The sequence below is a fragment of the Pseudochaenichthys georgianus genome, chromosome 14, assembly GCF_902827115.2.
Source record: "Pseudochaenichthys georgianus chromosome 14, fPseGeo1.2, whole genome shotgun sequence".
Classification (NCBI taxonomy): Eukaryota; Metazoa; Chordata; class Actinopteri; order Perciformes; family Channichthyidae; genus Pseudochaenichthys; species Pseudochaenichthys georgianus.
This window is the reverse complement of record NC_047516.1, coordinates 36,752,112-36,822,569: the sequence shown is the minus strand read 5'-3', so window position 1 is coordinate 36,822,569 and position 70,458 is coordinate 36,752,112. Positions and strand designations below refer to the sequence as shown.

The window sequence follows — 70,458 nt, the reverse complement described above, 5'->3', positions numbered from 1 at the left end:
ATACTCCATAAAATACTGCAGATCCTTTATTTTACCTCTTTCTAATCTACACACATACAAGTATTTAACTGAAGTTACACAGCAGTGTTGTTGATACAGAGTTGGAGTTTATTCACACGTCACATACTACAGTGGGTAATGTTTAAGAAACATTGAACAGTGCTGCCACATATGACACAGGAAAAAAAGAAAAGACTCTGAACCCTTTCTTTGCCATTATATAAAAAAGTGTTGCTACAAAAGTATAAATGAGGCTTACTAATAAGACAACTCAGATCTGAAGCTACACAGGAATCTGCTGCCAAAGTGCAATAAAAAAGACAAAATTAATAGAATCAAACCCTTTTTTTGTTGCATTTTAGTCGAGTATAAAAATAAATGCCTTTTTAAAATAGGATGCAAGCAACACTAGTTTCTTAAACTGAATTGATAATAGACTATAATCAATTTAAGTTTGCATTCTTATACCATTTTGTACAATAATTATAATGAATAAGTTCAAACAAATTAAAACTTACAGCTGATTAATAATGGTATCTAACTTGAGTTTTTATTATATCAAAAACCTGTTGAAATGCTTCCGTTATTTTTACTGTCCCCAAAAGCGCGTCGGCAGCCTCCAGGAAAGCTTCTTTCACAACTTCGCCGTCTTTGAAAGACTTCATGTGTTTCGCAAGAACGTGACTGACACGATAAGATGCTATGGTAGCAGCCTTGCTCTTGTTGTTGGGCCTGGTGAAAATGGACTGCTGTGCATTTAGCTGTCCTCTCAGGCCCCTCCCCTTTTGGAGCGTAGGTATGGAGTTAGATTTGGGTCAATATTCTAGCGCGTAAAACAAGCTACTCACGAGCGGAAAATGTGCTTTTACACGCGCATAAAATGACCCTCGCGCGCAGATTAAACCCCCGCGAGCGGCTCTGCGCCCGCGAGTGGCTCTGCGCTCGCTCGTGTGAGAGACAGCCTTCTTGCTCGCTCGCGGGAGTGTCAGCCTCGCGGAGTCTGTCTACGCGCGCGTGAAAAGTTTCTGGGATTTTGGAGCGGAGCCACTGGATTTTGATTGACAGCTGCAAGAAAACCCGAAGTTGCCAGGTTTGATAAATGCCTGCACTACCAAGAGCCGAGGAGTGACGGCAGCAAAATCAGTTGGACGAGATTGAATGGTAAAATTGTCCATAAAAAACTATTATATTCGTAAAGTGTACAGCTAATATATATATATATATATATATATATATATATATATATAACAATTTATTTTATATAAAACAATATATTTTTGAGTGGGCTGTATCTGTCGAAAATTGCTAGCTACTGTCTGCTGTACACTCTTAGAAGGGATGTGTCAAATATGACACAACATGTGTTGAATTTCAACACACCTACAGAGTGTGCTCAGGGACAACACGTGTTGTGTTTATTTATGTGTAAATCATTTTTACACACAAAATGTGTTACATGCCCCTAACACACAATGTGCACATTTTACACATTGTGTGTCATAAATGTGTAACCAAGATGAACACACTCATTTGTTATTTCTGCACATTTTGTGTTATATTTCTTTAACCAGAATTAACATTTGATTGTGTTATATCTGCACATTGTGTGTCAATGACGATTACTGGAAGTACCAGGTGGTGGATATGGTTTTTATTCAAAAAAATTGAATGCAAGAATAAATTCATTGGACATTTATTTACAAGGATTTCATTAGCACAATATGTCATTAAGAAAATAATTGTTAACATTTAAAAACATTAATATTTTTCTAATTCATCAAATGTTGACAGAATAGATCATTCATAAAATCACACCTAAAAAAACCTTATACCTTGGTTAAAACAAACTTAATCTTCAGCAAACTATTGTTGTAAATGACTTTCAGCTGAGGGAATATAGTGATGAGACTCTTCACAAGGACCACCTTTTCAGTGTTGGATGGATAATTAAGGATTAAAATGAATGACAAGTGAGCTATTTATTTTTTATTTTTCAAAAAGAATACAAAAAGTTCTAGCATACAAATATTACAAATGCGTGATAATAAAGCAATTGGTTATAAAGAATGTCCTTTTGTATCAAGCAAATAATTGTTTACAACCAATATATCACTTAAATGCAACACTTATATATACACATATGGACCACTTTACCATTCAATCTCGTCCAACTGATTTTGCTGCCGTCTCTCCTCGGCTCTTGGTAGTTCAGGCATTTATCAAACCTGGCAACCCCGGGTTTCCTTGCAGCTGTCAATCAAAGTCCAGTGGCTCCGCCCCAAAGTGCCAGAAACTTTTCACGCGCGCGTAGACAGACTCCGCGAGGCTGACACTCCCGCGAGCGAGCAAGAAGGCTGTTTCTCTCGCGAGCGAGCGCAGAGCCACTCGCGGGCGCAGAGCCGCTCGCGGGGGTTTAATCTGCGTGCGAGGGTCATTTTATGCGCGTGTAAAAGCACATTTTCAGCTCGTGAGTAGCTTGTTTTACGCGCTAGAATATTGACCCAAATCTGACTCCATAGTAGGGCAGAGGGAATTCCGTCTCGTAGCGTTTGTGCACTGTTTTGAAATGCCGCTCCTAAATTACCCTTCTTCGATAAAGCCACGCTCGCATTGCAGATGAGACAGATGGACTTTGAATTGGAATAGATACAAAAATGATCATCCTCCCACTCGGAGTGAAAATTATATATTTTGGGCTTTTTTGCTTCTGCCATAATTGCGGTCTTATTTGTGTGCAGACTGTCACTCCTGTTGACACGGAGAAAGTCAGCGAAATAGTGCCCACTGTCCACCAGCCACGCCCCCACACATGGGGTCACGCCGGCCAATCACAAAGCTTTGGTGCGTTCAAGTGCATTATTCTGGCACGGGAAGATTATGTTATAGGACATTAACGATAAAACAGAATATTGTTGTTCTATTTTTAGACACATCTCGCGATCGACTGGGAATCTCGCTGCGATCGACCGGTCGATCGCGATCGACTGGTTGGGCACCCCTGATGTAACTACATACACATATCGATATGTTGTATACATATTGCAAATCAAAACCTTTATTGACCACTAATTACCAAAAATTGCATTTCTATCCTGTTATTAATGTATTTAAATCGTGATTCAAATGGCCCGCCACGAACTTCCGGGAACTTTCTGAGTCTCTCTGAACCACGTGACGATCAAGCATTTTGGACTTCCGCTGTCGCAACTCTTCTCTCTGAGTCTATTTGTAACGCTGTGACAACTTGAGCTAGCGCAGGCAAAGCTGAGCGCGCACAGGCTGGAGAGGTCGAGCGAGCGAGGAAGAGAGAGCGCGTGCAGCGGTCTGCTTGCGCACGGAGCAGGAATTTTATGAGAGAAAATATATTTCTCTGTGCTCAAAAATGTTCAAGTGCTCGCTCAATAGCATTTTCTATGCTCAACATGTTTCGTTGCGTGTTCAGGATAGAGGCACAAATATAACGCCATACTTCTCCACGGTCACAACCGAAGGAGAAGGAGTTGCGGTGTCGTGGCTGTTAACCAAAGGCCGGTCAGGGGCAGTGTGATGGGCAGATGTTGTTGGACGACAGCGCGTTTATGCATCAGGGCTCCTGTGTAAGATATAACGAGGGGTTACGTATTGTAACCCTAGTTGTATAAGCACAGGCGGAGCCCTCTACTCGGGGCCCTGTCTGTCCTATGCCAATCGCTGAAGAGGGTGTAGGACAGTGACCACCAACTGGCGGCCCGCGGGCCACATCCGGCCCGCCAGACATTCTCATCCGGCCCGCACGACGGGGGTGACTGTGGCGTTAGCTGAGTGGTTACTGCGTTTTTTTTTACAACGTCGTGAGTAAGGTGCAGTACCGGAGTCCAACAGAGAGGCAGCAGCTGCGGGACAGTAGACTGCGTACTGCGAAACCTTCCCTGCCTTCAAGAAGAAGTGACACTTCGTTGTGAAGAGTCTGCTTTGTGCACTCCGCGCAGCAGTAGCCCCGCTGTGACGGAGTCCAACAGAGAGGCAGGAGCTGCGGGACAGTAGCCTAGAAGCAGGGTTGGGTTGTAACCTAGACTGGTTGTAACGGAATACATGTAACGGCGTTACGCAGAATATAAAAATCAAGTAGGCTAACTGTATTCAGCTGGCGTTACATTTAAAAAACGAGTAATCTGATTACAGTTACTTTCATAAACCTGAAGTGAATACATTTTGGAATACTTATTGGAGTTATTGGTGGAAAAGTTTCCTCACAAAATGTAATATTCATTACCGGCAGAACTGTGTGCACACTGCACGGCGCTGCAGCATGTCTGTGAGCGAGAGAGAGATGCAGCGTGTCTGTGAGGCCCCGCCCCCGCACGCAGTGAGAGAGAGATCTCTTTTAAAATATATTGAAAGTTAGAAACGGAGATGGTTGGATAAAATGTGCAAGATAACGTTTATGTAGCATTTCTTTATTGTCGAAATGATGACATTTCATAACGATCAAATCAAAGTGAATGGCCTGCTGCTGCTGAATGCATGGGGCAAGTGACTGGAACAAGTTTTAAAAGTTATTACATCGTTTCAGATAATAAATTAAAGGTCTGCAGTACCTGAGTGTGCTCCACTAGCATTGTGGACTATATAAAAATCACTGGCCCGCGATTGTGTCTATTGGATACATTTTGGCCCTTGGACAAATGTAGTTGGTGATCCCTGGTGTAGGATGACAGTCTTCTTCTTCTTCTTCTCTTGCTTTTGGCGGATTGCAAACAACTTAAAAGGTGCATACCGCCACCTACTGTACATGAGTATGAATCAGGATGACAGTCAGGAGGCGAGGCCGCCTTTTATACGGTGAGCTTGCGCGCGCATTCAGGTAGGCCCGCCCCGGGGGCCGGCTACGTTTATAGATATCTCAGTAGGTGAATGCTTGCATAGTATGGTTGAGAGGCATACTTGCCAACCTTGAGACCTCAGTTCAAAACCACCGCGGGGGGGGCTCCATCAAGGTGGTAGCCTTGATGGAGCATATGTGTGGGCTGGACCTGGACAGGAAAGGAGTGAGCAGAGGGTAGAGTTGTAAATGTGACTATCTGCCTCACCCTCTCAGACTTTCAGTTGCGCACGCTACTAAAGAGACGCGCTACCATGGAAACCAAACAATGGTGTAGCTGTATTAAAGTCTGAGTGGAAACAGTCCTGAGTAAATCTGATTTTGTCAGAAATCGGGAGAAATGCGGGAGAAATATGACCCTGGGAGGAAACCGGGAGAGGGCAGTGAAATCGGGAGGCTCCCGCGAAAATCGGGAGGGTTGGCAAGTATGTTGAGAGGTAGTACCCATATAGTCCAGTAGAGGGCTCCGCCTGTGCTTATATGACTAGGGTTACAATACATAACCCCTCGTTAGATAGCTGGCTTGTGTTAGCTAACTATAAAGTAGGCTACATCATAATAACATACTCTGCAGACAAGAGTCATAAATGACACGCAAACACATGAATGTGCAAGTATGTTGTTAAAATATATCAATTTGATGACATCAAATATTTTCTTAGGTAAAGACTTAGACCAATTGGACCGATAAGACCGATCCCACTTCATCTCCCTCCACAAACTGCCACACCCTCAGTCACCCAAGGCGTTCCCCAGGGATCAGAACTCGGCCCCATCCTCTTCATCATCTACATCCTCCCCTCGGTCCCTCAGAACCACCTCAGCCGGTCCCCCGAGTCCAAACTACGCAGCTTCGGGGACAGAGTCTTTTCTGTGGCTGCTCCCAGGCACTGGAATTCCCTCCCCCAATATCTCCACTATTCCAGTCCCTTCTCAAAACTCATCTCTTCTCCTCTGTCTACTCATAGCCCCCCTCATAGCCCCCCCATCAATCCATGCCCATTGATCATGTTTGTTAGTCTTACTTCCCCCACCCTAACCCTCCCTTATATTTTAAAGCGACTTTGAGTCCTTGAAAAGCCCTATGTAAATATAATGTTTTATTATTATTATTATTATTATAATACTGACAGATATCAGATCTTGCTGTCTAAAATAATCTTCCTGAGAGGTGTCACTTCTGATGTAGTCTGTGTGGTCTACAGTGAATTTATTCCTGACAGCCACAGTTGATAAAGTTCCATAGGATTCCATAAAAAATGCATAATGGGTCATGTTTGACCCACTTATGGAAGCTTTGGGGTAGTAATACAAAAACTTAAATTTCTTAAAATGTAAGTTAAACATTTGAATAGCATGATATCAAAAACATGTTTTTTTGAGGAATAGCTGGAATGTGGAATATATAATTCAAGAAAACCACCTCACTGGGTAATTTTTTACCCATTTATGCATTTAATGGTTAAGATAAAGCTGGCACTGCATTGTTACTGAGTAAAGATATCTGATCACGACTGAAAATAGACATCCAGATCATTTATGTTGTGCTTTTTAACTAATGTTTAATTATATATTGTCATAATGGTTGTCAATTTACTGTAATGAGTTTTGTTGCACCACTGAAATTATATTGTCCTGACTCCTGTTCGTCTTTTAACCAATAGGGGGCGACACGTTGCCTCCTAACTAAGGACACGTCACTGCACTACAGCGGCAAGGTAGGAAACCAAATTTGAATGACAGTCAAATATCCAATCAGAATTATGTGTGGTTTCTGTGGACCGATGCTCGACCAATAAACGCGCAGCAACGCGTGGTTGGGGCGGGATTATTTCTCGATTAAGGTTGTGTGTGAATAGTGTATGAGAAACAGGAACGGAGCGGGTGAGTCTTACTGAAGATTACATATTACATTTGGGAGCTTTAACAGGAAAACTAAATGTGTATTGTAAACTGTTGTCCTGCTGTCATTTGTGAAGGTGTCGCTGATATTTTCAAAATAAGTCTGTCAGGAGGCGCGGGGCAGAGGTGTTCATTATACAGACGCTAGCAGGTTAGCCTCGCTAGCCACACTTTTAACTGGCTGAAATGGAAGCAGCATCAGCACTAGCCGGCCTGATGCTGACTTGCTGTAAGATGCAGTCCATGCTATAAAGATGCTTGCATTGTTTCTAAATGTACATATTGTGCGTGTTAATAGGTAACGTAGTGCACAAACACTAGCTAATGTTGATTTCCTTGCTCTGTGATGTTAGGAGTGCCGGTTGAGTCTCAGTACTTTTAGGGCTAGCTCTAATTAGCATTAATAAGAGCTCTTTTTAGCTTGCTGGTTTGTGTTTTTGCTTTGAAAAAACCTACAAAATGTGCAGAATACAGGCATAAATCCCTGCAGAGGTTTTCCAGAGTGAGTGCTTCCTGGTTCCTGATGCCACATCTGAGAACGTGGCCTTATCTGGTTGGTCTGGACATGGAAGTTCACTCTTTACAGTTTCAAGACTTTGATTACTGTATATGATGATCTGGCTTATTTAAAACCTGACATTACAAATAAGTTATTTGCAGGATCTATTTCTGAAATAGAAATGTATATTAGGCAATGTTTTTTTCCTTACATCGTATCAATAGATGGTTAGATTTTTTACATTGCTCCCAATTTGGGAAATTGTCACAGCAGCATGTAAAAGAGGGATTCATATGTAAATATGTAAAGTGCATAAACGGTCAATATAAACATATTAACAGTAGAAATAGAACGTGCACAAAAACAGTAAATGTATACACATATCAACAGTGAAATATGTGTCTTTAGTGTATCTCTATGGCACACTACAAATATACAAAATAGGTTAGTATACAAAATAGACCAACCTACTACAAATTGTAAACGGAACATTATATATGATATGTCTTCAAAGTGATTGAAGTTAAATGAAATGTAAATGAAGTACAGTGTGAGAACACTATATACAAATCAATTAATTAGGTTTATGCAAAGGAAATAAAAAGTCGGTGTAAAAACGTAATCAACTATGATGCTGGGAGTTCTCTGCTAGCCAGAGGTAAATTGTTGTACGGAGTTCTAGCTGTTGGCAGTACGATGTTCTTCCTTGAGACAGTGGACCTGAATCAGAAGAACGTGTACCTCAGTCTTACAGTGTCTGTCTTCCTCCCGTTAGGTTGTATGGTGAGCTGTTCCTAAACTCGCCAAAATGACCAAGCTGGGCTTCCTCCGTTTGTCCTATGAGAAGCAGGACACGCTGCTGAAGCTGCTCATCCTGTCTATGGCTGGCATCCTCTGTACGTTCTCTACTTCCCTTACACCATGCCATGCTCTCCCTCAAAACAAACTGAACACATTAATCAATGTGCTTTCCCTTCTCTTCAGCATTCTCCACCAGACTCTTTTCCGTCTTGAGGTTTGAGAGTGTCATCCATGAGTTCGATCCGTAAGTGTGGTGCTTATTTCCAAGCATTGTGAAGAACAAAGTGTGTTTAACGTGTCCTTAACTCTGCCTTTATCTCACCTGCAGGTACTTTAACTACCGCACCACCCGCTTCCTGACAGAAGAAGGGTTTTATAAGTTTCACAACTGGTTTGACGACCGGGCATGGTATCCTCTAGGGAGGATCATTGGTGGCACCATTTATCCAGGTAGGAATCAGAAGAATATATAAGAGAGCAAAGTAGATGAATGTTTGCTTATAATCTTTACTCTGGGTGGTTTGATATCAAAAGCCGTTAAAGTGTTGTTTCAGTTAAAGAACGGAGGTTAATCAGTGTGCCTTTGATTAGCACTAATGCTAAGCTAACCTGGAACACCTTGTCTCCTCTCTCCAGGACTTATGATCACCTCTGCCGTCCTTTACCATGTCCTACATTTTTTCCACATCACCATTGACATCCGTAATGTCTGTGTCTTCCTGGCTCCCTTGTTCTCCTCCTTCACCGTCGTCGTCACCTACCACTTCACCAAGGAGTTAAAGGTAGAAAACACATGTTAGTTAAGAATATAAACTCTAAGTGCTGTTCTTTCTATTAAGGGGAACTCCGGTGAATTAGCTTTGAATTAAAAATAAAGCAGTCAAAATCCAGGTAGAAGATAAACGCACATCTTTTAAAAGATCCGCACCGCCAGATGGTAACACAGGCCTTCTTTTGATTAGTTTGTGTCTTAAGCCGACATTTAAATATAACCATGACTTTATCAGGGTCATTTTTTAATGTCGCAAAATAAATTGTTAAACATATTTCCCGGATTAGAACAGAGTGTTGCTTTACACTTTATTTACTAGTACTCTTCTTAACATGATTACAAAGAAGTTTATATAAATAAAAACCAGCTATGATGAGTATAGGTTAATGATGCTTTTATAGTTATGATGGTGTACACGATGTTCCCACTAAAGCCCTCCTCCCCTGCAGGACGCCGGTGCGGGGCTCCTGGCTGCTGCCATGATTGCCGTGGTGCCCGGTTACATCTCTCGATCTGTAGCTGGCTCCTATGATAACGAAGGTATGCATGCACTTGATATGCAAAACACTGTATTTGAATAAAACCTCCCTAAAAGATTGTTAATGAAATCCCTCGGTGCTGTCCTTCCTACTCAGGGATTGCCATCTTCTGCATGCTGTTGACCTATTACATGTGGATCAAGGCTGTGAAGACGGGCTCAGTGTACTGGTCGTCCGTGTGCGCGCTGGCCTACTTCTACATGGTGAGGATAGACCAAAGTGCATGATACATATTGTATATTTCTGAGTTCATAGAGGTCCTGATAAGGCATTTGTGTACATATATAGGTCTCCTCTTGGGGTGGCTACGTGTTCCTCATCAACCTGATCCCCCTCCATGTCCTGGTTCTGATGATCACGGGCCGATTCTCTCACCGAATCTACGTGGCTTACTGCACAGTGTACTGCCTCGGCACCATCCTCTCCATGCAGATCTCTTTTGTCGGTTTCCAGGTGAGTGAAGATGAAGCGCTGCACAGTATGCCGAAACTAGAAAAGTATCACATTACTCCTTGTCTAAAAAGTGGCACTATACCCTATATTATAATGACTGCTGCATAGCATTTTTGTTTCTTCTTCAGACACGTGCATATACAAGTGCACGACAACAGTAATAATTGTAACAAAACCATGTCTAAGAAATGTTTATGTTGGCAAGACAGATAACATTCTTTGAACTTCCTTTTAATTAATACCAACGTTTTGTATATATTGATAGTATTGGGCTATGCTAATGTTATGTTAAGACGGTTGATGGTACAGTAACTCAGATTTGAGTGTGCTTGTCCAAAAGAGTCTAACTATGGTTTGCCAGTAGGACGCTAGAAGTCTGCAACTGTGGATCAAAACAAGTTTTTAGCCGCGTTACCATGGAGTCCTGCCATTTAGTTATTAAATGCAGTGTTGTAGCACACAGCCTGTTTTTGAATCATCAAGTAGTTATTGGAGTTTTATTTTTGATCCACCTTTGTTTAAGATTTTGAAATCTTATAGAACACGAGTTAGAAGTAAGACACCCTTTCAGACTGAGTGGCATAGGAACTTAGCACATTGGACAAACGGCTGTTATACCGAGCATTTTGTTGATAAAGCAGACTTGCCGGGATATAGAACTAAAGTACCGCAATTTTGAGTTGTGTCTATACTTATGAAGGTAAAACAGTATTAACACATCACCAACTCTTATTTGCCCCAGTCCTGTCAAAAGCAGCAGCAGCAGCGGCGGCACATTACAGCTTCTCTCTTTTTCAAGAGTCAAGGATTCAAAGCTTTATTGTCATTCGTACATGGCCACAGTGTAGTTAAGTCGATGACAGTCTTAGGTCACAGGCTCCTCCAACAGAGCCACACAATAACAGATATCTTTTCACATTGAAAGCTAGCCTAGACTTAAACACTGGATCACTACTTACCAGAGGGAACTTGATTCCACAAAATAACTGACAATACTGCTAGTACTCGTATTCTCTTCAAGAATTTAAACTTATTTAAGCAGCATTGTGACATGTGAAGGTGGGGAAAATGTGGCCTTTAGAGTTCCTCTGTTGGGATATTAAAGGTATGAACACAATAGGGTACAACGATACACTTCTGTTGTTTTATGGCTTATTTCCACATCCTCATTGAGAAGTGTAGGCAGGTACAGCATCAGTCAAAGTATTCATTTTAGTAACAACACCAGTACTGTCTCATGTTTCTTGAGTTACTCTGATCAACCCTTAAAATACAATGTCATGTGTTGGGGAAAAAGGTTCTGTGTCCACAGTCTGACTTCCTGTCTGTGTCATTATCCAGCCGGTGCAGTCTTCAGAGCACATGGCAGCCTTCGGTGTGTTTGGCTTGTGCCAGATCCACGCCTTTGTGGACTACCTGCGCAGCAAACTGAATGCCCAGCAGTTTGAGGTGCTGTTCAAGAGCGTCATCTCCCTGGTGGGCTTCCTCATGCTGTCTGTGGGGACCGTTCTCATGCTGACCGGTAAGAGGGCTCACCAGCAGAACCTATTAGATTAATACTCCCTTCACCTTCTCCTTTCCTCTTGTGAGAAACCAATGTAGTTTTTGTTTGGATCACGACTGACCAAAAGTATCTTCCTTCAGGTAAGATCTCTCCATGGACGGGTCGTTTCTACTCCCTGCTGGATCCCTCCTATGCCAAGAACAACATTCCCATCATCGCCTCTGTCTCTGAGCATCAGCCCACCACCTGGTCCTCGTACTACTTTGACCTCCAGCTGCTGGTCTTTATGTTCCCAGGCAAGTATTTTATTTATTTTATTTAACCAGATAAAAAGCATTGAGATAAAATCTCATTTACAATGCTGACCTGGCCAAGAAGGCAGCAACGTTGCACGTTCTTACGTTCTTCAAAAAGACGAAAAGCAGTCACTACATTGTGCACATTTGGGACAGTAAGAAAGGTACTACTTATTACTGCAAGAGCAGCTGGTGGTAAGGACCTCAGACAACTTCAATTTAAAACAGGCTATAGGGAAAAGTGCTGTCAGTTTGAGGCTTGATTGAAGGTCATTCCAAGACCAAGGACCATAGTAAAAAAGACTCCTTTTTCCAGCCTCAGTCCGCACAGCAGATACCTGGACCCGTATCCAGGCACTGGGTCTGAGGTTGTGAGAGTCACAAACTGGAGCAAATCTGGCACATATGTACAGTGGAAGCTTACCTAAAATGGCTTTATACATTAATAAAAACCAATGCTGCATCCTACTAGGGTTGCCGGCAGCAATACTATTACTATTATTAGCATATATATATTTATATATATATTTTGGTTGAAACTAAGCCAGAAAAAAAAAAAAAAACATAAATAATAATAAAAAAAATTTAAATAATAAAAAAAAAATATAGAAATAAAATCGATTTTTAAAAAATAATATTCGATTATGGAGACTGTAACGAATATTCGAATAATCGAATAATCGCTGGCATCCCTACATCCTACGCATACTAAGTGAGGACTATCCAGTTAGGCTGTACAGTGTGCAATGATGAGTCCTATAGGGTGCATTTGATATATATCGCAGTGCAGCATGGTAGAGTGGGTCAAGTTTGGCCAAAACAGTGGGACAGGCAAATCTATAGATTGTATCACCGTAGTCAAGCTGGGACAGGAATAAGCCAGAGACCAACCTTTTACTGGAAGAAGTAGAAAAACAACGTTTAAGTCTGTAAAGGAAGCCAAGAGTGAATTTCAATTTCTTAGTTAGAACTTCAAGGTGTTTAAAGTTCAGATTACTGTCCAACCAAAAGCCCAGATATTTGTAAATTCACACGCAGATTAACACAAATCTAGTACTGTATGATGTACATGCTTCATGCACAGGAAGCACACAGATACGTGTATTCTTTCAGGGTTCTCACTGACTGCTCCCTTGCCTTTCCTTACAGTTGGTCTTTACTACTGTTTCAACAACCTGTCAGACGACAGGATCTTCATCATCATGTATGGAGTCACCAGCATGTACTTCTCAGCTGTCATGGTACGTCTTTAATGGTCACATGTACTTCTCAGACAACTCTGCAGAGAGCCGTCGATCTGTTTACTTAGGTTTGTGAGATCTACAGTGTCACCAGAAGATGGCATCGTTGCTTGATCAAACGTAGCTGAATGGAAATGCATGTATTCAGTAAAGGTTTTTGATGTTGTTTTTATCTCTATACTTTAGTAGTGCATCGATGATGTACCTTTGCATTCCCGACGTCGGTAGTTAGCAACGCAATTGCTTCCTCAACTAAAACAATGGGGTTTTTAATTGGATTTTAAAATATTGCGGAAATGAAGATCTGTTGCAAACGGATGTTTATGTTGCTCGCATGTATTGTCCAGCGGGATCATCTCCACATATACCAAACGCCACTGATGTGATCATTGAAGCATAAATGCAATCGACAAATAGTAAATAAACTAGCTACATGGCGGTCACATGAGCTGTTGTCATCACTGCTAAGCTAAAGGTTGCTAATGACGTTTAGTAGTCTAATTTGGGACGCATAAAAGCTACAAACATTCACCAGTGGGGAATTAATTGACGTATTTCATAAAACAAAACGTGAATCTCATAAGCTTGTGTGAACGACAGACCTTATTTCAGGCACCTAACCTAAAACTCAATCAAAATAACATTTGAGACACGACTTTGAGTCCGTTTTTAAGTGCTAAAAAATGTACTTATTTCCGGATGTAGGACTCATTCCTGCACCACTCTACGTGGGTTAATGTCCTGCTGGATTGTCTCCCCTCAGGTGCGTCTGATGTTGGTTCTGGCTCCAGTCATGTGCATCCTGTCCGGCATCGGTGTGTCCCAGGTGCTCACCACTTACATGAAGAATCTGGATGTCAGCCGGCCAGACAAGAAGAACAAGAAGCAGCAGGACCCCACCTACCCCATCAAAAACGAGGTAGGAGGCCCGAGTCCTCACGTCTTCAGATTCAAACTCATCGTGTCCAGTGCCAGTGAGAGGCATGACATTAAAACAAGAATAATGAAAACAGTGTTGAGATGTCACTGTTCAGGCAGAAAGAAACTCCTGCCAGGTTTTAAGTATTTAAATGGGGTTGTGGATTCCACAAATATAAAATGGTTCCCTTTTCTTATTGTCATTTCAGTTCCCAGCGAGGAAAATACTGTAGCTAGCGAAATGTCTTTATTCTTATTATTCTTTCAAAGCTTAGTCTCTACTTGCATCTGCAGAAACACCAGGTTTCTGAATTCCAATGTTGCGTTATATGAATGTTATAAGTGAAGCTTTAAACTATTCCGAATGGCCTTATTCCATAGAAGAGTCTCATTGAGTGCATAGATCTCTTTTAAGGCATCCTGGCCAAGGCAGGACGCCTCACACACGGCATTCAAGGAGTATTTTCTTGAGTAATCCTGGTCTTTGCCCGGAGTCGAGTCGTGTGTTTTAGGCTCTTTAATGCAATGGAACTATCTTGATGCAGATGTGTTCTCTGACTGGTCAAACGTAATCGCATTCAGAAAGCAATGTTTATTCAGAATAAAAGCACACTAATGGAGAACAAGGTCAACACCTGCTGACTTCCTGTTGCATATACTCCCAGGTTGCCAGTGGGATGATTCTGGTCATGGCCTTCTTCCTCATCACATACACCTTCCACTCCACCTGGGTGACCAGCGAGGCGTACTCCTCCCCCTCCATCGTGCTGTCGGCTCGTGGAGGCGACGGCAGCCGGATCATCTTCGACGACTTCAGAGAGGCCTACTACTGGCTGCGCCACAACACCCCTGAGGTCAGGAGAAACGCTTTCAGAATGACAGACGCATCGTTACAAGTTAGCAGCATCATGGCTGTTGGATGAAAGGCTCCCCACACAGCAAGCTGTTTTGTTTTGTGTTTCCAGGATGCCAAAGTCATGTCATGGTGGGATTATGGTTACCAGATAACGGCCATGGCAAATCGAACCATTCTAGTGGACAACAACACGTGGAACAACACACACATCTCCAGAGTGGGACAGGTGAGCTGAGGAACCTCCAGGGTGACCACGTTTCAGAAGGAGCTGCTGTGGTAACTGTGTTCTCTTCTGCAGGCCATGGCCTCCACAGAGGAGCGAGCCTATGAGATCATGAGGGAGCTGGACGTCAGCTATGTGCTCGTCATCTTTGGAGGACTGACGGGCTATTCTTCAGATGGTACGTCCCAAATAACAGTAACCACGCACATATACAGACTATAGATGGAGGCTTCACAGAGTTGGCTCTAAAAGTCTGTTTTAGTCGTAAGCCTTGCTTTTTATCAATGAAAAAAGTTTCAAGAACTCTCTCAAACACACTCCGACACATCCTTTGCTTGTAAATGTTACATCTAATTTATTTAAAACATTCACTGACTGTAGTTAATGCCTTACCGCAGCTTTATTGTGTGCCATCTTACACGGCAGCATGCATCTTCTAAATGTTTGCTGTGAAACGACTGATTTTCCTCAAATGGTCTCTGCACAAACAAGTCCCGCTGCACCTGCCACTCAGTTTGGAACCACTAGCTTTTTATGTTACAAATCATATAGCTGAAACTTTAATCCACAGAGATTTACAATATGTGAATAGAAGGGGAAATAGAAACTCAAAACAGCTTAAGCTAATCCATAAAGATACCAGAGGTAATGGCTTTCTTTCATGTCTTGTCTTGTCTTGCCAGGACATTATCCTCCCTAGGCTGGTGCTTTTGTTTTGAAGTGTGAATTGTTGTACTCTCATAGACGTGATGACTCTCAGCTACTCGCTCAGTCAGTGTAACACAGAGGATACTGCCAGTTAGCACAGCAACAACTTCCACAACACTGACTCTGCTAAAGTATTCCTCTCCCGGATTCTGCCTTACCTGGAAATATCTTTGCTCTTGTACTTACATTGCTAGTTTCCTAAAAGTGAACTAGTTTTTTTTCTGCTTGCTGAATAAGTTTGTCACGGAAACGGAAGGCAAATAAATAAGAGCTTATATTCAAGAGGTTTTTTACCATCATTTCTGTTATGTGTCCACCTGTTTGCCTCAGACATCAATAAGTTCCTGTGGATGGTTCGTATCGGGGGAAGCACAGACACGGGCAAGCACATCAAGGAGCACGACTACTACACCCCCACCGGAGAGTTCCGGGTGGACCGCGAGGGCTCCCCCGTCCTGCTCAACTGCCTCATGTACAAGATGTGCTACTACCGCTTCGGACAGGTCTACACAGAAGCCAGTGAGTATTGCTGCTGTCATGTGTGACCCGATGTTACCCTCTGCCAGGGGCAGAATGTGAATGTAGGCTTTTTTCTTTTAAATAACCGTTAAGTTTAGGACGATAAATGATGCAGCTCCTTCATTTATAAGATGATGTTTTAATTATAATTCAAAAGAACAGTTGGTGAAAACGATATTGCTATCTGCTATTTTTTAAATCGTTATAATAAGAAATGTTTACGGGAAATACATATATGAAAAAAGTAGATACAATAAGTGATAATGTCGCCATTTGTACTGTAATTGTGATGATGCTCCTGCTGTTCTCTGCAGAGCGCCCCCCTGGTTACGACAGAGTGAGGAACGCTGAGATCGGGAACAAAGACTTTGAGCTGGATGTGTTGGAGGAGGCCTACACAACAGAGCACTGGCTGGTTAGGATATACAAGGTACGATAACAACGTGTCCTCATGCTGTCATTCAAATATCATCATCATCATCATCATCAGCTCTGTCTATAAAGACTTTGCTTTGCTAAGATCAGATCTACTGAAACATGTGTTTGGGGCAATGAAGGAAGTAAGTGTTGAGCAGACATGACAGTGCTGAACAGAAGGGTATTTTGTTTCACCAACATAAACTTCAATATATTTAAGCTGCCACAATATATTGAATTGACCAGTCAGTAGACAAAAGACTAATCAAAACGTTTTCTGAAGTTGTTTTAAAGTTTAAGCAATGATGCCAAACAGTTCATGGTTTTGTGAGAATTTGCTACTTAAATCCTAGTGAAAGCCATTTCTCTGGACACAGATTAAGACAAAGCAAGAGCTGTGGTGATGGCCCTTTTTTATTCAGAAAGCAATTGCATTTTTTAAGAAATTGTTTTACATGTCATCTATTCCAACAAATAATCTATTATTGGAAAATAATTGTTGGAGCTCTACATTGTGAACATTTAAACTGAGATGTTAGTTATGCTTGTTCTTTATTTTATGAAGGTACTAGTAGATCTTTCTAACGCAAAGTCTTGTGTTCCATATTTCAGGTCAAAGATCTGGACAACCGAGGTCTTTCAAGGACATAAAACCTTGAGACGCAGAAAAGCCTTTTAGCACTGAACACCTTCCCCTGTGGTCTGCAGATGAGCGGAGAGAACGAATACTTTTTATACTTATTGTTTGGGGAAAGAAAACTGCATCAGAGATTTTTGATTTTTTTGTGGATGATTTTCTTTTCTTTTGTTATAATGAAATGTCTCATCTGGGATCAGAGGGATCTGGTGTCAAAACGTCCAGGAAGTGTACTTTGCAATGAAGTGTTCAAAAGAAAGCAGTGTTCATTTAAGAACGCTTGAAATGGGTTTTTACAATGTGGTCAATTAAAGTGGGGTTAAACGTGATGGCTGGTGTTCATTTGTTCTCCCACACTTCTGCACAAAGTACAGACTGATTGATTTTGGAAATCTGTTTTAACTACCGGTAGTAAGAACACTTTATAAATCCAGGTTAACCTGACGACAACTGTGCTGAAAGGATAAATGACATTATAGAAGTTACTAGTTAAAAACTACTCAGCATTATTTTATTACTGATTTACGTGCATGTCCTTTAACTCACTTTCCTGAATTACTCAAATACTGTAGTTCGAAGCTCACTGCACTCAAATGAGATTAACAGTCACGTCCCGTCCACACAGCGGTGTGCGTTGAAAGCTTCACCATTCACTTTGAATGGGGTGACGTCACTTTTCGCCGAACTGCATTGTGGGAAGCGGAGCTTTGCTGGCGTGGCTCGCTGCAAAAGTTGAGCAATGTTCAACTTTTGAAGCCTCTGCAGAAGCGTCACCCAATCTTTAGTGATGGCAGTTTGACACTGAAGCTTCGAACGGAGCTTCAACCCTGGACTTCCTATTCCATAGAAGCAGTGCTTCGAAGCTTGCTTCAAATCACGTGACATGTGACGTCCGAACCAGCAACTGCTTCATTTCCTGAATGAATCAACTCACTGGTTCACGGTCCATTCACGCGATTCAATGCACTGCCTTGTCTCGATTCTGACAGGTGACAGGTTGAAACCGTTTCAAATTTCAGCGCTTCAACACTTTATAACCGCTCTAAACAATGCGCAATGTGTGGGTTGTTGTTGGCATTGCATTTGAATTGGATCATTATAGAGCAAGCCAGGAAGAAAGATAGGTCGTTATGGCTCGTGAAACACTTAGAAATGTGGAGAAGCTGTGAACAAAAAGAAAATGAGTAATATAAAATTAAAAACACTTCACTGGTCTAAGGAATAGATAGCCCAGTGGGTAGAGCCGGCGGCCAGCTGGTTCAAAGCCCGGAATAGTTAAACTTTTAATCATTGCTTTTCAACTTTAATACTTTAATAACTGATAAAAGGCCCTCTCAGCCCAAAAAAAGGTCCAGCACTCTCTAGTCTCTTCTCAATAACCCAATACACACAATTATCAATCTTTAATTGCAAATAGAACATGATATTCGGTGTGTGTGTGTGTATCGAATATTTTTCAAGGCAAAGATACGTTAAACCCACTGCAGCCTTGCACTTCGCCAGGAGAGGTCGCTGTAACTGAAGCTTCGAGAAATGAACCTATTTCCGACACAATTGTCCAAGTGGTTCGAAGCTTCATTCAAAGCTTCATTTTGCCATCACTACCAATCTTATCATATTCCAGTACAAGCTTTAGCCAATCAAACCGCTGCTTGTGTGTCAGGGGCGGGAGATTCATGTGATTGGTTGTTGGTCGAGTTTCAGACACGCCCGCCGGCAAGCTTCAACGCACGCCGCTGTGTGGACGGGCCGTTAATAAGATGTCCCTTTGATCAGTGACACTGAATGATAGATTCATTCGAGACTTTGACGATGCTTTTATAGAGTAAACAATACAGCTGAACTTTAAGATAAAGCATTCTTTTATTGCACTGCGTTTGGCAATCTGTCACATTTATTTAAAAAAGATGAGCAAAGTGTTAGAGGATAGTAAATACATTCAGAATACAATAAAAAGAACAATGTTTTCCTCAATACAATAAAATAGCATAAAAACGTTTGTTTTAGTGATCGATACAGAATATGAGTGTAAAGTGTCCATTAGCAGCGCTCCTCACAGTCTGGGCTGGTCTGGCAGGTCTTCCAGCAGAGCGTGGTTCTTCCTGTAGATGTAGGCGTTGGAATCGCCGTCCAGCATCACCAGCTCCGCCAGCGAGGACACGCAGGGATCAGGATCCATCAGCATCGCCGGCAGCCGGGACGATTTGCGCTCGATGCGGCAGGAGCGGCGCACTGGTGTCAGGAACTTCAGATCTTTGATGTTGTTCTTTTTCTTGGATCTGCTTGTGCTGGCCTCCTCTTGGATTGTCTTCTTGACACTGAACATTGGGATTTGAAGAATACATTTGTTTCACAAGTGTAATAAGGGAAAACAAATTACTTGGACTCAAGGTTAACAAAAAAGTAGTTGATTGAAAGGATCGGGCAAAAGAGATGGCTAGTATTGCAAATGAAACTTGATAGACTCACCTTTGCAGATATGGTGTGGTCTTCACACTGTACTTTATCATTGAAGCCCCCTCCCTCTGCGGTGTATTCTCTGTCACACGTACATCATCATCATCATCATCATCATCACTTTCTACTTCTTCCTCCGTCTCCACGCCATCACTTTCTTCTACTTGGTGCTTCACTTGCTCAACCTTTGGCTGCTTGCCAGCATCCTCAAGTGTTCCCTTGCTCAGCTCCTCCTCTGGTTGGCTGTCCTCCATTTCAGAACCAGAGGACACATCTGTCACCAGTGAGGGCTCTAAACACAGAAATAACAAATGTTTTTTAAGGAAGTGGATAAATGATTTCTATTTTTAAAACGGACCATATCCCACTAACAGACTGTTGGTAAGCTTACCATGGCATTTAGAGGCAGTCTCCATGGCATCCAAAGCATCACACAGGTTCAGGACGATCTGTCAAACATGAATCAAAGAAGTTAACATTGATGACAGTGAAACATATTATCAGTAACAACCACGCTGCCGGTTTTCTTACATCATCCACACTGCCCTGTGGGTCACCAGGCAGACCTGCATCAGAGTCCTCCAGCAGGTCCAGAGTGGTGTTCATGACGAGTGGAGTTCTGTCGTGTGTTGGCGCTGCTCCCGGTGTGTCCGCACAGTGAGCCGCGGCAGCAGAGTCCGGCTTGTGTTCCAGTCTGGGTTCAGGTTTGCTGTGTGCAGCTGGCTGAGACTTTGGTTTGAGATCAGCTGCAGGTTTTGCAGAGACGTTGGTTTTAGAGAGTTCTGCTGTCGCCCTGGCTGGTCTCTTGAAAGTCTTCCCCTTGGAGGCCATCCACTCGGCAAGTTTAGCTCTGCAGAGGGAACACAAAAACATTTGAGCATGCACAGTAGCACTAAGGCAAGCATAACATGCGTATGTGGGAAATATGTTACCTTCTTTCCTCTGCAGTCTCCATGTTGAATCTGTACTGACTGAGGGCACTTGAGACAGGAGGTTTGTTGACCTTCTTGTCTGTCACTGAAATCTTTGAGTTCTGAGTGCTGGTCCCCTTTGTGGGAGCCACTTTAGTGTTTCTGGAGCTGGTGCTGGCTAGTGTTGCTGGGGCGGTCCTGGCAGGGGGACGAGCAGAGCGGAATCCTGCGGGGGGGCGGCTGAAGAGGGCAGGCTTGGAGACCTGAGCATGTCTATCCAACGCTGACTTGGAATTGGTCGGCACAGGTTTCTGCATGCTATACCCAGGCAGGTCAGCAACAGATTTGGATCTGCATTTCGTGACATTTCCGACCCTCTGGCCTTGTGTTTTGGGTGCTGATGGTTTAGTATCCAGCTCGCTAATGCTGGTAGTTGACTTCCAAATGGATCCAATTTTAGACTGGACGATTTTGCCTTTGTACATGCCGGGAGCAGACTTTGATGATGGCACAGCAGCTGGTGGCTTTGGAGCTTCTGCAACTATTTTCTTGTGTCTCACAGCCTGCTGGCTGAGGTAGGCCCGGCTGTGTGTTTGTCGTGGTTTGACATCAGCAGCAGCTTTACCAGTTTTCTGCAGAGGCTTTACTTTCTGCGGGGCCTCACCAGATGTTGACTTTGTGTCCACCTTGGCTTTATGAGGACCATGTTCTTCCAAGGTGTCATCTCTTTTGTTGCTTGTCAGTTGGAAGGGAGTAACAGACGGTTTGTCGTTTCTGATGAAGGACTTGGATCCATAGGCAGGCTGAGCATTCTCTTTGTTTCCCTAATACAATTAAAAGCAAAGGAACATTAAGTAGGCTGATTTAATGTAATATTTATATTCATTAGCATTACAAAAACAGCTTACCTTGTTATTGGTGTGGTTTCGTGTAGAAACGGCAACGTTTTCCATCGTGAAGCCTCGATGTGGTCAATTCAATGGCGATTTCTGAAGGACGAACAAAGCAGTTAACGTTACCTGCACAAGCAGCAAGGTAACACCATCTAACGTGTTTCCCCTCAAAACTCTAAACAGTCAAAGCTTTAGGACACATTTCACAGCATACATTACCTTATCCGTTTTTGGAAAATAATATATACCGCTTATCTAGATTTGAAAACATTAGCTACTAGTTGGGCGTTTCGCTAAACTGAACTAACGTTAGTTAGTTTACATTATGCACTGCACTTTCTGGAATACACGACGTTAATGTCAACGGTAGTTCGCTCGTTATAACGTTGTCTATAACATTACCTATATTTAAGTACAGTTAGAAAGAACCGTTGACTTACCCTGTTCCGGCTTGTTGTTGTATTTGTTAATATACGAGGAGAAAGCCTATCCAAAACAGCACACCGAAAGATTCCCTACAGTGTAACTTCAAAACAGGCTCGGGCACAAGCACAACTGGCTCAATCTGGCTGCCTAAAAATATTGGATTTGATTTGGTGTTGCTGCGATGCAATTGGCCATACAAGTATCGCGAGACGAGGGGATTAACCAATAGGATGTCTCAAAACTAAGAACGAGAATTGAAGAATACTACATTGTTTCATCCCACTTCAAGTTTCCAACCCGTCGGTAACGGTTTGAATGTTTGAAACTTTGAACGGTTTGAACACAAATACAATTCCTCTCATACCGGTCCATGCAGATAGCTAGTTTCAGGGACACGCCCAATGCCCTAACAGTTTGGTGAAAAACAAAGAGCTATGGCCTCCAGTAGGTATTGTTCATCATTAGAGAAATAATGTAAACAAAAGCAATTATTTTCAGTAAACATTACACATTTACGTTCAGCGGTGATGCGGTATGCATACACTGTTACAGGTAAAAGTCCTACCTACTATCAAGATGTTATTCAAGTGAAAGTACAAAAGTATTAGCATCAAAATATACTTAAAATACCAAAGGTAAAATAGTCATTGTGCAGATTGGTCCATTTCAAAATAATATATGTGATATGTTTTATAATTATTGATCGTTATCAAAGCTGGTAAACGTGCAGCTGGTTTTAATGACTTTGTATACGGCAGGGCTTGTGAATTTACTCCAGGTGGAACTAAAGTGAAGTCTGATTTAAGAATTGATTATATTTCACATCATTAATACAAATCTGCAAAGTAACTAAATATTAAATAAATGTAGTGGAGTAAAAGTACACAATTTACTCAAGTAGGCCTGCTGTACTGAAGTACAGTACTTGAGTAAATCTACTAAATTACTTTACACCACTGTTTACGTTGCTATGATTTATTCACAAGTCATGTACTTTTTTTTTTAAATAGCTGCACCTTCACTGTTTTAAGGAGATGAGGTATATAGAAGATAGGGAATAACCACAATTAAATTATATCATTATTTTCTGCAGTCTCCTAGAAAAATGCTCATGATTGTGTGGTAATGATGATGACAGTAATATCATATTAATAATAACTTTGATAATCAAAAACATGAGTGTGTTATTAGTTACTAATTGAACTGTACTTCACAAATATAAATACTTTTGAAATATGGATGTGGATGTGAAAGCATGTATGAACCATAATTTATAAACAGTGGTGTGTAAACAAGAACATGTCATGGCATGTCTCAAATTTTGAAAGACTGCTGGCCGGGGATTATGGGAAAAAAGTGCGACCCTACGCAGGCTGCAGTCGAATTGTCCAAAAATCAGCTCCTAAATTCTAACCGGTCTATTCCTTTACCTCAGAGTGAAACGTCACGGGGTTACATTTAAGTGATAGTGGATAGGAGAATTCAAAAGGATTTAGGAGAAGAGACTGCGGTACTTTAGAGAATCCGACTGCACTTTCACTATCCGACGTGTTTATGATGCGCCAGCGGACGTCATTTTGTGCGTCTGCTGGGGAAACTATGGAAACTACAGTTTTCTATTCAGCGGACTACAACATGGATGTTTAAAAAGAACCACGGACTACTGTAAACTCATCTAGAGACTCCGTGCTCTGATGCTGTTGTTTTGCTTTATGAACGTGGACAACAGAGAAACATATTCTTCATGACCAAAGTTGGAATTGAAATAAAAAAGGAAAGTGAAACTTATGCTCGTATGATTGTATGAAAAGATCTTAAAATAAATACAAATGTATTTATTATAAACGTTAGTCCTTAACATCTATCACTGTGTATATCACCATTCAAACATCTTTTAAAAGTTTAACAAACCCCACACAGCTCAGTGAAATGTTGACTTTATTTGATAATTTCAGTAAAAACTAACGTTCATATTTCTCTTTTTGATTATAATACTGATGAACGTTCAAAACAAAGCACTTTGGCAAGTTAGCACATACGTTTTAAAATGCTTAATAAGCACCGTAACTTTCATGATATAATTTCTCGGTCATAATCGGTTGTTTCCGTGAACGGCCGACTGTTGTGTGACGGCAAATGCTGCGGCTGCAAGGCATTGTGGGGCAGCATTTTCTCCTCTCCTTTCGTCAAGGGAGGTCCAGTGGTTCCTAAACTAAAGGAGATTATAAAGGAAGTTTGAAACCTCCTTTCCTAGAGCAGTGGTTCGCGGACCCCTAGACGTACTTTGGTGTACTGCAGGGGGTACGTGAGATTTATTTAATGTTAATGAAAAAAACAACATAAGTAATGCATTTAAATAATAGTTATAGCTAATAGCTAATAGTAGATTCACTACTTTATTCAAAGGTTTACAGTAATTCGGGATAATAAAATGGGAACAATAAACGGGGCGCTCTCTTTTCCTCTCCCTCTCCTGAAAGCCCGTCAGTCTCGTGCAGCTCGCTGAACCTGTAATAAGTGACGCGACAGTAAAGAATAAATATATTTCTTATAACTAGTTTAGCTAGTGCCAGAGTAGATAAACTAGCTAATGCTACGTTCACACCGGACGCGATGCGACGTTTGGGGGCGGCGCAATTACATGTAAAGTTAATGCAGAGACACGATCAGATGCGAATTCGCTCCGACAGCGCGCATGCGGTGGACGCGGCGCGAATCATGTGATTGAGGCGATTGAAGGAGGCCGAGTCAAACGCGAGAGTTCAATTTTTTCAACTCGGGCGTCAAATTCACGTGATGCATTCTTGCAGAAGCCAATCAGCGGTGAGGATCTCAGCCTGCCGTCACTGACGTTCAACCAGAAAACATCAGCCATTAGCTGTTAGCAGTTAGCACACAGAGATCACAGCTCCTCATATCTGTTCAGAAACTGTACAAAAGTTAAACAAGAACAAACCACAGACTGTCTGTGTCATGGCGAATACAGCCGCTGGTTTATTTATGTCTGTAGGCCGTTGTTATGAGTGTGGAGTGAGCATATACAACGTTAGCTTAGCCTGGTCGACCCAATCTCCATTCAGAAAACAAGCATTTTAAAAGGTTTTTCACCTGCCGTCTTGTCTGCAGACTTGTCAAGCATTAATTCATGGTTTTTACTAACCGGTATCAGTATGTGGTTACGTCGGCATAATTTAGAAACGTGTATTACAATTTAATCACGGTAAAATATGTTCATTTTGTTGTAGCTCCCGAGCCAGCACGTCTTGTTTGAATTATGTGAGTAAACACAGCTGGCAGCCACGGTGAAACTCGAGCGACTAGAGCGATGCGATAGGAGCGTTTAGAGCGAAGCGAATATTCGCATCACGTTCGGTGTGAACGTAGTTATGCTACGTTCACACCGGACGCGATGCGAATATTGACTGAAAGGGCAAAAGGCTAGACCTACTTTGGTTGAACTATGTGGCTGCGTCCCTGCTTTTGAAAAATAGGTGTGCGATTTGACATGCCAGATTGACTGAAAACTCTAAATATTGGTCATGTTAGTAGGATTGGGTAGGCGTGGTGTTACTTGTTGATACGTGGGTTGGGGGGGGGGCATGAGTGCTCAGTGCCCAGGGGCCCCTGGAGGTACTAATCTGGCCTTGATGATCATACCTGTGTTTAGTCTAGAAAAAGGTAAATGTGTGCATTTTATTATAAAGTTGTGTATATTTACAGACTGTTGCAAAAACTAAGAAGCTTATAAACATCAAGTTTAAAACTAAAAGAGCTTTACAAAAACACAATTAAAGATGTTTGGAGTTTTATTTTTTGTCCTAGAGATGCTGATTTGAAACCGTTGTGACATACAGTTACGGCATTTCCTGTTTCTGCCGGAGAGAGGGGAGTTTGTTCCAAAGCTTGCCGCTGTGTTGCATTTACACTCTCCATCTGACAGGAGGGAGTCTCGTTTAGCTGCGAGTATCACCCCGCCACCGAGTTCATTCCGTCACGGAGTGGGAGTGGGTAGGGTGTGCTTTGGAATTGGACCTACATCACGCTTCACAAAAAAATGTTTCACTTGCAAGAATGTGCCTTCAAAATAAAATCAAAATTCCAACCAAAATCAAAAAGAATACACTAGTTGATTTAGAATTGACAAGCCTAGTTCTCGTACGCATTTTTCTCATAGGGCTTATGACAATAACTTGTGATACATTAGAACATTTTGTAAAAAGCAAAGTGCATTTGTTTTATTTTGAAAGAAAAAGACGGAAATGAATTTACTATAGGCCTACAACAAAGCTTGAAAGCTAATTTAGCGTTAGCGACGTAGTTCGCTTATCTGAAAAGGATTTCATAGTGAAAAAACTAGTATATGATACAAAAACAGAATGCAGGTTCAATGCGCTGTGCCGGGCTGTCCTGGGGGCCAATCCGACCCCCAGCCCCTCTTCAGGTTCCCTTGTGACCCAGAAAGGTAACTATTGCTAATGTTGCTAAAGCAAACGGGGAGCTCTCAAGCTACCCACAACAACGTGTTACTTTGTACGTCAAAAAGAGAACGGCATTATACAACGAGGGTAACTTTGCCGAGTGTCGAGGCATATTTCAGCAATATGTCCTGCCTGTGTTTCGCTCTGTAGCGCATTCTTTATTAAACCCATACAATATCAAGTTACCTCAACTTGCAAAACCAATTCAGAAGGTTGACAGTTGCACGTGGCGTTGCTTTTTGCAAACATGAGACACCTGACATCATGATTCCTTTTGGAGGATGTGAACATGTTATGCAAACGCCGATTTACAAAATACAACACATACCAAAATATACAATACTACAGTTGTGGTAAATGATATCTGTAGACGACATACTTAGTTTATTTTTCCTGTAAGGGCACGTCTACAACCTTTTGTTATAGCAGAAGAGGCCCAGGTGGGATTGATAACAGAGTGTTCCATCAGGAGATCTTCTTCATGGTCGTTTTATTATGCATCATACATTATCATTCATTAATACAGTACACAGGAGGTTTGGCTCATGTTAGCCTCCCATATTAATCTACAAAATAAATAAATGTCACTAGTTATAGAATTGTTATATCCATGATATGCTTTTGTTGTTTAGCTTTATAATCTTAGTCATTGTTACTTGTTTTTAGTAAAATAAAGCATGCCTTGGCTGATTGATGTATAACTGAAACCAAAATTGTATGGACAATTAATAGTATCTTTGGATGTATGTATCCCCTCCGTTCAGGTCCAAGAAGTGGGTTGAAAAGTGTCAGAGGCAAGATCTCAGCGACAAATCAACAGAGCAGTTGTTTGAGTGCTACAGACTGTGTGGGAAACATTTTGAAGCATCCTTGGTTGAAAGTGTAAGTTGTGTTTACAAGATGTGCACGAGTTTTGGATCAAATTGCCCGGCCTTCAATTAAAATGTCAAATAATGGCTTTGTCCTGCCCTGTATATTGTTTCACGACAACCTCAATCAATACAGAATAAAATGTAGTTATTTTATAGGTTACAGGAATAACAGTTAGTTAATATGACTTTGCAATATGCCGATAATGTGATATTAGACTATATATCGTGTTTGATTGTAGATATCATAAAATAGCATAAAGGTTAATATTTTTCTGGTTTTGAAGGCTGAAATACAATAATGATGTTAATGTCAAACTTTTAATATTTGTCATGACCCAATAAGTCATTATATACGCATTGCTCATAATCATTTATCAACAAATCTTATTGTGTTAGTATTTATCAAAGCAAATCAAAGGCCATTTTCAAAAAGAAAATGTTCAAAAAGAGGTAACCACAAAGTGATATTTAACTGAAAATACTAGGGAAATGTTTACTCAGAATTTTTCTTCCACACTTGCCCCTGCTAACATCTCAGTAAATGAGCTAGTAGATCATTTTAATTAAAAAATTAAAAATGTTATAGATGCCATTGCTCCAACTAAGGTAAAGGAAGTGTCTGGCAAGAACATATCTCCATGGAGAAAGGCCATGACCGTGAAAACAGAAAAAAGAGAATGTCGAAAAGCTGAACGCACGTGGCGAAAAACAAATCTCCAGGTTCACTTTGAAATCTATAAAGAGAGACTTGGCCTTTATAATTTGGAATTGAAAAACGCACGACAATCGTTCTTCTCTGACATCATTACCAAAAACAAAAACAACGCACGTGCCTTGTTTGCTACCATCGACTGTCAAAGATGTTTTGCCTTGCATGGCCTCAGATCTACTTCATATAGTAAACAAATCTCTTCACTCAGGTATTTTTCCACAGGCCCTGAAAACTGCAGTCATTAAACCGCTCTTAAAAAAGAATAATCTAGATGCTTCAGTAACGAACAATTACAGGCCCATATCAAACCTGCCATTTCTAGGTAAAATCATTGAAAATGTTGTTTTTCAACAGTTGAGTAATTTCTTGCATTTAAATAACTGTTTTGATGTGTTCCAGTCAGGCTTTCGTCCAAACCACAGCACTGAGACTGCTCTTGTAAAGGTCTTTAATGACATCCACTTAAACACAGACAGTGGCAGAACTTCATTGTTAGTATTATTAGATCTCAGTGCTGCGTTTGACACTGTTGACCACAACATATTACTAGACCGACAGGAAAACTGGGTGGGACTTTCGGAAACAGTTCTAAATTGGTTTAAATCCTACTTAAAGGACAGAAACAACTTTGTTTCTATAGGTAAATACACATCTGAGTTGACAAATATGACATGTGGGGTTCCTCAAGGCTCCATCTTGGGGCCTCTTCTCTTTAACATCTACATGCTACCACTGGCTCGGATAATGAAGAACAACAAAATAAGTTACCATAGCTATGCGGATGACACACAAATGTACGTAACAATTTCACCAGGAGACTATGCTCCAATTCAAACACTGAGTAAGTGCATTGAACAAATCAATGACTGGATGTGTCAGAACTTTCTCCAATTAAACAAAGATAAAACGGAGGTAATGGTTTTTGAAGCCAAGGCAGAACGTATAAAAGTTAGCGCTGAGCTTCAGTCTGCAGTGTGCAAAACAACAGATAGAGCCAGAAATCTAGGTGTAGTCATGGACTCTGACCTGAGTTTCAACAGTCACATTAAAACAGTTACTAAATCAGCCTACTATCACCGAAAGAATATATCTAGGATTAAAAGACTAATGTCACAGCAGGATTTGGAAAAACTTGTCCATGCTTTTATCTTCAGTAGACTCGACTACTGTAATGGTGTATTTACAGGTCTCACTAAAAAATCTATTAGAAAGCTGCAGCTGATTCAGAACGCCGCTGCTCGAGTCCTCACTAACACTAAGAAAGTGGATCACATCACTCCAGTTCTGAAGTCTTTACTCTGGCTTCCTGTGTGTCAAAGAATAGATTTCAAAATACTGCTGCTGGTTTATAAAGCACTGAATGGTTTAGGCCCAAAATACATTTCTGACCTCCTGCTAAATTATGAACCATCCAGGTCTTCAGGGACTGGTCAGCTTTCTGTCCCCAGAGTCAGAACTAAACATGGTAAAGCAGCGTTCAGTTATTATGCTCCAAATATCTGGAACAAACTCCCAGAAACCTGCAAGTCCGCTGCAACTCTGACTACTTTTAAATCCAGGCTGAAGACTTTTATTTTTGTCGCTGCTCTTAATTGAATTATTCATATCTTAAACGGCACTGTAACTTTTATCCATGTATTTTTTCTTTTAATGTTTATTTTATTAGCTTTTCTTTTTAATGACTGATTTTAAATGCCATTTTCTTAATGTCTTTCATTTTTTGTAAAGCACTTTGAATTGCCTTGTGTTGAAAGGTGCTATATAAATAAACTTGCCTTGCCTTTACAATAAAAAAAAAGCCCCTACAATATTGTTGCAATATCAATCTTAAAAGAATATTTTAATGTTTTATATTCTCAAAAGATCACATTCCTAGTTAGTCCATTAGTCCTATTTGTATGTTCTAAATATGGTTTGTATAATGGACTTCTCTGCCTTGACTCTGTTTACAGGACGCTCAGGGTACAGTGTTGAAGGATGGTGCCATACCAACTATCTTTGAAGGACAGAGCAAACCTCAAAATGGACAGGGGAAGCGCAGTAATGCAATGGTGGGTAGAATACATCTTAATTTATCAATGGGAGATAATCATTTGTATAAGTAGATTATCATTTTTTTAAATCACGTTTTAATTTGCCTTTTATTATTGTAGACCAAGGATGATGAAACAGACAGTAAGGGGAGAAAAAGTAAGTCGAAATATCAACACAAACACACATGTATTACTTGCAATGAAACAAATGACTCCCACATTAGACACATAGTGAATGATTGACTCATTTTATCTTGCCTGTTTTTTATATTCTTTTTTTAGAACTCAAGAAGTCGCAAGCAGAGACAGCTAAAAAAGATGTCCAGACTCCCCCAGAAGAAGAGGAACACAAAGAGTATCTTAAGTCCTTATTTAAAGTTCTTGTGCTATTGGGAGAGCAAAGCATTCCTCCGACAGGGCCCGGCGATAATAAACAGGATGGCCTTGGGTCAAGTAACTTTCAAGCATTGTTAGAATATAGCATGAACTGTGGAGATGAGGTCCTTAAGAAGAGGTACGACGCGAATACAGAGAGCTGCTCCTCAGCTCAGCTCAGTCCGCTGGTTGAGGTTTGTGAGAAATACATCCGCAGTAAGCTTGTGGAGGAAGTTCAACAAAATGGCTTTTTCTCCTTACTTACTGATGACTTGGTGAAGATCTCAGGAGAATGGTTCCTCCCCGTCTTTCTCCGTTTTGTGGACCAGTCTAACTGCCAGCAGGAGAGGTTTGTTGGATTTTTGTCCTTCGAAGGACACGGAGAGGCCTTAGCAGAGAAACTTCTCTCTGAAATGACAGACAATTGGGGTTTGGATATGGAGCAGTGTAGAGGTCAAGCCCACTCCTGCTCTGGGACACATTTAGGTAAACTAAAAGCATTTTCTGCCAAATTGTTAGAAAGGTATCCAATGGCAATGCTTACACCCAGATCTACTCGTACATTGAACCTGGTACTGGCAAATGGAATGGCTTTGTCAGGGGTTCAGCTTGTTTTGTCGACCTTGAAGAAGATTGAGTCATTCTTTAGTGAGTCCACTCTACTGCAGTTGGAGTTGGAGCATGCCATTTCGATTTTCTACCCGGACAAAGAAGAGAGAGCCAAGGAGCTGAAGGAGATCTGTGGAACCAGCTGGACCAGACGACATGATGCGTTTGAGGTGGCCTTGGAAATCCTAGAGGCATTGTTACTCTGTGTGGACAGTGTTCATGACAACGAGGACATGAGGTGGAACGATCAAGTCACACACAACGCTTTAGAGATCTCAAAAGCACTAGTTGATTTTGAATTCGTAATGGCTCTGGTTGTGATGAAAAACACTCTGACACTGACACAAGCTTTCGGGAGGAACCTGCAAGGCAAAGCATCAGATATCCACTTTGCCGCAGCGAGTTTAAAAGCTGTATTGCACTCCCTGAAGGAAGTGTCTGACAATATTGATGTTTATCACGAGTTCTGGAACGACGAGGCCACTAACCTAGCCACTGCGATGGAGATCCCAATTAAGGTTCCTCGGTCTTACTTGAGAAAGCACCAGTCAGAATCTGGAGCTGTTCGGCCGGAGAGTTACTACAAGGAGCACCTGTCTGTTCCCATAGTGGAGCATGTCATCAGAGAAATTGATACTCTCTTCTGTGAGGACCACCTGAAGGCTATGAGATGTCTGTCCCTGGTCCCTGCCGTCATAGAGCAGCACAAGTCTACTGAACCTGAGGAAGAGAGTCTGCAAGTGTTTAAGAACTCCATCCCTAATGTAGGAACCCTCTCCGCCGAGATGCACTGTTGGTGGGTTAAATGGAGCAAAAGGGGCAAAGGCGAGACTTTCCCCACCAATCTCCAGGAAACGCTGCAGCTGGCCGATGTGAAGTTCTTCCCGAACATGCTCGCAGTTCTGAGGCTGATCGCCATCATCCCTACCTTGACTCTGGAGGACAGCTGTGATGTGGCGTACAAGCGCTTCCAGATGTACATGGAGAACACGCCTGACCAATTCAAATCACAAAGTGTCGCTCTTTTGAACATAAACTGTGATGTAGCATATGATCTGGACTCAATGGTTGAGGTCTATATGAAGACATACCCTGACAGGGAGGATGTGTCTCTGTGATTTGGTAGTGAAGCCTCCGGACAGATTACGCACAGCTTTGTAACGAGTCATACCACTTTATTTGTGTTATTACTTACATATTTGTACTACTTGAGCCATTATACTGAAGTAGCATCTTTTATAGCTTGTTTTTTTATTGTTTTCGAATGTAAATGAATGAGAGACTGGCTCGCAAAGTGTCGTGAATTTAGTAATAAACACCAACATCTGTGATTTTCTTCTTTTTTTTCACGATGCGAGTCCTTGCTATACTCTTTTCTTGTTATGTTTCCAGTATTAGCCACTCTGTTCACATCCTCTAGACCTGCCAGGGTTCAAATGAGTCATGATACCAGCTATCCAAGTCCATTCCTCAACTCTTAAAATAATTGTAATAGTTTGTTACCTTAGGTAGGAGTGTATACTTGTCTTGGCTTTGTCAACGTGTTTTTGCTCTGTCACCAAGTGAACAGCAGAGTTGGATAAGGGGTCAGCTTTACATCCTTCTGTAAACCTGTTAATAAAGAGCTTGTTTATAACCTTTTGTAGTCTTCATTCTAAGTGTGAGTATTTTGTCTCTGTTTATCTCACTTTTTTTGTTGAAAAAGGGTATGTTTTCAAACAAAAACGTACAATACCTATATAGAAACTAAACTTGGTAGAACATTCCTTCCAATGAATAGGAACACATTTAAATTACGTTTTTTGCTCAGGACTTAAACTGATTTTCCCTCTTGTGAAACACACCAACTAGCACAGCCAGGGCAGTGCCTATAATGAACTAGTAAGGATGTTTCATGAGAATGATTCACCTAAGTGTGGGGTCCATGGTTAGTTAGTAGTGTGATGCTTGAAGACCCACAGCTCTTAGCTCACCCCTGTCAGTATCTGTCACTATCCATTTTGCTCGTGGGTCTGAAGAGCTGAGTCAGTCTGCGCTGAGACTCAAATGTAGTGTAAGGTGTAAAATACATATTTTATGATTAAGGACCACAACCATTTAGAATGCCTACACTTTTTATATATTCATATTTTGCAGTGGTTGCCCTCCATTTTTTTAGAAGGGTGATCTTCAATTTAAATGTAAATACAAGTGAATTGTTTTAAAAGTGCAACTCTTAATGTTATCACATCTGTAGATTTAAATGAAAGTAATGATAGCTGCATGTCATTTTGTATTCCAGTGCTGGGCTGTGTTCTGTTGTGTACTCTTTTTGTAATAAACTGGCAAGTCAATGTATCCCTAAATGTCGCTAAGAGAAAACAATAGACCATAGCCAGTGAATGTTTTTAGTATAACTGAAAGTTGTATTCAGAGAAACACATATTTAACAACAAACTCCGTACTCATTACACAGTAGATTCCAGTCAGTGTACTCTGTTATTTTCTGCCAAGAAACATGAAAACAAAAATACTTTAATGTATGATCAAACCTACATGGACACAGTTAAATTCATTTGAATTTACAGATGGTCGAAAAGTGCGCTAAATGGGATTTAGGACACATGGTCCGAGATTGAAATGATCTACCGAATAATAGGCAAGGTGCGTATCCGGGATCTGTGGTGGAAAACAGTAAGAGGGAAATGAACCAAATCTTACTTTACAAAATATGTGCAGAGGAAGCTGCACATCGAAATCAAAGAGTATGAAATCAATCCAAGAGTACGGCTGCACTACAAGATATCAACGTAACAGTGAGAGCTATGTTTATAATAAATTCAATTAACACAGACCAAGATTGAAACACAAACAAAGTTGATGCTGTTTCTTCAGCGAAAAGCAATATCCTTTATAAACTACACAAAGCAAAGAGCGTATACCTGCCATTTTATATAATCCTTGAGTTGTGTTGATATGTACAAACCCACATAAACACAACATAGATACACGTATAGAAAATTATACATTTTGCGAATATACTATGGAATATGCATGCACGTTCCGCAATATATTGCTTTGGTGCTGCATACTATAACATTTAAAAACACACCCTTGCACTTATCTCTCGGTTGAAATAGAACCAGAACAGGATATTAACTATCTTGTCGAGTAAACTCTTTGACACAGTGTGAGGGTGCGATTCTGCCCTCTGCTGGTGAACATTTTGTACTACACGGACCAGTTCCTGGTTGATAGGATAACACGCTTTCGGTGACTCTTGGCTCAACACGCAACATCAACTTTTTTAAAGCATGGAATCAGTGGTTTATTAATTTACCAAAGAGACATTAAGCGAAAAAATACGTTGAAATACAAGTGCGTTGGTTGCAGCTTTTGCCCAAGGCATGGCTCTGTAGAGTCTCCAGCAGGTTTGCTCACAGTAGGCTTGCCAGCTTGCAACCGCCAGCTAAGCTAGCTAACTTGCTAGCTAGCAACATTGCAGTTCAAAATGACTGACTGCTGCGCCGCAGCCAACTGTGATTACCAGCGAGGGGATTCCGAAAACTCCCCTCCACTTTTCAGCTTTCCTTTGGATCTGGATCGGTAAGAGTTGTGCTTATTTCATTGGGATGTGGGTGAAAAACGAGCCACTGAGCATTCAAAATGAATGTGTTAGCTAGCCACTGTTAGCATTGGCGTTAGCCTAACATCATGGCTAACAGTGACACAACTCTGTCGAAAATGGCGCAGACTAGCGTTACTCTAGAAAGAAAAGTCCGTGTGAAATACACTCCGTTCTTTCATTCAGTCTCGGTCAACCGACGCTAACGTTGGATATTAGCTGATATTCACTTCATATATGTGTTTGGTTAGGTCGCAAACAAAGATAAACCATAGTTTAAAACTTTTTGTGCTGTAATTTAAATCGCCATCGGTACACGACACCTACCGTCTCCATAGTGCGGTAACATTAGCAACACTGGCAATTCAGCTCAATTCAAATACAACGCATTGAAAGTGCTAATTTACGCTATTGCGTTCTAAACTGCACACTACACACATAGTCATTTTGCAACACACCTCATTGTAAACAATATCAGGTGAAACTTTATTTACGTACTTTTATCAGGTGAATAAACAGCAGTCTAGCGCCCCCTTCCTTTCTATCCTGTTTTTTTTTGTTTAACTTTGAGATTTAAATTGTCTCGTACAAATGAATGTGTTTATGTTGCATACAATGTAATACATGGAAGGACTATGATTCGGCATGACAGCTGCAGATTAGCATTTTAACAGTATCAGAGCAACGGGTGTGAACCTTTTTTTACATCCATTCCTGCAAGAGTTAGTATTTGTTCCCCTCCTTTGCTCTGTTGGCTCTTTTTTAATCTGGCATCCACTTTGTATTGTGTGTTACATATAGTTAAGTTACCTTATTTGCTTTAATCCACCCTTTTCTGAGCATGCTTCCATACAAATAATTTGAGAGATTACTTTTAAATTAAACTCAGCGTTGAAAATGGTAGTGTATTGTACAACATTTAACGAAAGAACTGCATCAGTGGGAATATATTACTTGCATATGTGACAGCTTTACATTTCATATTTGAATATGTTGTAAGATGCTTGGGCAACAACATGACTTGTTCATTCCAATAAAGTTATTTGAATTGAGAATAGTCCAATTATTAGAATGAATGCAAAGGACTTGTGTGGAATGGAGAAGGCGTTTGAGCAGTCACTCCCAACTCAGTTCTTCCCTTTATTTTGCAACACAGGCAGAGTTGTTGCAAGTGCAGCTGACCAAAGCAGAATCCCTGGGTGTATCAGATCGGTTGTGTACGCATGTTATGTTTGACTATAAATGTTTGGAAATAGTCATTAAAGAAGGGTTTTGAGCAGCAGTGGTTTGGACCAAGGGCATCATATAGTGTCTGTTTTCAATCAACCTCATTGTTTTTGCTCAGTAAGCATATTTTATGCTCTGAAATAAGACAATTATGGCTTTTTAATGTATTATAAGTCTACTGCTTTGGGTGAATTTCTCTTGCCTTTTAATTTGTCATAACCATACATCTATAGTTACATACGATGGATGTTTCATAACCAAACAATCTAATAAGTGGTCTGTAAGTCCCGTTGTCTTTGGGTTAGAAAGAATATTAGAGTTAAGATTTAGTCATGTAAAGCTTCACCAATGTTAAACTGGTGAGTCACGATGAACAGTTGACCTTCAAGCAAACACTTTGACCAACCTTCGAGCTTGGTCCCATTGAGATCATAGATCTCTTTTTCAAGGGAGTCTGTTTGTCACGTCATCATTTCAGATATTTAGAGTACAGATGTAATGCATGTTGAATTAGTTTGAAATGATTGAGTCTGTGGTTGTGACACATGAAAGTTATGCACGTTCTCTCTGTATTTTTCAGATGCAAACAATGGTTGCACAACTGTCATCGCCCAGACCTGGTATCAGAGCCTCCGGAGGAGCTGAACAGGCAGTACAAACTGTGTGCAAAGCACTTTGAGCCCGCTGTCATCTCTTATCAGGTAAGAAGAAGATATATTGTCCTTTTTGTGTTCATCATAATAATAATATGTATTTATTAGAGCCGGGACTCGATTAAAAAAATTAATCTAATTAATTAGAGGCTTTGTAATTAATTAATCGAAATTAATCGCATTTTTAATCAAATATACATATTTGACCTGAGAACAGTGAGAAGCAATTTTCACATGGATTTGACTCCAAGTGGTCTACAGTCGAGTGCATCCAGTGAGCCAGGGAGCTGGTTATTCTCTCAGACGTGGACTTCCTTATCCTGGCCCTGAAACCAGTCAACTGGTTGAGTGTGGGTTGGGTCAGGGTGTGGTTCCTTGCACTCGGAGTCGGGCTAACGTCCACGCTAGCTGCTACATGCTTTGCATTTAGGTGATACTTTAGGCTTGATGTGCTGCGGTGATATGCAAATTATTTTTTGCATAATTTGCACACAACCGTGCTCTTATCGACGCTTCCATCCGTCCGTTTTTTAAAACAAAATGTCCCATCCACGGGGCCGACCAAAGCGGTCTCATCAGCTTGTTCGTTCATGTTTGACTATTGTTCACCGTGGTTTGTTGTTGTTTGAAGTCCCATGCTGAAGTCATGAACGTTAGTTGGTGCTCCAGTATAATCGGTACGCCTGAAACTCATCCAGTGAGAAACGTTCCGCTGTGAAAAAATAAGTGCGATTAAAATGCGTTAATTTTTTTAACGCGTACATTTTTGTGTAATTAATTAATCTTAATGAATGCGTTAAAGTCCCGGCCCTAGTATTTATATCTTAAAGTTGTTGTGAAAATGCCACCACTAGTGCTTATTTTAGTAAGCAAACAGGACAGGCTCACTCTTGATACACACACAACCTAGGAACTAAGTTACTCCTAAATAGAGTTAGCTGCTTATGTAATACACTTTAGTTAAAAGAAGAACATCTAAAAAAGACATCCCTGATGCTGGAGCTTGGGTTTTATTCCGTCCCAGCAGGCGTACAGGTCACTGTGCAAAACCCTGGTTCAGCTATTTTGATAAAGATGGTGTCTTTGTTTCCTTGGGTGATAAACATACCACATTAGGGCTGAACGATATACCGTGTCATGGCGATAACCGCGGTATGCGCATGTGCGATATTCACACCGCAGGGACGTGCGGTTTTATTCATTTAAAAAAAAAAATGCTAACGCACTTTAGCACAGAATTCAAAATAAAGACACCCTTATTACTTATCGAAACTGCACATACAATATATCCGATTAAAGCTGAGACTCCACAGATTATTTAAGTATAGTATCTAAGCGATCCGATCTCGCGACAGGGGAAGCAAACACAGACATCACAACACGTACCTTTTACGGGAGATCGTCTCACCATAGCTGTCAATCTGATCAAAAGACGTGTTCAATGGCATTAAAACGAGAAAGAAAAAACGCGGCTGAATCGGTTGATCCATAGGTTGATAATGTATCTGTGGCTTTGAAGCAATTGTTTATAATCCATAATTCCATTTTTATGTAAAAATCGGAGCACAACAGTTAGCTGCTAATGGTAGCCACCAGAGTGTATGCAGCTTCCGGTTTTGGCTACGTGTCACTCTCACTCCTTATTTGGTAATGTGTGTGTTAGACTGCCACATAGACAAGACCGTGGCTACCATTAGCAGCTAACTTTTGCTCTGCGATATTTACATACAAATGGAATTATGGATTATAAATTAAATCATTTTTTTATACAGAGACGTTAAAAACCTATGGATTAACCGATTCAGTCGAGTTTTTTCTTTCTCGTTTTAATGCCATTGAACACGTCTTTTGATCAGATTGACAGCTACGGTGAGACGATCTCCCCTGGAAGCTACGTAAAGGTACGTGTTGTGATGTCTGTGTTTGCTTCCCCTGTCCGAGTTCGGATCACTCAGTGATGATACTATATACCTATATAATCTGTGGAACCTCAGCTTTAATTGGATATCTTGTATGTGCAGCTACGATAAGTAATAAGGGTACTTTTATCTTGAGTTCTGTGCCAAAGTGCGTTTGCATTTTTCGCTCAGGGGTCATTGAGATGCTTCTTATGAGACTTGTGTTTTGTTTTGGTAAAAATGGTTTGTATCGTCAATTAGCTGAGATTATTTCCGTTAATCTGGTATAACACATTAATAGGTTCTTAAATATTACGATCCCCTGAGACACTGTCGTGAAAAAAAAAGTAAAGTACCCGCCGGGACTTTGGGGTTTAACAGGTTAAAAAAACGCAATATATACCGTGGCATTGCGATGTCAGTTTTTTTCAATACCGTGCAGCCCTATACCACATTGTTTATTAGCAACACCTTAGAAATCTAATGCACTTTAATACAACAGCTAAGACACATCTCCTATGTTTGGGAAGCTTGTGATGTTGAACCAGTGTTTTCTAATGTGTCTTTTGTTCTTACACAAGGGGGAAATAATAATACATTATAATATATACCGGTAATGGGTATTATTTTAGGGATTTTCAATTATCTATTCAACTTCCTTTCAAACAGTATAAAAACGATTTGGTTAGTTTGTTAATGTAAACATGTTGTAGTCATTTTCTTATTTGATACCCAGTGAGGCCCAGGCCCAATGTATCTTTAGTTATCTTCCTCATATGAATCTCCCCATTTCACATAGAATATTGAGATAAAAGTGTGATCTTCTGCTTTTTGTTTACCAGAGCGCCTCCAGTTGTGTCTTAAGGGACGATGCTGTTCCAACAATATTTGACTCACCTGTGAATAATCAATCAACCTGCAACAGGAAACGAGCAAGAGATCCTGTAAGTGTTTTTGTTCAATCTTTCAAAAATCTTTTACACATTTTAGACACTAAGAGACTAAATATTAAAATCGCTAATTTGCTTCCTTCTAGTCTGAAGAGGAAACTGGCTATGTGAAGAAATCAAAAGGTACAGTAACTTGTTATTCAAGAGTTTTGGTTTATGTATGTTAGAATGAAACAGACCCTGTTGTGAATATGTATTCACTTATATGGTTAGCATTTAAAATCACCTCAGCCTTTTATATATATATTTTTCCATCAGAAAACACGGCCGCAACAGAGGTGTGTGAGGAGAGGCTAGACGATCCTGAAGACAACACTGAATTGCATGAACTGCAAACGGAGAACCAAACACCCGAGGATGTAGCTAGCTCTAAAGCAAAAGAGACTCTAAAAGTCTATTTCAAAGAAATCCTGGCACTGACTGGATTCAGCATAAATGGTTCAAACATCACCAATGAGCCAATCAGCGGTTCCAGGGGGCAGCAGGCTCTCAATCGTATTTGTGTGGAGAAAATTGAAAAGAAAGAAATTCTCCAGTTCAGTGAAGACCTCATGCGGGAGGAGATCCAAAACAGCCTCCGACAGGCACGATTCTTTTCCATCCTGCTTCAGGATGTGACCAGTATAGAGGGGAAGGATCAGATCCCAGTGTTCGTCAGGTCCGTCACAGTAGATGGGTTCCCGCAAAAGCACCTCATTGGGTTCTTACCATGTGACATGGATTCAGATAACCTGTTTTACGTGCTTCTCGCAGAGTTGCGAAACAAGTGGGGGCTGAGGATGGAGCACTGCAGAGGACTGTCCTATCTGGTGACTGGCAACATGTGTCAGAAAATGCGAGACCTGACCTCAAAGATTCTGCAGGAGTTCCCACAAGTAGTTCTGTCACCAAGTGACCCATATGCCTTCAACATATGGATCATTCGCTGCATGCCTGTTCCCTCGATTCAAAATGTTGCCAACACTGTAGAGGAGGTGGCCTCGTTACTCAGGAGAACCCCAGAGCTGTGGAAAAGATTGGAGGGAAAGATCCAGATGACATATGGGCATATAAAAGGGGAAGTAGACCGGATCAAGGCAGCTGTCAGTGAGAATTGGGAATATGGCACGGATGCCTTCCAGACCATGTTGGACATCCTGGAGCCATTCCTGAACTGCATCAACGAGATGATTTCAAAGGTAGATGAAGATACTGCTGAACAGATGGCCAAGCTCAAACCCGTTTTGAAGAATTTCAATTTTATCATCACACTTATTGCTCTAAAGAACACCCTCTGTTGTGTGAGCATACTCAACTCCAGTCTCAGGGGAATAATAAGCATCAGCAGTACGTTGCAGTACACCATTTCCAATGCCTTAAAGCTGGTAAGCAAATACCAGCAGGAGCTTGCAATATTCCACAGGAAGTGGTTTTCCGATGCAGTTGGCAGAGCAAAGAAGCTTGGAGTGGAGGTCACCAAACCAGAGGTGGACCAAGGAAACGCCACCGAAACGCCACTGGAGGACTTTTACAGGGAGACCCTAAGCCGGCCCATCTTGCAGTATCTTGTTGCAGAAGTGAAGAGAGTGTTTAGCACAGAGATGGTGAGGATTCTCCGATGGCTTTCGTTAGTCCCGTCTTACATGGCTGACCACAATTTCAGCATTCGCAGGGATAAAGTAGCAGACGCCAACTTGAACAACCTTGCAAGGCCTGACACATTCTACGAAGAGCTCGGTTGTTGGGAAGTGAAGTGGAAGCATGCGAGCAAGCGCAGGATCTTACCAACCACAGTGTTCGCTACGCTCAAGATTCCAGACATCGGCTTCTACCCGAATGTGCAGAGCCTGCTGCGCGTGCTGGGCACGGTTCCATGTGTGAATGCAGAGGCAGATGTGTACGGGCAGTACCACATGGTACTGGAGAGGTGCCACTCCTACCTCAAAGACACACCGGAAGACCAAAGAAAATGCAGCATGGCATATGTCTACGTGAACCAAGATGTGCATTTCAATGTTGAACAAATCGTGGATTCATATGTCCAGAAGCACCCGGACATCCTGAAACTGCTGCAGACGGTTAGTGGATTTTGAAAAGCAGGAATTGTATTGCTCTAAAATAAATGTTCTACCTGAAATGACAATGTACTTTGTGTGTGTTGTTACAGGATGATGACACAAAGGAAAAGCAATCCAGAGGTGAGATGACTTTAAAGTTACGTTAACCGTGCAACCATTCCATCACATAATGTAAACATTTCAGGGAAGGTTATTTTAAGCTTAAAACAGGACAATATATTTTAAAATGTCTTGGAAGTAAATGCTTTTCGTATTGAAGTATTTAGCTGTAAGACCTATTTACCTCTCATTTCAGGTGCGTCCCATGGGAACCACGCTGAAAAGGACACGGAAGAAGAGTTACAGTTCATAAACCTAGAGATGGATGCTGAAAGGCTTGTGGAGCTGAAGTGTGCAGAGACTGATAGAGATGCTCTTAAATCTGCTTTGCAGACTGCAGTGACGTCTGCATACAGCAGTCACAGCAGGCCACAGGGTGATGCTTCTGCTCAGGAAGGAGAGGTCGAGTATGTGACCAAGTCTGAAATGAAGGAAGTTCTCACTGTGTGCGAGAAGGCTGTCAGGGAGGGAATCCTCTTGGAAGTGGGCACTTCATTATTTTCCTTGTTCATCGACCGCGTTGTGAAGTTTGGAGAGAAAGACTTCCTTCCACTGTTCCTGAGGTTCGTGGACAGCTTTGATGTGATGCGATTAGAGCTGATGGGATTCCTCGAGGCAGATCTTGACTGTGATGACATGGGACAGCGTCTTCTGGAAATAGTAACCGTTGAGTGGAATCTTGATTTGAATAACTGCAGAGGCCAGGCATACCTAGGCTCTGGGGATGTTTCTTACAAGCTGAAAGCATTTGCCTGCAAAGTCCAGGAGACTCATCCTCTTGCTATAAGCACGCACTGCTCTTGCTACTCTTTCAACACATGGTGGTCAAAATCCATCCCAGTGCCTGCTATCAAGAGAGCCCTGGATACCTTTGAAGAGGTGTTGATGTTTTTTGGAAGCAGTGCTACTCTCCAGAAACAGCTGGACCATGTGATAGCCTTTGGTCTCAGAGAGAGCTATGAGAAGGTCCAAGAGTTACAGGGGAGGTTCTGTGCTCTCTGGCAGGAGAACCACGATTCTTATGAGGTGTTTGTGCAGATGCTAGAGCCCATGGTCGAATGTCTGGAGAAAATCAAAAATAACCCCCAGAGATGGAAAGCCTTTGTGTCCGACCAGGCTGGGGCCCTCCTCCGCAAAGTGATGGAATTTGATTTCATCATTGCCATGGTGGTCTTGAAGAATGCTTCCTCTTTCACCAAAGAGCTGAGTGCAGGTCTCCAGAAGGACCACTTCAGTGCCGCATCCCAGCTTTGCCAAATCGCTGGTATTGTGGCCACGCTGAACCGAGTAAAAACCAACATGAAGGTGTTTCATCAGAACTGGTTTGACGAGGCCTGTGCAATGGCACAGAGTCTCAGAGTGCAGATCGAAGTGCCTGATGCTTGCCAAAACGCAATGCCAAGAGACGGGATGATGAAGCCAGTTGGTTTTTACAAAGATGGCTTGAGTGTGCCCCTGGTGGATAACCTTATCAATGCAGTGAAGGATCATTTTTCAGAGGACCACAAAGAAGCTCTTAACTTCCTCTCCCTGGTTCCGTGCTCGGTCACCGTGAGTTACATGTTTGAGAGCTTGAAGTCAAAGCCCCCTCTCTACAGCCGAGATCTCCCTGATGCTGACAACTTCTTCACAGAGCTCTGCTGTTGGAGGGTAACATGGAAGACCAAAGTTGCATCTGTGACCGTACCAGGCTCAATATTCCACACATTGCGTCTCCCACTCATGCAGTACTTTGGCAACATCAACGCCCTGCTGAGGATCATGTCGGTGCTTCCCAGCACAGCACTGGAGGACTGCGGTGTCATAATGCGCCACAAGAGGTTCCAAGAGTACCTGAGAAATACAAACCCCAAGGTCAGGTCCCAGTGCCTGGCTATGCTGCAGGTGGGCACGGACTTCAGCAGAGACCTGGACCGCATGGTGACCCAGTGTCTGAAGGTTACTCCGCAAGCCTTGGAGGGCATTTGTCTGGTACATACCTTTTTGTTATTTCATAAAAATGGCAGCAAGTATTTATTCGTTGTTTTTTTATCCCTAATTTCTATATTGTTTGAACATCAGACTAATGTTTATTTTTCTTGGTATATATTCACAGGACAAGGAATCCAAGAATCTCATCAGGAACTCCGAAAATAACATGGAAGGTACGGCTATTTAGAGATCCTACTCTTATTGCATGCATTAGCGACAACATAGATATACCATGTCCATACTAAGTTATAGAAAGTAACTTGTAGTAATAACCATTTCCTGTTTTCTTTTCTGCTTTATTTTGAAATATCTAGGTGACTGTGTCAAGGAGGAAACTGAAGAGCCTATAATTGAGCAATCTCTTGACAAGATTGAGGACCACGAGATGAAAACCGCAGATGAGAATGGCCACTCAGGAGATAATCGTCAAAGTTTGGCGACAGTATTCAAACTGGCCACACTACTGGGGAAGAAGAATGTCAGTCTCTCTGACCTCTCGGAAGAGGATGGAGAGCATTTCATCCAGGAGCTCAGCCTGTGCCACTGGTTTGGAAACGAGAGCAAATGCACACCATCGATAGGGGATGATGAAATGGTGAACCTCCTCATAAATGGAATCAGAGATGTCATACTCAAGGAAATACAGGAATCGCCGTTCTTCTCACTTATCACAGACAAACCTGTGAGAATTGCTGACAAGACGCACCTGCCTGTTTTTATCCGGTATGTGGGAGAATCTGCTCCCAAAGTGGAGTTGATGGGTTTCTTACCATTTGATGAAAACCGTCATGTTGAGACACAAGCGAATAACCTCGCAAAGATTCTCACTGAAGACTGGGGCGTGCCCATGTCTCAATGTCGGGGACAAGCATTCATGCACCTGGGCTCCGGGTATCAAAGCCTGAAGAAAATGTCTTTGGATTTCCTCCAGAGCTATCCGCTCTCTGTTGTGACACCCAGTGAGTCATGCGGCCTTGCCCATTGGCTGGCAGGGAGTGTGCCTTGCCATTCAGTAGCAAGAATGCTGGATATCACAGAAGACCTGCTGCTGTTCTTCGATGAGTCTCCTCTACTGGAGGAACAGCTGGCACTGGCTGTTGACGGGCTTTTGAATATGCCGAGAGAGGCTCTCGATGAGTTCCCAGAAACATGCTGCTCGAGGTGGAAAAAGAGAGAGGACTTCTTTGACCTGCTTGCTGACACATTGGAGGGCGTCCTCACCTGCCTCGATGCTGTGAGCTCTAGTGCCACGGGAGCAAAGTCCATGCATGCTCAAGTGCTCTCCACTGCTCTGAGGAACATGGACTTCATCGTCACCCTTGTGATTTTAAAGAATGCTTGCGCTCCTCTTCGTAACTGTAGCACTGTCTTCCGCTGTGGAAACCCTGCTGACATTCTCTGTGAAGTGGAGAAGATCCCCTCGATCATTGACACTCTTGACAAAATGTTAGTAAATGTGAGCACTCTGCACTCCACTTGGTTTGAGCAGGCATTCCAGCTAGCAATCAAGGTAGCTCCTGAACACGTGTACTTCTCCGAGGAAGCCAACAGCTATGAATCTCCTGAGATCTATTACAGGGAGAATCTGAGCGTCCCTCTCCTCGGGAGTCTCATCCACGATATGAAGTACAGCTTCTCTGACAGCCACTTGAAGGCCCTGTCGGTCCTGTCGTTACTGCCCTCCTGCAACCCCCAGACCATTCCCCCCGAGGCCACAGACAAGCCGTTCAGCCTCTACCTGGCAGATGTTTCTGACCCCGAGGCAGCTGAGCAGGAAATCAACGCATGGGCCGCCGTCTGGAGTGAGAAGTACCAGGATGCTGCTCCGCCATCGTCCATCGCTGAAACACTGGTGCATCCTGAGTCAAAGAGCCACCCAACGGTGACCTCACTGCTAAGGCTAGTAGCTGTGCTGCCTAGTGTCAGTATGGAGTGGGACCTGATGAAGACCACTTTGAATTCCATGAGGGATCTGTTAAAAAGCACTGTATGCAAAGGCAGCAGAGTGGATCATGTGGTGCTGCTCTCTCACTGCACCACTCTGCAGAGACTGCCCGAGGTCATTGAGAAGTGCATTGAGGTCGACCCAGAGAGCAGTCCATGTCTCTCCCAGGTACCTTTCAAATGGTTTTAAGATTGTTATTTGTTGATTCATCATGTTGTTTAAGTTAACATAGTTAATAGCATTCTTTTGAGCCATTCTAATAAGACTACATATTTTGTAGGTGATGGGAACTTTGCAAAGACTGAAGTTGGACAATGGTAAGTCCATTTATGGCGACTTGATTATCAATAATTACAATGGATTTGATTGTAATCATAAGATGATCAATAATAATTAACTTTGTGGCATTAACATTATTTTTATTTTAAAATCAGGAGGCATTAAAGCGGCAGCACCAACAGACGCCTCCATTCTACTGCTGGAGCCTGCTGATGGGGAGGTGACATCGGCTGATGGGCACATCGTATTGGAGGTCGTACAAGGACCAAGAGAAGCAGTGTCTTTCTACGACCCACAAATGCGGGAACAAATCCTGAAGGAACTCTGGGACTCGCAGTTCTTTACATTTATTACTGAGCAGGCTGTTGACATCGATGGTGAGATCTATGTCCCGTTGTGCATCAGGTACTTAAACAAAGAAGACATCCAGTGTGAGGAAACACTAGCTTTCATCCCTTTCGGTGAAGACCCAGTTGTTGTTGCAGATTCGATTGAGGCGGCCCTTTCAGAGAAGTGGGGTCTCAACATGGAGTACTGTAGAGGCCAGGCCTTGCTGAGTGTTGGGGAAGTCGGAGCTCAAATGAGGGCTGTGAGTTTAGCTATAGCTAAGAAATACCCCCAGGCTGTCAGAACGGTCAGCTCGGCTTTGTCTCTTAATGTATGGCTGGCTAGATCGTCTCCCCCTGAGGAAGCAGCAGACGGAGCAGTTCTCATAAGTAAAATATTGTACTGGCTCACTGAGGATGTGGAACGCCAGAACAAACTGGAAGACGTGATCCTTCACGTGTTCCAGCAGGATGAGGTAAAGGGCAACGAGCTGAGGGACAAACTCATCAAGAATTGGGACAAGAGCCATGTGATGCACGAGGTGATGGTAGATATTTTAGAAGCTGTCATGCTCTGTCTGAATGAGCTGAAAGGAGAGGGAAGTGCTTCAGACCAGCAGCAAGCTTCACAGTTTTTCGATGCGGTCAGAAACTTTGAGTTCATCCTATCAACAGTGGTGCAGAAGAACATCTTGAGAGTAACTACAAAGCTTAGTCAGTCTCTTCAGGGCAAACCTTTAGATATGTTACATGCTGTGAATAATTTGTCTGATCTGAAAGCGTCCCTCAGTCGACTGAAGAGTGATATTGCCACCCATCACAAGGCCTGGTTTGAGGAAGCCACCGCGCTGGCTTCTAAACTCCATGTAGCGATGTTGCATTCAGTGCTTCTCGAGCCTTTGAGTGAGTTTTACAAAGAATCAATAAGCATGAAGCTTGTAGAGCACTCGATTTCCGAAATGGACGACCTCTTCACGGAAAAGGTATTGGATACCTTGAAGTGTCTGGAGATTGTGCCTTACGCAATGTCCAAAGTAGAAACCAACATTCTGAGTGGTCTTGTGTTCCGCCTGTACAAGGAGGACTTGCCAGATCAAGTCTCTCTTCAGTCTGAGATGAAGTTGTGGAGGGAGAAATGGTTGGATCCCCTGGCAGGCTACCTCCCAACCACTGTGCTCGATACGCTCAAGACGTCACAGATTAGAGGTTTCAGTAACATTGAAACTCTCCTCAGACTCCAGGTCATTCTGCCGTTTTCAAGGAAGGAGAGCAACTTCAGGCAGGGAAAGAGAAGCTTACCGGAATTCATACTGCAGGAGAAGCGCTCTCTCACTGAGCTACACCCTCTGTAAGAGTTGCAGGTCTTCCGTGGCGGGCAGCAGATTTGAGCAATTTGTTTTAAATATCACCGTCACCACACTTAAGAACTAATCTCTCTCGAGACTTGTTGAGGTCCCGAGTTCTAAACTCAATATTGCTGTGTACATTACTGATTTAAAGTTCTTTGAGATTTCTTTTTGTTGTTATACTGCAAACCAAGCCCTGTTATGTTTTGTTTTTTTATTCTGTAGTCTGTACAGTTGTACTGCCCAATGGGACCAATGTCTTGGCAAAAAAAAAAGCATTGCTTGTGTGCCTTGATGCGAAACGATAAATTCACCCCATGTATCATGATAATTCTGATGTTGAAAATGTCCCATTGGAGGTAACTGACTTCTATATCGCTCTCATGAAATCATTATAATTAAATTGCACCCTTACCTTTCCTGGGCACAAATAGAAATGGTTAGCCCCATCATGTCTCCTGCTGATTTATCATGTTTCCTGTCTCTTTGCAGGATTGAATTTGCTGTAAACGTATCTTTTGAAAGAATGTTTCCCTAATAGGAAACCTTCATATATATTTGTCAAAAAAGTAATAAAATGCTCCAAAAAAGACGTTTTGAATTCTGCGTTTTTGTTCTTTTTTTCAAAGCTAGATGCACAGTCGACTTTTACACCTTTTTAGTCTGCAGTCATGTCTGTAAATGAACACAAGATGGCGCCGGTGGGCCGTTATTTGTCTTCGGGGGAAATTACATTACATTACATGTTACTACTTGTTAGACGCTTTTTTTTTTTATCCAAAGCGACTTACACACTCAATACTGTGGACATTCCCCACAGGAGCACTTTGGAGTGAAGTGTCTCAGGGACACAACGACATGCTGACTGCAGAGCTGACGCCTCCAGGAAATGACTGTTTTTGGTCAGATGTGCCACTAAAAATACATGAACCCATTTGATAATTAAATGTAAATGTTGAATCTTAATCATTGCAGGGATATATTCTAGTAATGATGCCAAGTTTTTACTAGCTGATAATATTCACTTGCTGTTATTATTTTTCAGGAATTCTATTTGGATAAATACAAACACACAACTACAAAAAATAAATTGCTTTATTTTTGAGAAGTTACAGAAAAGTTGAAACAGGCTGCCAGTGTTCACGCTTGCTGGCTGAATGTTGGCAGTTCCCTCTAGCTTAGGTCATTATGTGTTGAATAAATTATCCCATGATTCATTTACTGCTTAACATCAGCTGTGAGTTCAGAGGCGGGTTGGTTAAGGTCATACAACTGCTACTTCATCTCAGGATACCTGTTAAATATTTATTTTAAATCACCTTTTGTCCTCAAAGTGTAAACTTTCTGTTATGCTGGGTATGTGAGAGAGACCGGTTTAACTTGTATTCACCAGTAATGCAAATCATGGCTTTCAGGCTCCATTGATACCATTGTGCTTTGGTTAATGTGTAATTGTTTAAAGAACAAGTGTATTCTGTTGGTTAATAATTTGCTATAAATTCCAAAGTGGTGCATAGGCCTTTTATAAGAGGAATTCCAATAACTGCTACTGTGCTGAAAATGAGAAAAGGGTAGCTTTTATTTTCTATGGCTTCATTAAGGTGTATAATAATTAACATATAACAGTTAGCTAATGGCAATGTAGCATCAAATGTTAGACTGAATATATAACTTACCAACATTTAAAAAAAAAAAATGTAAATCATAATACAAAAGGGCTACATTTGAGTTAATAAATCCACCTTGTGTTTGTTGACATGAAGCCACCTTATCTTTAACACTGATGCCCACTGATGCCCCTTTCACACCAGCGCCTTTTCAGCTCCGGCTCGGAGCTAGAGCCTGAAAAGCGCTGGGTTTTCCAGTTCACACCGGAGCTGCGCCGGCTCTTAGCTCCGGAATCCGCTTCATTTCCAGCTCCAAAAAATTGTCGGTCCAGAGGCAAGAGCTTTGGAGCTAAGAGGTGACGTCGCTTACGTCTCTCTTACGTCGAGGCGTGCAGGAAACTAAACCCACCTCCCATGGCTCGACTGTCATGCCTGCCTACAAGCAGTAGTGCCTATAAACACACTTTATAAAGTCAGGCAACACTAACCAGGCTTCGTGTGATTCTGTTTATTTGTGCCTTACTTTGACCATCCGTTCACTGTTATCGATCATTGTGGAGAGAGGCAGACGTGTTGTTTTGTATTATTGCAGCTATCGGATGCAAGTAGTCAGTTTAGCTTCGGTTGCTATGCTAACATCACCCGTTTTATACCAGAGAAACTTTCATAACAGCGTTGTGATACCAAACAGTGTCAATTCAGACTGACACACATTCACTTAGGGTAAGGGGAACTGGGGATATGCATCAGCTGCTTGTGTGAGTCGGACAGTGAATACTTTAGAGCGGCCGCTGCAGTGTGAGCTAACCGGGAGCTAACGGGAGAATAAACTCCCGTGGAAGAGCAGCACTGCAGCGGTCGGTAAATGCTGCAGAAACACATTAATAAACAATGAACCACGGCACTCTGGAGAAAAGTATAAGGTTGTAGAAGTCGTTATTCAATTTATTCTGGCTTCGTGTGATTAAAAGCAACACGATCATCGACCCGACGCAGTTGTTGTTGTTGTTGTGAGCTGCCGTTGGGGGGCAAATCAGCGATGTAAACGGTGACGTCATGACGCAGCAAGGGCAGCTCTGGGGCGCCAGTGGGCGGTGTGCACAGAGCGGGAGCTGAAAAGGGAAACTGGAGCTGAACCAGAAAAGCTCCCGCTCGGAGCTAGAAACTGAAAAGCGCTGGTGTGAAAGCCGCATCTGTGAACTTTTAAAGACCCATGTATTCTTCCTGTGAGCTGTAACAGCAGATGCCTCCCTGACAAAGGCCTGATTGTCGGTGCTCAGCTCAGTGTGAAAGGAGCATCTCCGTGTCCCCGCTCAGCTGCTGAGCCGACGGATCTGTCTCCGCTGTGGCCCCAGCAGCAGCAGCAGCAGCAGGGCCCGACTGCGGCCCCGGCCCCCAGCAGCAGGGCCCGTCTGCGGCCCCCAGCAGCAGCAGCAGCAGGGCCCGTCTGCGACCCCCAGCAGCAGCAACAGCAGCAGCAGGGCCCGACTGCGGCCCCCAGCAGCAGCATCAGGGCCCGGCTGCGGCCCCGGCCCCCAGCAGCATCAGGGCCCGGCTGCGGCCCCGGCCCCCAGCAGCAGCAGGGCCCGGCTGCGGCCCCGGCCCCCAGCAGCATCAGGGCCCGGCTGCGGCCCCGGCCCCCAGCAGCAGCAGGGCCCGGCTGCGGCCCCGGCCCCCAGCAGCAGCAGGGCCCGGCTGCGGCCCCGGCCCCCAGCAGCAGCAGGGCCTGGCTGCGGCCATGTGCAGCCCCGGAGCATCAGCTCATAACCCCGTCTCTACTCTCTTCCCTAAGAGCAGGAAACCTCCTTCAAGCTGTGTTTTATTTATTTACACTGTGGATGTAGACTATTTCACAGTTTAAATGTCAGGTGCAGCCTGAGTGTTTGAGCATGAAGAACACATCCTCCATCTTTAAGCAAAACAAGGTATTGCCATAATTGACCCGTGCACCAGGTTTCCTGCTGGAAGTCAAGGTTCCGCGCTGATGTAAGACCCGTGGCACTCTGTAATCATGTCCATACACAGCCAGGATTTAACTACACTCTGGAGGGGAAGACACAGGGCTTAAGTGGATTTTATTTCAAGGTTCCCTTTCAGGGAAAATTGGCAGCACAGGCTAGAATTCAGATCCCCCTTGAATTACGAGCAAAACTTTTGGTTTGAATTATTCTGATGTCCACTTGTTGATTGTACTCTTAAGGAACACTACATTTTTACATGCCATTCTTAAGCTAATGGATTTCAAACTGAGAGTGAAATGTGAAGGATTGTCCTTGGTGTGTGTGTTTAATAAATGCTAAGGTTTAGGCTATAAATGATTATCCAATCATGAAGTAGTGAAAACTATTTATTTTATAACAATGACAAGCTTTACTGGATTGTCTGAGAGAAACAGTCCTCAGCACTCTTTTTGCTAAAGCATTTATTTTGCAGTTTTTCACAGAACATTAGCCGCTTTCAGTACTTTGCCGTACTTAGTTCCCAGCACTTAGTTCCCCCATGGAACTAAGAGCAGATCGCGTTCACACCGGAATAAATCCCTGAGGGAGGATTAGGCAAATGAAGCCGCTGACGTCACTTCTTCTTCTTCTGTTTAGGGTTTACTGGCAGGCCGCAAAACAACTTCACGGCGTATACTGCCACCCGAAGTCCCCAGCCGGAAGTCCCCGGAGTTGGGGAATGGCTTCCGAGTAAATCGCCAGAACGCCGACACCTCCTCATCTCCACCGCTCCCATGTTTTGTTGTGTTGCCAAGTTAGTCTCTCTCCGTTGGTGCGCTGGGCGAATGCTAATAATGCTAATGCCAGCAAATACAATGGCTGCTTCACAAAACCTTTCCGAGTTTTACGGGGCGTGGTTTGCAGAAATTGGAACTGTTCTCCCCAGGAAAGTCCCTGCTCTCTCGCAGGGACTGAAAAGGGGGGGAAAGTTCTCATGAACTAAGTTCTCTTTTTGGTGTGAACGCAAAATCCCAGGAATTATCGGAACTAAAAGGTTGAAAGTACGGGGAAAAGTACTCCGGTGTGAAAGCGCCTATGGGCATGCGGCTTGGGCTCCAATGCTTTTGTAATCCTAAAGAAGCTCGCTTTCATCATTTATAAGATCCCCGGGTACCCTCAGTCCTCTGCCAACCGCAATCTAAAGAGCTACATTTATAAAAAACACATGTATGTGCACAATCTATCTCTTGTACTGTCTCCGTGATTTCAGCTGGGCTGATCTTTGTATCACTCTTCACCTTAACCACGAGGACCAGACAATCTTGAAGTCCTCACCCCACCCCCACTCAACACCTTTCGCTCCCCTTCAGCAACACCTCTCCAGACACACTGATACTGCTCCACACAGTGTGATAAAGGGCCTGCGTGGGCCAGGGCTGCCACCCTGGCCCACGCAGGCCTATCGGGGAAATACACCCCAAAATATCATTCACATTCGTTTTGTAGTAATGTGTAACTATAATTCATGACATGACAGTCTGCAGAGATGATGTCATGAGCTATAAATCATGCAGCTGCTATAGACAGTAAATAAAAGAAACCCTGAGATGTTTTAATGGATTATAGACGTGTTCTATTGCAGCTGGTGCTGTCCATTACAGCTCAATGGATGACATCATCAATACTTTCACTGGTTCCGTGTCTATGGAACCATTTCACGTGATGACATCATGAATTAATTTAACTTTAGTGATTAAATGATATTTATTTACCCACAAAAGGACTATTTGTATATCAATAAGTCCCTGTGTTAACTTGAAGTCCTGATGAGAAAGTGTGTCTTGAACGCCTGAAGCACTTTAATATGTTAACTTGCTTTTCACAATGTTGCTACCCTTTTGTTTTAACCGTATTCTTATTTGATTCTATTTTATACTCATTTGGCCTTTTCTCTGCACTGTCCATGTTTTTGTAAATAATAAAGGATTTCTGAATGTCCATGGTGAACGAAGAATAAAAAACAGAGACAAATCTTCATTCACCTGGCGGCATGCAAAGACCTCATTAAGTGAATAAGTGGTGAGTAATGTGATGTACCAAGTGAATGCAATCAGTGGCAAACATACATGTAACAAATCATCAGTTTCAGGTGGACGTTCCCGTTAATGACGTGTGGTCATAGCTCTGATGTATGACCATAAGCTGCTAGGAGTAGAGTTCTATGAGTTATTGATCTTATTGATGGAACCCTCGTTCTGTTGGCTGCTAACCCAGAGCGGAGCCAGCTTGTACACCCTCAGCTCCAAGAGCCAGGTGATGGTGTTTCTGGGTGAAGGATCCTCCACACAGCTGACGGTCTCCTGCAGGACCACATGACGTGTTCAAAAGTGCCCCCATCTGTCACTTGAAAGGGCCCTGTCCTCAAAGCACAAGAGACAGAGGTTATAACCAAATGGTTCTCAAAAGAGTCCGGTCGGACAGATTGGACGGAGCTTGTTGTTCCGCAGCCGCTCCACAGGAGGGAACGCAGTGATTGGATTGTCACATGGCTCATCTGAAGCATCCCTGTTCTCTGAGGTCGGATCTGACAGACTTTAGAGCACTGCTGGAAACCCATCATGTTCCTATTATTTGTCAATAACGACCTGGCAGTTGTTGCTCACTGTTGGGTTGGAGATGAGAGGCTGGATGAAGAGCAAGCGTCACGGATACGGTTCCCTGATTGCTTCCATTAGAGAATCCCCTTCCAAGTTCTCGCTTTATGACAGCTGTTAATCAAACCCCTGTCTTTCATTTGGATGGTGAGGTTATCTATGGTCACATGGGTTGAGCTGGTAATAGAGAGCAGGCAGGAATGAGAATAACCTTTATTAGTTTATCATTGTGGTCTGCGTATTCCAGTCCTTTCATCAAAGAGGACCAAATGAAATGATTTCAAAATAAAACAGTTTTTATTGATTGTGTAATAAAGGTTTGGCATTGAACTAGAGACATACTGCAGTCTTTTTTTATTTCCTTTTAAATCATCTTGAAATATTTATAGCAGCATATATTTTAAATACATTTGATTTGGATACACTTGCAGTGTTCGTTGGGGCCGGTATCCTGATGGGAGTATTTTCCAGCGGCACAATAGTAACTCTGCACCCTTTCAGGCGCTGATCCTCCTGGGTGAAAGTTGAGTGTCCTGCCCCCCCCCCCCCCCCCCTCGGTGAGCCTCAGATTTGTGATGTTGCCTCGACCCTCTTGAGATTTGAAGGACAAAAGCTCAGTCCTGAGCCCTCCTCCCAGACATCACACTGTACTCACTCCCTTCTTCACGGGCAGCGAGAAGTTGAATATTTTCAAAAAACATTTAAACTGGCAGTATTTTCCCAACAGAAGAATTGTGATACACTGTTTTACAAAAGCAATTAAGTAGGTTTTTTCTATGTATTTGTATTTACATTTCAGGCTCTTGAAATATGTCCTTGGAGTTATGACATCCCGTAATCTAGAATGCATCTAATTTAAATTGAAATTCATTTGAAAATAACCGTCGCGCTCAGGCTCAAAGCACATCTGGATTAAACAATAGTGTTGTTAAAAAAAAGAAATGTGAACGCGTGTTTTCAACATTTAAACGTCTTTGTGAAAATGTGCCCGTGGTCACGGCTAAAGGGAACATTGTAACATTATCTCCGGAAAGATAGTTCGACCCTAAACACGGAGTACGGATCATAACTCTGTGATTCAGCTGCTATGTGACATGAGTTCTTTCACTATCCTGCCCCCCCCCCCCGCGTGTTGCCTGGACGGTGAGAAGTGAAGATGAAGGAGCCGTGTGTTGATCCAAGGTCAGGAATGGAGAGCCTGAGTGTTAAAACTCTTTTGTAGACGGGCCCGCACACCCCGACCCGTCCCATCACACTGAGTGTAGCCCCACAGAGTCAAGAGAGGACATCTCTCAGTGAGACATGTCCTCGTCCCAGCAGCACAGATAAGACATTGCACATGAATTAGAGGTAAATACAAAACAATACGTAGACCATGTATAAGATATACATAGCAGTAGAAGATACACAAAATATGCAAAACTGTGAATATATATATATAAATATATCAATAATGAAGGATATCTCTAGAGTATATTGAATACACAATATAAATATACAAATATACAGAATAAAAGGCAGCACACATTATGCTTGTCCAGCCTATCAACCTCACAAAATGTAAACATTGAATACAATACACTGAAAACATTTTAATTAAATGTATCGTGTCGTCAGATTTCCCATAACTGTATTAGGTTAGTTGCAATAATATTAAGTTTAATTAATTAATATTATTGCTTTAACTAACCTAATACAGTTATGTGAAATCTGTCGACACGATACATTTAATTAAAGGCAACGGTTCACTTGTATACTGTATATACTGTATACACTTTAGAATGAACATTTGAGTTAGCGGAATAAAGGACCAGACTCCCGGGTCCCCAGAGGAAGAGGTGTGTTGTGGTCTGTCAGCGTGTCCGGAGACGGCAGGACAAACACCTCACCGGCCGGGCTCAGTGTGAGCGCTGAGGACTCTCAGGGAACCAAACGCCCCCCCCCACAGCTGGCCCTGGTGCAGGACCACGATGTCACTTTGAGACGGTTCTATATGGAAACAAATGGAAAAGCACATTCTGGATCGTGTACCGTATAGCCCGTCCCCTGTGTTACAGCACATTGTGACTTCTCATGGTATTCAAATACATAACGAGACAAAGCCGTAGTGAGTTTAGGGCGTGTGCACTCCTCCACATAGAACGGATTCATCTTTATTAAATACTACATTTTATTTGAATGAAGATAAAAGTGTGTGATTGTGACCTTTGCTTGAAAGGTTACTTTGATCAAGCTGTGTGGAACAAGGCTGTGCTCTACTGACCTTCCCCACAGCGGTCTCACGTTGGTCCGATGAACAACAGAGGCCCGGATGCAGCAGCATCTGAAGGTTACACATTGTCTCTGAATGGGCTTGGATGAAAAGCACGAGGCGCGGATCGTCCCAGTAATTGTAATAGAATGATTCAATGTCTTGTTCAGTGTTTGCACAATAGTGGTAATACTGTGTGTACGTGTCTTAGAATTGGATTACACGAGTGCCTCGTTGTGTTGTTCAAAAAACACTATGTGACTTCCTTGTTTCATACACATCATATAATCAGCCCGAATGTTTTTGATGTAAAAAGACAGTAACTATTTCTAAGGAAGATTGTAAAACTATAATAACAGTGGCATTTTCTTTTTTAAATATTAGTCTAATCAAGTCCATTACGTTTATTTTCATGACATAACATTTAGCTTTCATCCAAAGTGACTTCCAATGAACCATAAAGGTCCAAGCTCAGAACAACAAAAGAAGTCCGGACACTTATCAGGGTTTTATATTTTGAACCTATCACTGATATTTCCAGACGTGACTTAATAGGTGACATGAGATATGTGCTTCTCCTTAAGTGATACGGTCTCTTTAGTGTCCTTGGAGAACTTCAGGAATCTTTAATGGTATTTTATGAGGGAAAAAATAGCATTAAAGTCAGGTCAGTGTGTGGACCATACGTCCCCACAGGCACACAATAACTCACGTCCTCTGGGGACATTATTATTCTGTTCCAGAGTCATTTCTCTAGGATTTCAATCCAACTGCATACTTGAAGTATTTCCGAGTAGTGGGTCCGGGTGCTTTCTTATGCTAATGCGGGTCTGACATCAGCAGTGAGATCAAAGCAGGGCAGGGGGGGCTTCTTTAAAGCTGAGTCTGCCCCCACCCAGCCTCACTCTGTCTGCACGCACACACTCCGCGGCACCACTCCCGACACACACCATGCGTACCTGTCCGGACATATGCTACCCCCCGACACTGGATTGTACTCATGCATCAGACTGAAACTGTCCAAAGGATATTCCGAGCGCCTGAGACTTTGTTCCGGACTGCTTTTGTTCCTCGCTGAGCGGCAGAAGGTGAGCTGAAACGGTTTGGCTGAAGTCCGTGTGTCTTTGCGCACGAGAGAGAGAGTTAGTTTCTTCCATGGAGCGATTACAAAGCTGATTGTTTGGCTGTGTGTGAGTTATTTGTTGGGGGAAGTGTGGGATGATTTGTACATCGGAACAAAATTGTATCAAATCAAACTTTATTGTTTTTAAAATCATAAAAGTGTTCAGATTTCCCAGCCTTTGCGCAGGCTGCTCCTTAAGGCTGAGGTCTAAAGACAACATGTATTTCTTCTTAAACGGATTTGCAGGCAGCATGGTTACAGGTTATGATAGAAACATCACCTTGTTAGTGAATCTGCACGGATGAGATCCTGCTCGGTGTACCGGGAGTCCTCCGCGCGCCCTGCGCTGCTTATCTCGGCTCGGTGTGGCACACACATCGCAGGGTGTGTGTGAGTGTGTGAGGCTATCAGCCTTTATCTCTCAGGGGAAACAGGAGCTGCCATGTCGCCCTCTTCGGCCAGATGCATATTAAACAGTGAATCCACTTGAGGCCGTGATCTCTGAGATATGACGCAAAGCGGAGGAAACACTGTGAATACGCAGGAAAGACTGTAATCCAAGATGTATGATAGGCCGCATTATTGTATCATTGTAGTTTACAGGTCAGAATCCCGTTGCTTGGAAAGGTGTTGGTCGAGTTTGAATAATCATTATCACACAGTTTCGAACGCGTCTCCGCCAATCAGCGGACTGGATCTCTGAAAGCTCGCTATCACTATCGGCAGTTTTAATGCGCTCAGCTTAAGCTCTCTTCAAAGACATTTCTTATCAACAGCTCATCATCAGATCATGCCTCTGACGCGCTGATTGAAGATTAGCGCGCGGAACACACTCCAGCTACAATTCTTTAAACGTGTCCGTGTGAAACAGGCTCGATGTAATTACTCTGACCAACGAGCTTCTTTAGAGGAAACACGCAGCAGTGTTTCAGCCTCAACGTAAAGCACAAGTACTGGAGATTGTATCAAACAGCGCTGCCCAAAGTAGGGCCCGGGGGCCAAAGATGGCGCGCCAAATGTACTTCTCAAAAACATTTTCAATTTCAAAAATATATAGGCTAATATAAATCAGTGTAAGTGTTCTTTAAATATGTTGGAACCCTATTAAAATTGATTTCTCACTATAGTTGAGTGATACCGAAAGTTTGACGCCAGTGGTGTATGTTGGGTAATAAGTTACCCCTTGGTATGGAATATTCATGCCCCAACAATGGGATATTACATTCAACAATCACCTATGACTTTATTGCTGTATGATATAATTATGTGGCTACAAAACAACAGACTCAATCACTTCCAACTCGCTGAGGAAAGTCAGCGCTGACTTGCACAATCTGCAGAAACATTTCCGACAGACCTCGTTCACATTTCTTTGTCCTGAAAGTTTCTACTTGTCCTCGTGTAAAAGGAGCTGCAATACCACGGATGTTGTTAAAATTGTGTTTGCATGCTTACAAAAGTATTTCTTGCAAAACACGACTATTCGACTCATTTCAATTGTTTCGCTTTAGTTATCCCTTACTCATTGTGTGCGTAATGTTTGACATTCCTTCATTCGATCTTTCTGCCACCGGATTTGATTTGGTAATAAATAACCAAGTATGTCAGAGCTCACACACAGGCTCCCACAACGATTCTTTGACTTTATTCTGCTCAGCAAATCTAAGTATACTGGAAAAGTTAGAACTGGCATGTTGTGGCATTGCAAAGTCGTAATTAATGTTTTATTCTTCACAGGGTTTAGAGGAGGAGGTCGTGCCATGAGAGCTGACTTTTGAGTCTGAGTCGAGAAGCCCAGCAGCCTTTGTGTGTCCTGTGTGTGTCCCGTGTGAAGCGTCCCACCATGAGGAGCAGCTCTCATGTCCTGCCTCTCGGTGTGCTCACGGCTCTGCTGCTGTCTCAGGTCTGCTCGGGCATCAAATGGCTGTAAGTATTCCGAGGAGTGGCGCCGTCTCATTCGGCTTTTACATTCAAACAATCCCCAAACAGATGACGTAAGGTAGATACGCGATATATGCTCTTTTCTGCATGTTTTATGGAAGGGAGGGCCCGTGGCAGCTTTAAAATGGGCCCCAACATTCCTCAGGTTGCTCCTGATGGAGGGAGAGGATAGGCGCTGGACATGTGTCTGAGCAAGGGGACATTAGATTGACAGTTCCTCACATTATGAAGGGAAACCTTTTTGTTTTATTAACTCTATTGCGGCTTCAGTAAAAGGAGCAACATGTCGGATCACTTGTACCCCTGCTGTAGAGTAATAATAAGAGTGGAATAAGAGGGCGATGACAGACAGACAGCCCAGTGTGTGTCGTCTAGTTAGGCCTCAATCCGTGTAAAAATAGTGCGCTGCCGAGCCTACATGTTGACACAAATGTTGATTTCTCCACGCTGTCTTTATGGTTAAAGTAAACAATAATTTCACCATATTTCTGGAAAGTCCGTCAAGTTACCAAGTTGCTATTTTTGTGTTGAAGTTATGTTATTGTTTGGTATTCCTGTAACCCCTTTCGTTGTCTGCGTGTTCTGCTGCGTGTCTCTTTGTCTGAGCGCTGTGAAAACACAATATCCACGGCCTCTTGTCAGAGAGTGCTGTAATGCTCGCGGTGCGAAGGCTGAAGCAGATGTACCATGAGAGCAGGGGTGGCATGTGCTAAACCTAAGCTCCTACAGTCCTGATGATGCACGGCGGTGCAATGCAAAACAGATGCGGCTGTAAACACCTGTGAGTGCCGGGTTACCCCCGGTCCACTGGAGTCACAGCTTATCATTGGGCACAGAGTGGCGGCCCCTTGGCCCCTAATGCAAAACAGGCCAAGGTGCAGGCGGCGCTGCCTGGTTCTCACAAACTCTCCACAGTTCAGAAATGAGAGATCAGAGCGGACCTGCGGTCTCTCTGTTAAGTTAATACTTAATCAGTTTTAAATGTTTAACTCCAATGTGTGCACCCTTTAATAGTCTGTATCCATGATTCATGTCAAACTGAGGCCACCGAGGGCCGTGCTTACTGTGCTGGGAAAAGCAAATATAGAAGGATCACAGTTTCTCATCAGACTGCTGATCTGATTTTCTGGTTTTTATATTTTGGGAATATCCATAGACATCTTCTGTGCTTCAACAAGAAGAGAAGCCCTGCGCCAAGAACGTGTCACTTATACTTTCTTTTGGGATTTACCCCGTGATAAGATGGTTCTCCGCCAGAATATTTCCCCTCCTGAAATATTATCTGTTTCAAGTGTTTGATCGGATGTTTCTCATAGGCTTGAAATGTGTGTGAAATTGCTATCACACACATTTAACTGAAACGTACAGCTTCCCACAATCGTGGTTATTTCATCGTCATGAAACAAAAGAGGTCAGCTCCCGTCATGTATTGTGCATACTGACCCCAGCTCCTCTTTGTGCCCAGGTCGATATCACACGCCCCGGCGTCTCTCCACATCAACCAGACCCAGCACTGTAAGCTGCTGCCGGGCATGGTGTCCTCCCAGGCCCAGCTGTGTCGCAGCAACCTGGAGCTCATGCAGACCATCGTCACCGCCGCACGGGAGGTCAAGAAGACGTGTCAGAAGACGTTTTCTGACATGCGCTGGAACTGCTCCTCCATTGACATCCCAAACGATGTCCAGAAGTATCGGCCAGACCTCGAACGAGGTATGATCCTTCACCGCTTGGAATGACAGCGCAGACATTGTTGTTTCCAGAGAAGTTACTCACAGGACTGACATTCAGTGAATAACCGATCTGAGGTCACGAAGCATTGACTTCTGTTTACAGTAACTTGTGAAATGACCCTCGGCCTCGAGTGGTGTCTGCCCTCAGACGCTGAGCTAGATGTATCTGTCTGCTAATGCTTGTTAATACATGCTTTTTTAATGAAGAATGATGTCCTTCACAAAGAGGATCTCAGGTTTAAGATCACATGTGGCCTCGTCTTTCAACTTTTAGACTGCCGGATGAATTATTCCATTTCCTGGCGGGCCTTTACCAGAGACATGGACTCAACTGTTATTTGAGAAGACATACAACACGTGTATATTCTGCATGATATGACATCGGCTTATTTCTGTAATCTGAAGCATAATCCGACTGCACGCCTGGATGCGTTGCAGTCTGACTTCAGGCTGCTTCTTTTGCCAAAAAGGACTTTAAGTCAGCCGGAGACCGTTTCTGGGTTAGGGTTAGTGGGGGGGGGGGGGGGGGGGTGCAGCGCTCTCAGAAGGGACATGGCTGCCATTTGCCAAATGAAAAGTCTGAACAGGAAATGGCTCATCTCTGTGTAGCGGGGGCTTTGATCTAACCAGCCCGTCTCGGTCACACATGACTTCCCCCTCACTTCCAGTTGCTCCTCGGCCGTTAACATGTGCTTTCTGCGCACGCACATCACCTCCGGTCCACCAGGCTCAGGCTGGGTACAGCGGACAGTGATGGACTGCGTGTGATCGTTACAATTTGTTTTGTTTTTCACCGAGACAGTCGAACACTAAGAAATAAGGAAATAGCAGATCAATTCATTTCAAAGAAGTGGATCATACAAAAGAAGTGGTTTAACAAAAGTCTATAAATGTTTGTATTGGCTTGGTTTGAATGGTAACCAACATCTGTCAAAGCTGACCATTATACCCTGAAAGTATTTTAACAATCGATACATTGTTAAAAGAAATGTTGTAAAGCAATAAGGACAACTATTCACTAGCTCAGTAAATTATAAGAATGTGCTCTTTCTTTTTGGTAGCTGACTGAATAACTGCGGTGACCTCTGACTGTAATGTGTGTGTGAGCATTCTACAAAGACAGACCTATGAATAACTGCATGTCGCTTTGCGGGCTGGGGCTGACGGGGCGTACAGATATCAAATGTGTGTTTCTGTCCTGCCCTCAGGAACCAGAGAGGCTGCGTTTGTGTACGCGCTGTCCGCAGCCACCATCAGCCACACCATAGCGCGGGCGTGCACCACTGGAGATCTGCGGCAGTGCACGTGTGGGCCCATCCCCGCACAGATCCCAGAGCCCGGGTACCGCTGGGGGGGGTGCGCTGACAACCTGCAATACGGTCTGATCATGGGCTCCAAGTTCTCTGACGCGCCCATGAAGATGAAGCGTGCCGGCTCCCACGCCAACAAACTGATGCACCTCCACAACAGCGAAGTCGGGAGACAGGTCAGCAATGTGGCAAAACGTGTAACGCTCAAATGTCTTTTAACAAAACGCATAATTCTCAAGAAATCTAAAATTAGAAAGACAACCCGTTTGAAAGGAAATGAATAGAGGACTTCCTGAACCTTGTAAGCGAGGAAGGAGCGGCCCCCTTTATGAGGAGGGGATTCCTGGACTCTTATGCTAATGAGAGTCCAGCCGCTTTGTAATAAAGGCAATATTCACTCTGGGATTCAATATGCACACCAGGACTGGGCATTGTGAGTTTAATATAGAACATTAAATAAATTAATAACAATATAATAATATTTATGTTTTGTTAAATGATATGTTTTTTTGAGTTGCTTGGGACCATGGACTGATGCAAGACCATGTGCATGCATGTGTTCCTAACACTTCCATAGCCACCCTACTTCTATACGTCTTCCTGATTTGATTTGTGTGAATGTGATGACGAGATGACGAGATGAAGCTCCGTCTCACCTCTCTGTCCTCAGGCCCTGCGAGACGCGCTGGTGATGAAGTGTAAATGTCACGGGGTGTCCGGCTCCTGCTCCATCAGGACCTGCTGGAGGGGCCTGCAGGACCTGAGGGAGATCGCCATGGACCTGAAGATCAAGTACTTGTCTGCCACCAAAGTGGTTCACCGGCCCCTGGGAACCCGCAAGCAGCTGGTCCCCAAAGACATCGACATCCGGCCGGTGAGGGACAACGAGCTGGTGTACCTGCAGAGCTCCTCAGACTTCTGCACTCAGAGCGAGAAACTGGGCTCCATCGGCACGCAGGACAGGTGAGACTGATCAGCGGGCGGAGCGTCGGGAGGCTTTGAAACCATTACGGTTCAAATGACTAATAACCTGTAAACAAGTGTAATCAGTACACACGATGCAGAAGGAATGTCACCTGTTGCCCTTACTTTTGGCTAACATCAATATCAAATTAAATGCAATCAACGCAATAGAAAATAAATATCAAGCAGACATCTTACGACTGGCTCCAAAGCCACAACATAATGACAATGAAAACTATTTGAATTCAAAGTCAATTCCGGCAGTATGCCTACCTACCTATACCGAGTCGTGGACAACAGAATAGCTTACATAAAACACAGATTTTGGTTTCCTTTTCTCCATCGAAAAATGATTGTGAAACCTCCAGCTACTGAAAGCATTGTTTAACTAAAAGTTTATCTCCGGACTTGTTTCACTCGGTGTGAGAAAAGTTGCGAGCATGTGCTTTGTAATGTATTGTTAGTTTAAAACGAATTGCAACACTGTAGTCCGGCCAGGATTCCCCATGTTTATATGTTTGTTATAACAGTCAGACTTTTTGGTTTCATGTAACTCTAAGTACATAAAGTTAGTTGGATTCTTGCATCCTGATTATGCAACATGTAATCCCCGGCCCGACTGGTGTGACTGTGAGAGAGTGATAGTTCTCTGGTGTGGGTTCATCAGCATGACTTGTCTCAGCCACCCATAAGGCCGACTATAGGACACTACGGACCCTGAATGCCATCCAGCATGTTGACTCTGTGACGTGGCGTCCTGCCTGGCGGCCCGCAGAGTTCCAGGCGGGCTGATAAAGGCAGTGGCCCTGAGAGCGCTCTGTCTGCAGCCTGTCTGAGCATGTGTCAGGGAAAAGGCACTGAGAGTGACTGCAGGCGCTATCTAATGACTAATGGCGTTATTCTTAGGACTGAGTGCACTGGAGCTGATATCGGTTGGAGAGGGCCACACAAAAGGGGAAATGGTCGGCTGCAGATAAAGGTTTATTTACACCGGGCAGCTCTGGTGTTTGAGTTGGGACAGTGCTGCGTACAGCTGGGTGGCGCTCTGTGAGAGTGCAGAGGGGAGCCCACGTGTCTGAGGCTCTGACTCGGGCGCAGATCTGGATATGGCACCATTTCCCAGAACTATGTTGCACGGAACGACAGGTCGTGCCCCTGGCTGGCCGCTCTGATCATCTGCTTGTTCACCCGGCATCTCTCAGAACAAAGTGTTGCACACGCACATGCATTCTAGTATGCCGCCTACTAGTGGAGTAAGAAAGCTCCACTAAATGATGTATATATTGTAAATGTCATGAATCATGACTGTCATATCAACTGTCCCTCAGCCATAGGCCACACTACAGATAACCAGAAGACATGCACCATGTCCAGAACACTCTCAGTGTGCAGCCTGATAACGCAGCAGCCGCACAGACATTGTGCTCCTGCCAAATCACGAGGGCCCGCTTTGCGGCTGTGATCACGTGTGACACTGAGTGAGTGTACGTGCCTCGACGCCAGTTATTACTGCTGCCAACAAGGTGGTGTTTTCAGTTTGGTGTGTTGCTGTTTGTCAGCAGGAGAAACGCACAGTGCATGCAACCTGGTAGAGGGTCCGTGGACCCAGGCAGAACGCAGTCAATGTGGCATGGTTCTGAACAGCCTTCTCGGGAAGGTCCGCGCTCTCTGGCCCTTATACGTACATGTCTAGACCAATCGTATCAAGGGATTCTTAAACTCCCCCTCGAGGAGAGGTTCATCACTTTTCAACTTGAATTGACCTCGCTGCTATACGTCGTTAGCTGTGACGCATGCACAGGACCGAGAGCGGGAGACACAGGAGAGCTTCGGGGACAGCCAGAGTCCATCTGAGCAGCCGTCCTAATAGATATCATGTGATCACTGGTAGGAAAAGTGTCACGGCCCTGGGAAGAGACCTGCTTCGAAGCCTGTGCTGTGGTCTTGAAGTACATGACCTAAAGCAGCATATGGGAGCTGCGGAGTGTCCTCCTCCTCCTCCTCCTCTTCCTCTTCCTCCTCCTCCTCCTCCTCCTCCTCCTCCTCCTCCTCCTCCTCCTCCCCCCCCCCCCCCCCATGCTGGTCATTAACACTCTGCCATCATAAAACAATGCAATGATGTGGAGCAGACAGGCTAGAGAAAGGGAGGGCAGCGCCGTGTATTCAGTGTGATTTATGGCGGGGCTATTCTCCGCTCATTCAGAACGCTTTAGGCTTCTGAAATGGGACGCTCCCAAGAGCCCACTGCCCCAAAGGGTCGGGGCACACGGGACTATTGTGCGCTCTGTGCAAACCATTCAGAAAGGAGCTGTAAACGTATTGTCTTAGGTCTGAACCCAAACTGGAAATAGGTGGTTCGGTGCAACGTGTAACCTCCTTGTCCTCCTCTTGTTGAAGCTAAAGCACTATATAACATGAGATTATACTTTAGGATCCCAACATGGGAAAGGTTTTCGTCACAGCAGCATGTTTCACAAAGACATTGCACATCATTTGAAAAATAAAAAGGAAAGGAAATAAACAAACATCAAATAGACACATCTCAAAAAAGAAAATGAAACAGAAAACATATATATAAAAAAGTAAGCTATATACCAGTTGACCCTGAAAGATATAAATCTGTAGACTGTCAGACAAATAAACCCTGAAGCGCCAAATTACAGCCAACACAATTTAAAAGTAAGATATTATTTACATTAAGTGTGCAAGGTATCAATGAAGTGTGCAAGGTATCAATGAAATATACATGTAAAGTGTGAAGAAAAGTCCAGGTATCAAAAGAGGAGCAGGGAGTTCTCGGCCAGCTGATTGGTTAAACAGGTATCGCAGCAGGAATGACTTCCTGTCCCGCTCTGTGTAGCAGCGCAGCTATGATTCTAACATGGCCCCTCTTCGTCTATGCTCCTTCCAGACAGTGCAACAAGACGTCCCTGGGCAGTGACAGCTGTGACCTGATGTGCTGCGGCCGTGGCTACAACCCGTACACGGAGAAGCTGGTGGAGCGCTGCCACTGCAAGTACCACTGGTGCTGCTACGTCACCTGCAAGAAGTGCGAGCGCATCGTGGAGAGATACGTCTGCAAATGAGTCCCGGCAGCACCGAGGCGCAAGATGAACCCAAGCACTACCATACCAAGAAGCTTACTTTTGCCTTAAGCTTTAGCATGTGTATCTCAACAGGAAGTGGTCTCTTCTTGTGTCAGTATCCTTTTTCTATCGAATCTCCAAACTGCTTCTCAGCTTTCTGCTTCACTGACCTGGACGTGGCTGCCGTGCCAGTTTACGTGAAGACCGCCGTCCTCCTGGGTATTTCCTTTTTCTTGTTAATGATTATGAGTCCCCCTGAGAGGGATGTTGAAAGTCTCTATTTTATTATATATCTAATAAAAAGAAATAATATTGGATTTTATGCTGGAGGAGAGGCCTTTTCTTCTCCCTTCACTAGACACAATTGCTTGGCTTCACTCCACGGAAAGGGTCTACACTCTAAAGGATCCGCGGGGTACTTTTCTTTAGGTACTATTACAGCTTTGTTCCTCTGCAGCAATGGACAACAGGGGGAAGAGGAGCACAAAGGGAACTTCAAGTACTTTCAATCATGGAACACTTTTGTGGTTGTTGTTTTGGACTCTCACCATGCGTCCTGAGTGGATCTTCACGTGGATTGAGAGAAGAGCATTACGGACTTTGTGGAATGGTGCCTTATCTCTTTAAGTCTCACATGCAGTTCAAAATATATTCTATTTTTCAGAGCATATGAGCTGAACTCATGGATGTTGTAAACCACTTTTGTGTGGATGTACATACTGTTATTTTGTATACTGAAATAAAGAAAGAAGTATTTATAAAATAATGAAATGCTCTTTACTATCGTCACACGTTACTGGAATGTTTTTATTTGTTATCTTTAATGATGTACTGTGTTCTGTGAAATCCATAGTTACCCAGGCTAATTATTCTAAGCTAAGCAACATTTCCTGTAATTCCCTGAAAATGCAAGGTTTATAGAATAAGACTTTAGCAGAGATGATAGCGCCGTGTGATTGTGATTCAGCTCAGCGCAGCGAGCAGTGCGTGGCAGGCAGCATTCAGTCTGTTGGGGTCTGAATCACACAGCCTGGGAAAGGGTTTGTTTGGACATTCCACCTCCTCACAAAAGGCCATTGCAGAGGGGTTTTGTCACTCCTATCACGGCTTTACCAGTCAAACACTCATCTGCCTGAGAGCCAATGGACAAACAGCAAATTAAAAAACAAATAACCTCATTTATTGTGAACATAAAGCCAGACTGCAGGCGGAGGGCGCAGCCTTGGTGCTGCTCGGCTGAGATACGGCCCTCTGCTCAGCCGTGGGTTGGTTAAAGATCGGTGGCTGCTGTTGTATAGCTGCAGTCTGAAAGCACAAGCGGGCTGTGAGGACGGACAGAGTGCACGGACAGAGTGCACGTGGTCTTTCTGTTTGGGGGGCAGGGAGGGTCTGTGTGCCGAGAGCAGACCCCCGCTCACCTGCACACAGGCCTGTCCGTCGACAGCCTCAAGGACTCTTCAGTCACTGGCATTCCTCAGCATGTCAGTTGGATAGAATAGTGTGTGTGTGTGTGTGTGTGTGTGTGTGTGTGTGTGTGTGTGTGTGGGCTACAGAAATGTGAAGCTTCACATGCTGATTGAGGACTTGCACGCTGTCCTCAAACACAGGTGGCTCAGAGTCAAAGGACTACAAGTGTGTACGTGCACGGTGCTGCTGGTGTGCATGTACACTGGAAACACTAAAACGTTCACTTTAATTACATGTATTATGCCAACAGATTTCACCTAACTGTATCAGGTTAGATGAAAGCAATAATTGTAAGTTTAAATACAAAATATTAGGTTTGACTTCATATGATTGCTTTAAGTAACCGAGTACAGTTATGTGACATGTGTGGATATAATACGTGTAACTAAGTCGAAGTGTACATGCTTCAGCGTATGTAAGTGAGCATGCATGCAAGATGTTACGCATTTGAAAAAAAGGTTTATCTTAAGCATGGCAAATGCTCAGGATGTGTAAAGGGTTAGGGAATGAGAGTCTTAACCCTCTGACGTTATAAGCACCGTGATCAGTCATCTTTGCCAATAGAAGAACCGTCTGAATATGTGCTCAATGGGGAATGGCAGGATTGTGCTTGTGTAAATGTTGATATCAGGTTAAGAAATGCTTTGTCACGCGGCAATACTATGTGACCTTTTCAACACTAAAAAGCTAAGCTTGCCACTACAGTCATTTCATCACGCCTCATAAGATTAGATAGTGACTTAAGTCTGGACATGCCGAGCAACCATCTGAGCAACCATTGTTATCATAAAGCTGCAACTATTCCGCTGACCTCAGCCTAACCCTCCTGAAACCTCTCCTGGATATAGTCCGCACATAAAGCATGTCATGTAAGGCCTGCGTGTGCTTACACTACTAGCCTCTTGTTAGCATTCATTTGCTCCACATTCTTCCATCGCTCTGTCCACAGAGCTGTGGCGGTGCCGGAGAGGGACTGTGTGGGGAATGGGACGTGAATGGGCTGCCTTTTTGGCGGGGATCAGGTAGGAGCAGCTCAGGAGCGGCCCTCCTCTGGGCTGTGAAGTCCTTTGTGTCTGAAACGGAGACAAAACAAGTAAAGACGACTAAACTAATCGCCGCGGTAGTTTATGTTCCTTTTCTTTCTTTCTGTCTTTGTCCGAAGGTTTCTAAGTATCTCTCTGCGGTCCGTGTGACCCCCCCGCTCTGTGGGAATCGCCTGGTAATTGAGAAGGAAAAGAGGACTTTAATGGAGAGCAGTGGAAATATCAGGGGTTAATGTCAGCACGGACAATATAATGCCAATTGCCTTTGTGCCGCCTGCGGTGGAGATAACTAGCTGTGAATGAGGGAGACAAAGAGTTTGGCTGAAGTGCTAAAGGCTTTCAGATGTACTGACCCGCACTGTAGATTGACTTTTGTGCACCCCCCCCCCCCTCTAAAAAAAGAGCCCAGCAGTATGTGCTGTTAAAGGCCGTTTTTGTGTGTGTGTGTGTGTGTGTGTGTGTGTGTGTGTGTGTCCTCATTCAGGTTGCTGGGAGACAGCAGCACCTTTCTAAAGACAAAGCAGCGGATGGTTGAGGAGCAGACACCGGGGGTTTATGGTTTTCACGGAAACTCATTTGTTCAAATTAAATACAAATAAATAATTGAGATTTTCCTGGGGTAATGATTTATACACATTTCAACCGCTTTCATTCTGTCATCCTTCAATTTTCAACTCGACTTCTAATCTATTCTTTCAGGTTCGAGAATACTGAAAAGCAAATCCTATCACAGATATATTATAAGTCACGTATCACAGTATCAAAGTTACAGCCTGTTTCTATTTGTATCTACTGTGTATATATATTATTGTCAATTAAGGCTAAACATATCAGAGCAGGTATTAAATAATGAATTATCAAAATAAAGCCGATGTCATCATTTCACTTGAATATTGCGGTTTAAATGGGATTTCCTTTTGTAAACTTTTCCTCCTAAAAAGAATAACTGTTTTAATTGAATGAGAGCTAAAGGCCCATATTTCCAAACGGAGCTGAACTTCACACTTAATCTCTGAAGGTCATTTCAATACGTCTTCACTTTAATGTTGCACACGAAACAAGTATGTGCATGAGCGATGTTGGCACGGAGAACAGCTGAAGAGTTGGTCATGTGAAGACACTTAAATCAGATCCTAAAGCTGAACTGATCTCAAGGTATTTCAATGTTTCTTGCCAGTTGCATGTTTACAGTTACGCACGTCATATTCTTTCCGTAGAGTTGGAAACCTGTTGTAACGAGTTGTACATCTTCCATCACAGTGAAATCCCTATGTGACTTAACAGCATGCCACATTGTTTGGGACAAAACAAATGTGGCTAACCTGGACTTGAAACTGCTGCTTCCATAAACTCAACATACAGCGACTCCGTGCCTCTGTGGCTGCTGAAAGCTAAGAGGAGAGGATAGATGAAAAGAGCCATGGAGGGAGAAAAGGCCAGATTGAATTAATATGAATAAAGGAAAAGCGAGCTAAGTACGCTGGGAAAAGTAAACAGTGGTCCGTGTAGTCACAGTCAATCTGTGCGGGGGGCCGACAGAGCAGGCTCTCCGTTTAGGAGTCAACAAACCCAGAGGAAAAAACCAGCCAACAAGCCAGCATCAGTGAGAGGGGTTAGAGAGGCCAGCGCACGGCCCTATTCACAGGGAGATCAGTGGAACACCGCCTGTTTACACACCGTCTGGATGAGTTATACAAAGTAAACCTTAGGGCTTCATACAAGGGGAGAATTCAGGGTCACACATCTGAGACTTCTCTCAGCTAATGTGGGTCGTGTGCAGTCTGATGTGTCTGAGAGTATGGGGAAGGCTGCTTTAACCAGGCATGAGCGTTGCCACCGTGAGAGGACCAATGAGGAGACACAGTCGCCTGCCAGCAGCATGCTAGTCTAGCTGCTCATAGAGGCCTATAGTGGACCTGGAAATGTTGAATACCTCAAAGTCTCATGATCAAAAAGGACAGTACGGTGACTGCTGGATGCTAACCTGCATATGTTGGGCAATTTGCACACTTAGTAGAAGTTGCGTTATTTAGCATTAATTACCATTATAGCTTATGTGGACAATAGTTCCAAAAT

General features: G+C 43.1%; 5 protein-coding genes across 5 annotated transcripts; 4 read left to right on the top strand and 1 right to left on the bottom strand.

Annotated features, from left to right (window-relative positions):
- The first annotated feature begins 6,667 nt into the window (after positions 1-6,667).
- Positions 6,668-17,475, top strand: stt3a (STT3 oligosaccharyltransferase complex catalytic subunit A). The gene is made up of 18 exons (XM_034098730.1): positions 6,668-6,745; positions 8,038-8,158; positions 8,247-8,307; positions 8,392-8,513; positions 8,700-8,845; positions 9,285-9,375; positions 9,471-9,577; positions 9,663-9,827; positions 11,169-11,349; positions 11,472-11,627; positions 12,777-12,868; positions 13,632-13,787; positions 14,452-14,640; positions 14,752-14,868; positions 14,941-15,043; positions 15,904-16,092; positions 16,407-16,522; positions 17,122-17,475. Exons 2-18 carry the CDS (start codon positions 8,071-8,073, stop codon positions 17,158-17,160), a joined length of 2,118 nt encoding a protein of 705 aa, XP_033954621.1. The 5' UTR covers positions 6,668-6,745; positions 8,038-8,070; the 3' UTR covers positions 17,161-17,475.
- Positions 17,476-18,585: 1,110 nt separating this feature from the next.
- On the bottom strand, positions 18,586-21,982 carry LOC117458333 (cytoskeleton-associated protein 2). Its single transcript, XM_034098731.2, has 7 exons — positions 21,848-21,982; positions 21,423-21,503; positions 20,536-21,338; positions 20,135-20,453; positions 19,995-20,052; positions 19,616-19,895; positions 18,586-19,464 (listed from the first exon to the last, which is right to left on the bottom strand). The coding sequence occupies exons 2-7, from the start codon at positions 21,465-21,467 to the stop codon at positions 19,200-19,202; spliced, it is 1,770 nt and encodes a 589-aa protein (XP_033954622.1). The 5' UTR covers positions 21,468-21,503; positions 21,848-21,982; the 3' UTR covers positions 18,586-19,199.
- A 4,118-nt stretch (positions 21,983-26,100) lies between these two features.
- Positions 26,101-32,553, top strand: thap12a (THAP domain containing 12a). Its single transcript, XM_034099733.1, has 5 exons — positions 26,101-26,295; positions 27,076-27,193; positions 29,848-29,946; positions 30,049-30,085; positions 30,211-32,553. The coding sequence occupies exons 1-5, from the start codon at positions 26,210-26,212 to the stop codon at positions 32,028-32,030; spliced, it is 2,160 nt and encodes a 719-aa protein (XP_033955624.1). The 5' UTR covers positions 26,101-26,209; the 3' UTR covers positions 32,031-32,553.
- A 1,580-nt stretch (positions 32,554-34,133) lies between these two features.
- Positions 34,134-47,859, top strand: LOC117459073 (uncharacterized). Its single transcript, XM_034099915.2, has 11 exons — positions 34,134-34,497; positions 36,324-36,444; positions 39,137-39,238; positions 39,331-39,367; positions 39,503-41,301; positions 41,391-41,421; positions 41,597-43,371; positions 43,496-43,544; positions 43,686-45,484; positions 45,597-45,633; positions 45,751-47,859. The coding sequence occupies exons 1-11, from the start codon at positions 34,403-34,405 to the stop codon at positions 47,271-47,273; spliced, it is 7,368 nt and encodes a 2,455-aa protein (XP_033955806.1). The 5' UTR covers positions 34,134-34,402; the 3' UTR covers positions 47,274-47,859.
- An 8,779-nt stretch (positions 47,860-56,638) lies between these two features.
- wnt11 (wingless-type MMTV integration site family, member 11) lies at positions 56,639-66,611 on the top strand. The gene is made up of 6 exons (XM_034099434.2): positions 56,639-56,807; positions 58,580-58,768; positions 60,249-60,493; positions 61,722-61,999; positions 62,494-62,786; positions 65,698-66,611. Exons 2-6 carry the CDS (start codon positions 58,686-58,688, stop codon positions 65,870-65,872), a joined length of 1,074 nt encoding a protein of 357 aa, XP_033955325.1. The 5' UTR covers positions 56,639-56,807; positions 58,580-58,685; the 3' UTR covers positions 65,873-66,611.
- Positions 66,612-70,458: the final 3,847 nt, after the last annotated feature.

Bases quoted from the DNA above. Each gene is read 5' to 3' on its own strand.
- stt3a (XM_034098730.1), top strand. From the start codon at position 8,071: ATGACCAAGCTGGGCTTCCTCCGTTTGTCCTATGAGAAGCAGGACACG. The intron at 16,093-16,406 runs GTGAGTATTGCT...TGTTCTCTGCAG, and splicing joins ACAGGTCTACACAGAAGCCA to AGCGCCCCCCTGGTTACGAC. The intron at 16,523-17,121 runs GTACGATAACAA...TCCATATTTCAG, and splicing joins GGCTGGTTAGGATATACAAG to GTCAAAGATCTGGACAACCG.
- LOC117458333 (XM_034098731.2), bottom strand. From the start codon at position 21,467: ATGGAAAACGTTGCCGTTTCTACACGAAACCACACCAATAACAAG. The intron at 19,896-19,994 runs GTAAGCTTACCA...TTCTGTGTTTAG, and splicing joins GACTGCCTCTAAATGCCATG to AGCCCTCACTGGTGACAGAT. The intron at 19,465-19,615 runs GTGAGTCTATCA...CCCAATGTTCAG, and splicing joins ACCACACCATATCTGCAAAG to TGTCAAGAAGACAATCCAAG.
- thap12a (XM_034099733.1), top strand. From the start codon at position 26,210: ATGCAGGTTCAATGCGCTGTGCCGGGCTGTCCTGGGGGCCAATCCGAC. The intron at 27,194-29,847 runs GTAAGTTGTGTT...CTCTGTTTACAG, and splicing joins AAGCATCCTTGGTTGAAAGT to GACGCTCAGGGTACAGTGTT. The intron at 30,086-30,210 runs GTAAGTCGAAAT...TTCTTTTTTTAG, and splicing joins AGACAGTAAGGGGAGAAAAA to AACTCAAGAAGTCGCAAGCA.
- LOC117459073 (XM_034099915.2), top strand. From the start codon at position 34,403: ATGACTGACTGCTGCGCCGCAGCCAACTGTGATTACCAGCGAGGGGAT. The intron at 34,498-36,323 runs GTAAGAGTTGTG...TGTATTTTTCAG, and splicing joins TTTCCTTTGGATCTGGATCG to ATGCAAACAATGGTTGCACA. The intron at 43,372-43,495 runs GTACATACCTTT...ATATATTCACAG, and splicing joins CCTTGGAGGGCATTTGTCTG to GACAAGGAATCCAAGAATCT.
- wnt11 (XM_034099434.2), top strand. From the start codon at position 58,686: ATGAGGAGCAGCTCTCATGTCCTGCCTCTCGGTGTGCTCACGGCTCTG. The intron at 58,769-60,248 runs GTAAGTATTCCG...CTTTGTGCCCAG, and splicing joins TGCTCGGGCATCAAATGGCT to GTCGATATCACACGCCCCGG. The intron at 62,787-65,697 runs GTGAGACTGATC...TGCTCCTTCCAG, and splicing joins TCCATCGGCACGCAGGACAG to ACAGTGCAACAAGACGTCCC.